Source organism: Triticum aestivum, chromosome 4B (assembly GCF_018294505.1).
Source record: "Triticum aestivum cultivar Chinese Spring chromosome 4B, IWGSC CS RefSeq v2.1, whole genome shotgun sequence".
Lineage (NCBI taxonomy): Eukaryota > Viridiplantae > Streptophyta > Magnoliopsida > Poales > Poaceae > Triticum > Triticum aestivum.
In genome coordinates, this window is record NC_057804.1 from 132,476,082 (window position 1) to 132,548,170 (window position 72,089).

The 72,089-nt window shown below is 47.5% G+C and overlaps 1 protein-coding gene across 2 annotated transcripts; it reads left to right on the top strand.

Annotated features, from left to right (window-relative positions):
- Positions 1-27,003: 27,003 nt before the first annotated feature.
- LOC123091464 (uncharacterized) lies at positions 27,004-28,796 on the top strand. Of its 2 annotated transcripts, none has more exons than XM_044512991.1 (2): positions 27,004-27,138; positions 27,218-28,796. In XM_044512991.1, exon 2 carries the CDS (start codon positions 27,371-27,373, stop codon positions 28,532-28,534), a length of 1,164 nt encoding a protein of 387 aa, XP_044368926.1. In that variant the 5' UTR covers positions 27,004-27,138; positions 27,218-27,370; the 3' UTR covers positions 28,535-28,796. The 2 variants fall into 2 exon arrangements, with proteins under 2 accessions (XP_044368926.1, XP_044368925.1); XM_044512990.1 differs by having other exon boundaries at positions 27,022-27,138; positions 27,207-28,796.
- The last annotated feature ends 43,293 nt before the right edge of the window (positions 28,797-72,089 follow it).

Consider the following 72,089-nt stretch of genomic DNA (forward strand, 5'->3'; position numbering starts at 1 on the left):
CCACGGTCACCGTAGCACCCAACCGAGCACACCCACGTCCTCACCGCACCGCGTAGAAGCCGTAGGTGCCAACCCCGCATCCCCGCAGCCGTTGTAGCCTCGACCCCGAGCTCAACCGAGCTCCGGCAGCCGCCACGGTCGTCGCCGTCGACGGTACAGGCCACCTCAGGCACGGCCACCACCACCGTTCGACGCGCGGGAGCAAGGGCTCTCCAACGAGCCCAAGCACGGCCTCGCCCGTGCCCCGTAGCGCGTTTCCGCATCGCGCCACCGTCTCGGGCCTCGCCGGCGTCATGTCGCCGGTGGGTTTGACCCACCTTGACCACGGCAGGACCCCCCCAGAGTCACTGACGCGTGGGCCCCGTCGGCCAGGTGGTCAGATTAGTGCTAATCACTGTTAGTCAACCCCCCCTGACACTGACAGTGGGCCCCAGCGCCACTAATCCCCAACTAGGATTAATTTAAACCTGTTTAACCCCCCCTGTCACTGACGTGTGGCCCCCACACGTCAGGTTTGACTTCAGCCAGCCGCAGTTGACCACTGACGTCATGCTGACGTCATGCTGGCGTAATAATTATATTTCTGGATTTAAATTAAATCAGGAAATTCCAGAATATTATTTAAACTTCAAAAATTCATAACTTTTATTCTGTAACTCCAAATTGGACAAATTATATATGAAAAATGATCAGAAAAATCCAATCTATCCATCTGTACTATTTTCATGCATGATCAAACAAGTTAAATTGATGTTTTAAGCAGAACAAGGAAAAGCACTTTAAAAGGCCATGTTTGAGTTTGAAATTTGAATCTTTGATTCAAATTTGTTCAAACCCTTCTGGTTTTAGCTGCATTAGCCCAACACACTCATCTTGCCATGTCTCATGCATGCATCATATTGTTGCACATTGTTTGGTGATGCTTGTGTACCGATGTCCTTTGCGACAGGTTCTGTCTCCGAGGAGTACCGTGATTACCCTAACGAAGAATCATATCCGAGCATCGAACCATCAGGCAAGCAACCAACCATTTGATCATATTGATACAATCCCATGTTCTCGCTCCTGCTCTCTTTTACTGCATTAAGACAACGCGTTTCAAACTACTGTGTGCTGCGGTAGTTGAGCCCATTTCCTCTGCATGACCTGTCATTGCCACAGTAACTAGCTGAAACCCACTAGCATGTGTAGGAGTTGATTGAGCCATATGTATGTGTTGTTCCTACCTTGCTATGCCTTCTATGCTTAGAGTCGTGTCAGGTCTGGTTCATCTGGGTGATGGGCTAGAGTGAAATGATTATGTCAGTAATGAGAGTGGTTGGTGAACACGATTTGGTAAAGGTATCGATGAGAGGCCATGTAGGAGTACATGGTGGGTTGTTTCATTGAAGCCGACCTTAAGCACTGAGATCTGTATGTGTGATTTAAGATACAGTTACTACCATGCATTGGGCCCTGAGATATGACCCCGCTCGACTTCTTATTCACCCTAGCTCTCTGTCCAGGAGTTGCAAGTAGTTTCTGGTGTTTGTAGCCTACTGGAGGCCGTGGACAGCGCTGACCGTAGGGGTGGGCTGTGATGCGGTAGGTACGTGGCCGGGTGTACCGAATACCGTTAGGTATCTCGGGAACCCTGTTCACATCGTTCGGGGCCGTATGGGAAACCTCGGCCAGACTCCCTGCGGATGGAACCTGAATAGGCGATAAACCTGGACTAGAGGCTTAAGTGTTTAGGTAGGTCGTGGTCTACACCCACGTCGGCTTTCGCTTGAAGTCTGCCAAGCACATGTCGTGTGCAGACGCTAAGTGGTGGAAACATGTATGAAGAAGTACACCCCTGCAGGGTTATCATGATCTATTCGAATAGCCGCGTCCGCGGTAAAGGACTACTTGGTTGCCTATACAGTTCATAGACAAGTAAATGGAAACTACTAAAAGCCTCAAGATAAGTGTGAGTGCCGAGGATGGCTCTTCCGTAGGATGACGGAGGCGGATCCTCGGTAGTGTATTGAAGTGGTGAGTAGTGGACTCGTGTGTGCAAAACATTTCAAGTTGGGGTATCGTAGGATAGCCTAGCCAAGAGTCAAAGTTGGCTTGCTGCAATAACTCCACCAACCCTTCTTGATACTATGCATGTATGTAGGATCTGATGTAAGTCTTGCTGAGTACCTTTGTACTCATGTTGCTATAATCTACATTTTTACAGAAGACGCTGCAACCCCTTCTGATGGGTTCTATGTAGACGTTGACATCAACAAGTAGGCTAAAGACCCAGGTGGTGACCCTGAGCTTGTGATGGACCACGTAGTATAGCTAGGCTTTCCAAGCCTCTTTTATTTTACTAGTTGTCTGTACCCAGACAATGTACTTCCGCTGCTGGCTTGTATGACTGTATGACTTGTATGTTGGGTCGTGAGACCCGTACCTTTGTGAATGTTATGTGTGGCTCCCTGAGCCTTAAATAAAGTACTTGTGTCATAGAGTCATGTTGTGATGCTTCGTTGTATTTGCACATATCGAGCATATTGTGTGTATGATTGAAATGCTTGGTATGTGTGGGATCTGACTATCTAGTTGTTTATCTTTAGTAGCCTCTCTTACCGGGAAATGTCTCCTAGTGTTACCGCTGAGCCATGGTAGCTTGCTACTGCTCTGGAACACTTAGGCTGGCCGGCATGTGTCCTTCTTCGTTCCTGTGTCTGTCCCTTCGGGGAAATGTCACGCTTTGAGTACCGGAGTCCTGTTAGCCCGCTACAGCCCGGTTTACCGGAGTCCTGCTAGCCCAGTGCTACAGCCCGGACCCACTTGCTGATGACCGACACGTTCGAAGCTGGGTCATGGATGCCTGTCCCTGTAAGTCTGTGCCACTTTGGGTTTACGACTAGTCATGTCAGCCCGGGCTCCTTATCATATGGATGCTAGCGACACTATCATATACGTGAGCCAAAAGGCGCAAACGGTCCCGGGAAAAGGTAAGACGACACCCGTGGGGATACCGTGCGTGAGGCCGCAAAGTGATATGAGGTGTTACCAGCTAGATCGATGTGACATCGAGTCGGGGTCCTGACAGCGTTGGCATCAGAGCCGGACTGCCTGTAGGTTCTCCAAGCCAAACTGGTCGATGTTGAGTCTAGAAATTCTTTAGTTATATGTAGGGGAATTGTTTGTGGGTTGGAACGTAAGGCTCTTTTACTCCTTATACCTTATGACTTTCTGATCTGAGTCAGTCCATTCTTCCACCGGGGGTTAAGGAATTAGGATCTATTCTCTCTATCAGGATCACGTGTTACTAATCAGTAGTACCTTATAAGTTTGATGGATACAAGCCTAGTTCAGTTCTACTACCACATTATGTTGCCAGAATGGTTTCAGAACTTTGATATGATGATGTTGAGTGTGTACGAAATCCTTTGTCAAATGTCTCAAAATCCTTTTTGAGCATTTACAGCTGTTATGCTGCCGAAATTTTGCTAGAAATTCTAATGCCTTTGCATTATGATTATGCTTTCAGATGGCCACTCGCGACCTTAATCAAGTGGTTCGCCTGACTCGATGCCTAGATGTACCCGGCCATACTGCTAAGTTGGTCAGGGTAATGACTGAGGCTGGATACCGCTGGTATCCTGAGTACACGGTCGAAGAGCAATTCCGGGACTTCAATCAAAGCCAGTATCTCTGCACTGTCAGGATATTTCCATCTTATCCTGGATCCACCGAGCCTCTTCACTGTTCCTATGGACTCGGGGTTACTATTGAGATGGCTGTGCAGGACGCCGCCTACTCTATGATGACCATTATGCGAGTCAGATCTGGTTTATTTCGGGACTCTGATTTCCGGTATATGCCAGGATCACTTCCGGGAGCACAAGGATATCTCCAGGCTATCTATGCTGACTCCACTCAGGAGGATTCACGGACTCGCACCACTGCTGAGATGCTCGAGGATAAGGACCGTGAAAATCGGGCCTTGAGGTTAGAGCTCTTCAATACCCGTGCTGACCACTGGGCCACTTTGACTCGGTTCGCACCGGCGGTGCAAGCTGGATATTCAGATATGCGCGATCTCTATCCTGTGAGATCTGCTCTGCCAGACGTGATGGTTTGGCGTGATGTAGGAGGCATCACCCCACCTCGCGGTCCCCGCAGGCCACCGTTTGTTGGTCCAAGGCCTCATCCTAGCCCCTATGGTCCACAAGCTCCGCGAGACCGTCTGTTTCCGGATGATCATGTTGAGCTTCCAGGCTATGGAGGTGACTTCTACGAGGACTACTACGGATCGGTCTGAGTTAGTGATAGTATCACTAGTTCGCACTAGCTGTGTCATCTATCGTCCCGCGTGACTCGTGGGATATGACCTAGTTTGTACTCCTTCCGGAGGTGTAGAAAAATAATGTATAGGAGCTTGGAATGCCTCCGATGAGATGTAATCCTTTTCTCACCGTAATAGTACTTTGTTTGGTCTTGTACTAAACCTTGTATGGTGTGTATGACGATGGAATAAAAGAAGCAGTTTCTGTATTTACCATGTCATACGGATGATCATCTTACATTCCGAATTATTCCTTACATTCTGTATCCTATGTCGGAATTTTATCGTTCTGACTAAATCATTGTCTTGTTACCTAGGATGGTCAACACGCGCGCTAACCCTGCTTCTCAAGAGCAGGCCGAAGGCAGTGAGGGCAGGAATGAAAATCTGCCTCATCCTCCTTCACTAGCCGAGGTTATGATGGAAGCTGAGAGAAACAAGCGGGAGACAAACCGTTTGTTGGAGCGTATTGAACAGAATACAGCACACCATCAGAGGGCTAACGTGGTGTCACTCAGTGATTTTATCAAATTGCATCCACCCACGTTCCACCACTCCGTCGAGCCTCTCGACGCTGATGACTGGCTTCGCAGTATCTCTCACAAGCTGCGTTCCGCGCTAGTAGCTGAGGCTGACAAGGTCACCTTTGCTGCATATCATCTTGAAGGCCCCGCCAGTCTATGGTGGGAGAATTATGGAGCCATGCGCCCAGCGGACCATGTCACTACTTGGGCTGAGTTCAGTGAGGCTTTCCGTGAGCATCACATTCCGGAGGGTCTCATGGACCGTAAACGTGAAGAATTCTGCAATTTCACCCAAGGCCGACTTTCTGTGGATGTCTATAGCAGGGAGTTTGGTAATCTCGCGCGATATGCAACTGAGGAAGTGTCTACTGACGCCAAAAAGCAAGCAAGGTTCCGTAAGGGCCTTAGCCCTGAGCTTCGCCGCGACCTCCGTCTGCATGAGTGCACATCTTTTTCGAAACTTGTCAACAAAGCCATCAGTGCTGAAACTGGTCAGACTGACTATGACGCAACACGCAAGCATGGCCGTGACATGGGTTCCTCATCCGGTGCTGGTCCTCAGAAGCGCCGCGTGTGGGTACCCAACACCGCCCTGCCACCCAGGTTCACACCGAGGCCATCTTTCCAGGCACCTCGCCCTGTTCAACAGTCTGCACCGGCCAAGCCCTATGGGGGTCCAACCAACAATGCTCCTCCACGTACCAGTTCCGTGACTTGTTTCAAGTGTGGGGAATCTGGTCACTATATGCGTGAGTGTCCCCAGACCAACCCCAATCAATCTGCTAAAGCTGTTGGCCGTGGCAAGCCGACAGGAAAAATATTCCATGCCAAGCCGGTCACCGCCTCACGTGGCCATGTCAACTGTATCTCTGCCGAAGAAGCTCAAGAGGATCCCAACGTCGTTCTCGGTACGCTTCTTGTTAATTGCCACCCGGCATCTGTTCTTTTCGATACAGGAGCTTCTCATTCATTTATATCCGAAAATTATGCTCGTTTGCATAACGTTGCATTCTGTGACATGCCATCCACTATGGAAATTTCTACTCCTGGTTCTAGATGGCAGACCTCTAGGGTAAGTTATGGAAATGAAATCCAAGTCGACAGACTTGTTTTCCTTGCATCTTTGATAGCCCTTAAATCTTCAGATATTAATATCATTTTGGGTATGGACTGGATGTCAGCTCATCAAGCCAAAATTGATTGCTTCTCTAGAACTGTTCAACTCACCCATCCTTCGGGGAAGATAGTCAATGTCTTGACCCGAATAGCCAAGCGACAATTATATTCTCTTAACGCCAGCCCTTTGCCAGACCTTGAGGACGTTCCGGTAGTCCGTGACTTTCCCGGATGTCTTCCCAGAGGAATTGCCAGGTGTTCCACCTGACAGGGATGTTGAGTTCGTAATAGACCTCATTCCAGGAACCGTTCCGATTGCTAGAAGACCCTATAAGATGGCACCCCTAGAACTAGCCGAGCTTAAGAAACAACTCGATGAGTCCTTGAAAAGGGGTTTCATCCGACCTAGTTCATCTCCGTGGGCTTGCCCCGTCCTATTCGTCAAGAAGAAGGATGGTACGGACCGGATGGTTGTAGATTACCGACCTGTCAATTTGGTCACAATCAAGAACAAATACCCGCTTCCCAGGATCAACGACCTGTATGATCAGCTCGCTGGATCCTCAGTCTTCTCCAAGATGGATTTGAGGTTGGGCTACCATCAAATCAAAATCAGAAACGGGGACATTCCTAAGACGGCCTTTGTTACTCGTTATGGCCAATACGAGTACACCGTCATGTCCTTCGGTTTAACCAACGCTCCAGCCACCTTTTCTCGGTTAATGAACTCAATCTTCATGGAGTATTTGGATAAGTTCGTCGTAGTTTATCTCGATGATATACTCATCTACTCCAAGAACGAGGAAGAACATGCCGAACATCTAAGGCTAGTGTTGCAGAAACTTCGAGAGCATCGCCTTTATGCCAAATTTTCTAAATGTGAATTCTGGTTGCCAGAAGTGACCTATCTGGGTCATGTAATATCTGGTAAAGGTATTGCTGTTAACCCTGAACGAGTTCAAGCCGTCCTTAATTGGACTCCACCTGAATCGGTCAAGCAAGTTCGGAGTTTTCTAGGCTTAGCGAGCTATTGCCGTCGCTTTGTCGAGAACTTCTCCAAAGTTGCCAAACCTCTAACCGAACTCCTCAAGAAAGATAAGAAGTTCGAGTGGACTCCACAATGTGAGCACAGCTTTCAGGAACTGAAAAGACGCCTGACCTCTGCTCCCGTACTGGTACCGCCAGACTTCTCCAAGGACTTTGTTATCTACTGCGACGCCTCGCGACAAGGACTAGGTTGCATTCTTATGCAAGATCGACACGTAATTGCCTACGCTTCACGGCAATTGCACCCACATGAGGAAAATTATCCTACTCATGATCTAGAGCTTGCAGCCGTAGTCTATGCACTTAAGACCTGGCGACATTACCTCCTTGGTAATCGTTGCGAAATATTCACTGATCACCAAAGTCTAAAGTATATTTTCACCCAACCGGATTTGAATCTCAGGCAGAGACGTTGGGTTGAATTGATTACAGACTTTGACTTAGGAATAACCTACACCCCAGGAAAAGCCAACGTCATGGCTGATGCGCTAAGTCGTAAATCTTATTGTAACAACCTGATGTTACAACAAAGTCAACCGCTTCTCCATGAGGAATTTCGGAAGCTTAACCTTCACATTGTTCCTCAAGGTTTTCTTTCCACCTTGGTAGCAAAACCTACTCTTACGGATCAAATCATCGCTGCCCAAAAGCGAGATAAGGGAATATCTAAAATCAAAGAGAACATTGCTAGCGGAGGTGCTAGTTGTTTCTCCACAAATGATCATGGTGTTGTGTACTTTGAGAACCGTCTAGTGGTTCCCAAGAACCAGCATCTACGGCAGCTGATCCTTAAGGAGGCTCATGAATCTCCTTTCACCATTCATCCCGGTAGTACTAAGATGTATCAGGACCTACGCCAAAGGTTCTGGTGGACTAGGATGAAAAGAGAAATTGCTCAGTATATTGCTAATTGCGACGTCTGTCGTCGTGTAAAAGCAGAGCATCAACGGCCTGCTGGCACCCTTCAACCCTTAGCTATTCCTGAATGGAAATGGGATAAAATTGGTATGGATTTCATTACCGGTTTTCCCAGGACCAAGAGAGGGAATAATGCTATTTTCGTCGTGGTCGATCGTCTTTCCAAAGTAGCCCATTTCCTACCTGTTCGTGAGAGTATAACCGCTAGTCAGCTGGCAGACTTATACATCTCCCGAATAGTGTCCCTTCATGGTGTTCCTTTGGAAATTAACTCGGATCGAGGAAGTCTTTTCACCTCTCGATTTTGGGAAAGTTTTCAAAATGCTATGGGAACCCGTCTCTCCTTTAGCACCGCCTTCCACCCTCAGTCGAGTGGTCAAGTGGAACGCGTCAACCAAATTCTAGAAGACATGCTTCGAGCCTCTGTTATCTCTTTCGGAATGGACTGGGAGAAGTGCCTTCCATTTGCCGAATTCGCTTACAACAACAGCTATCAATCTAGCTTGGGTAAAGCCCCTTTTGAAGTTCTCTATGGGCGACGATGTCGAACACCCCTTAACTGGTCAGAGACCGGGGAAAGACAATTCTTTGGCCCGGACATGATTCAGGAAGCAGAAGATCAAGTTCGTATCGTTCGTGAAAAGTTGAAAACAGCCCAATCTCGTCAAAAGAGTCAATATGACCGAAAACATAGGGCTATGACTTTCGAGGTTGACGAGAAGGCTTATCTTCGGGTCACCCCTCTGAAGGGAACCCATCGTTTCGGTATCAAAGGCAAATTGGCTCCTCGTTACATTGGACCTTTTCGCATTCTTGCCAAACGAGGAGAAGTTGCCTACCAGTTGGAACTACCTCCGCACCTCTCCAGAGTTCACGATGTCTTCCACGTTTCTCAACTCAGGCGTTGCTTCTCGGATCCTATCCGTGAAGTGGACCACGAAACGCTTGATCTCCAAGATGATCTTACATATCGAGAGTACCCCATTCGTATCCTCGATCAAGCCGAACGTACCACGCGACGTCATAATATCAAGTTTCTCAAGGTTCAATGGTCGCACCATTCTGAGGATGAAGCAACTTGGGAAAGGGAGGATCGTCTTCGACTCGAGTATCCCGCCTTCTTCCCGGAGGAACCCAAATCTCGGGACGAGATTCTTTTGAGTGGGGGTGAGTTGTCACACCCTAGCTAGTCATGCATTAGAGTGTTGCATCATGTTTACTCTTTCATCAGAAACTTGAAATGGGGATGACAGAACCCCCAGTCCCCTCTGAAACCAACTAGGGTTACTAAAATAATTTTTCAATGAACCTGAAATGCCCTTCTAAAATGCCCATCATTTTTGTCTTGGTTCAGAACCTCTGCCAAAAATGGTGCACATTTTCCTAGGCCATCCTAGGGTTTTTGAATTAAATCATAAATATTTGAATTTGGGCATTTAAAATAATATAAAATATTTAAATGCTCAAATATCTCCAAACTAAAATGTTTCATTTTGGAAATAATCCAACTATGGGCCAGGAATAGTTTGGTGATTTTTGAAGTTGCCTAGGTATTTTATTAAATTCAACAAAGTTGCAGATATATATTAAATAAAACAGAAATAGAAGAAAAGGGGAAAACTTACCTGGGCTCCTCCCTGTGCGGCCCAGCCAGCTAGCGGCCCAGCAAGCCAGCCGAGCCCACCACCGCCGTCGTCCTCCTGGCGCCAGTCGGCCAGGCGTGTGGCCGGCGTGCGCGCACGGCCGGAGCGCCACGCCACCAGCTCGTCTGCCTGCCTCCCCCGCCAGCGCGACGCCGCGGCGCTTCTTCTCGGTGCCGCCCCGATCCCCTGGCCTTATCCCCCTCTCTCTCCCGTGCTGCTCCCTCTCTCTCTCTCACGGCCGAACACCACCGTCGCCGCCGTTCGCCGTAGCAGCCATCTCCGGCCACCCCTCGCTCCCCCGACTAGCTCAGAAGCTCCGCCACAACCCCCTCTTCCTCCCCACCGCTCCACAGCTCCCCGGAAGCCCGGCATCGCCGCCACGTCGCCGTTCCCCTCTTCGGGCTCCGATCATCGTCGCCGTCGAATTCGTCGTCTCCGGCGCGTCCCCGAGCCCGCTTCGACGCCCACTGCAACCGCGGTGAGCCCCCGGATCGTTTCCCCCTTCTCCCCTGGTCTCTCCCGACCTCTAGGCCCTAGCCCCACCTTGGCCGAGAGCTCCACGCCGCCGGCGATGTCGCCGTCATGGCCACGGTCACCGTAGCACCCAACCGAGCACACCCACGTCCTCACCGCACCGCGTAGAAGCCGTAGGTGCCAACCCCGCATCCCCGCAGCCGTTGTAGCCTCGACCCCGAGCTCAACCGAGCTCCGGCAGCCGCCACGGTCGTCGCCGTCGACGGTACAGGCCACCTCAGGCACGGCCACCACCACCGTTCGACGCGCGGGAGCAAGGGCTCTCCAACGAGCCCAAGCACGGCCTCGCCCGTGCCCCGTAGCGCGTTTCCGCATCGCGCCACCGTCTCGGGCCTCGCCGGCGTCATGTCGCCGGTGGGTTTGACCCACCTTGACCACGGCAGGACCCCCCCAGAGTCACTGACGCGTGGGCCCCGTCGGCCAGGTGGTCAGATTAGTGCTAATCACTGTTAGTCAACCCCCCCTGACACTGACAGTGGGCCCCAGCGCCACTAATCCCCAATTAGGATTAATTTAAACCTGTTTAACCCCCCCTGTCACTGACGTGTGGCCCCCACACGTCAGGTTTGACTTCAGCCAGCCGCAGTTGACCACTGACGTCATGCTGACGTCATGCTGGCGCAATAATTATATTTCTGGATTTAAATTAAATCAGGAAATTCCAGAATATTATTTAAACTTCAAAAATTCATAACTTTTATTCTGTAACTCCAAATTGGACAAATTATATATGAAAAATGATCAGAAAAATCCAATCTATCCATCTGTACTATTTTCATGCATGATCAAACAAGTTAAATTGATGTTTTAAGCAGAACAAGGAAAAGCACTTTAAAAGGCCATGTTTGAGTTTGAAATTTGAATCTTTGATTCAAATTTGTTCAAACCCTTCTGGTTTTAGCTGCATTAGCCCAACACACTCATCTTGCCATGTCTCATGCATGCATCATATTGTTGCACATTGTTTGGTGATGCTTGTGTACCGATGTCCTTTGCGACAGGTTCTGTCTCCGAGGAGTACCGTGATTACCCTAACGAAGAATCATATCCGAGCATCGAACCATCAGGCAAGCAACCAACCATTTGATCATATTGATACAATCCCATGTTCTCGCTCCTGCTCTCTTTTACTGCATTAACACAACGCGTTTCAAACTGTTGTGTGCTGCGGTAGTTGAGCCCATTTCCTCTGCATGACCTGTCATTGCCACAGTAACTAGCTGAAACCCACTAGCATGTGTAGGAGTTGATTGAGCCATATGTATGTGTTGTTCCTACCTTGCTATGCCTGCTATGCTTAGAGTCGTGTCAGGTCTGGTTCATCTGGGTGATGGGCTAGAGTGAAATGATTATGTCAGTAATGAGAGTGGTGTGGTGAACACGATTTGGTAAAGGTATCGATGAGAGGCCATGTAGGAGTACATGGTGGGTTGTTTCATTGAAGCCGACCTTAAGCACTGAGATCTGTATGTGTGATTTAAGATACAGTTACTACCATGCATTGGGCCCTGAGATATGACCCCGCTCGACTTCTTATTCACCCTAGCTCTCTGTCCAGGAGTTGCAAGTAGTTTCTGGTGTTTGTAGCCTACTGGAGGCCGTGGACAGCGCTGACCGTAGGGGTGGGCTGTGATGCGGTAGGTACGTGGCCGGGTGTACCGAATACCGTTAGGTATCTCGGGAACCCTGTTCACATCGTTCGGGGCCGTATGGGAAACCTCGGCCGGACTCCCTGCGGATGGAACCTGAATAGGCGATAAACCTGGACTAGAGGCTTAAGTGTTTAGGTAGGTCGTGGTCTACACCCACGTCGGCTTTCGCTTGAAGTCTGCCGAGCACATGTCGTGTGCAGACTCTAAGTGGTGGAAACATGTATGAAGAAGTACACCCCTGCAGGGTTATCATGATCTATTCGAATAGCCGCGTCCGCGGTAAAGGACTACTTGGTTGCCTATACAGTTCATAGACAAGTAAATGGAAACTACTAAAAGCCTCAAGATAAGTGTGAGTGCCGAGGATGGCTCTTCCGTAGGATGACGGAGGCGGATCCTCGATAGTGTATTGAAGTGGTGAGTAGTGGACTCATGTGCGCAAAACATTTCAAGTTGGGGTATCGTAGGATAGCCTAGCCAAGAGTCAAAGCTGGCTTGCTGCAATAACTCCAACAACCCTTCTTGATACTATGCATGTATGTAGGATCTGATGTAAGTCTTGCTGAGTACCTTTGTACTCATGTTGCTATAATCTACATTTTTACAGAAGACGCTGCAACCCCTTCTGATGGGTTCTATGTAGACGTTGACATCAACAAGTAGGCTAAAGACCCAGGTGGTGACCCTGAGCTTGTGATGGACCACGTAGTATAGCTAGGCTTTCCAAGCCTCTTTTATTTTACTAGTTGTCTGTACCCAGACAATGTACTTCCGCTGCTGGCTTGTATGACTGTATGACTTGTATGTTGGGTCGTGAGACCCGTACCTTTGTGAATGTTATGTGTGGCTCCCTGAGCCTTAAATAAAGTACTTGTGTCATAGAGTCATGTTGTGATGCTTCGTTGTATTTGCACATATCGAGCATATTGTGTGTATGATTGAAATGCTTGGTATGTGTGGGATCTGACTATCTAGTTGTTTATCTTTAGTAGCCTCTCTTACCGGGAAATGTCTCCTAGTGTTACCGCTGAGCCATGGTAGCTTGCTACTGCTCTGGAACACTTAGGCTGGCCGGCATGTGTCCTTCTTCGTTCCTGTGTCTGTCCCTTCGGGGAAATGTCACGCTTTGAGTACCGGAGTCCTGTTAGCCCGCTACAGCCCGGTTTACCGGAGTCCTGCTAGCCCAGTGCTACAGCCCGGACCCACTTGCTGATGACCGACACGTTCGAAGCTGGGTCATGGATGCCTGTCCCTGTAAGTCTGTGCCACTTTGGGTTTACGACTAGTCATGTCAGCCCGGGCTCCTTATCATATGGATGCTAGCGACACTATCATATACGTGAGCCAAAAGGCGCAAACGGTCCCGGGAAAAGGTAAGACGACACCCGTGGGGATACCGTGCGTGAGGCCGCAAAGTGATATGAGGTGTTACCAGCTAGATCGATGTGACATCGAGTCGGGGTCCTGACACCTGGCGTACCGCAGAACGGAGGAAACGGACCTCCTACGTCCGGAACAGGGTCATGTTGATCGGGAGGGGTGTGCCGTACCGCAAAACGGAGGAAACGGACCTCCTACGGTCGAAATGGGGGTCCTGTTGATCGGGAGGGGTGTGGCGTACCGCAAAACGGAGGAAACAGACCTCCTACGGTCGAAACGGGGGTCCTGTTGATCGGGAGGGGTGTGGCGACCGCAAAATGGACGAAACGGACCTCCTACAGTCGAAACGGGGGTCCTGTTCATCGGGAGGGGTGTGGCGTACCACAAAACAGGACTCCACGGGATACTGTTCATCTCCACCGTCGACCTCCTCCAGCCTCCACGGGCTACCGTCGACCTCCTCCAGCCTCCACGGGCTCCTGTTCATCCAGCCTCCACCGCGCGCTACTCCACCAGCTACTGTTCAACCACCCCTCCATCGTCTACTGTTCATCCAGCCCTTCACCATCTACTGTTCATCTAGCCCTCCACACCACGGGGTCCTGTTCAACCACCCCTCCACGGTCACCCCTCCACCGTCTACTGTTCATCCAGCCCTCCACACCACGGGGTCCTGTTCATCCAGAGGCAACGCCACCGCTCACTGTTCATCCAACCCCCCCCCCTCCCGCAACGCTCACTGTTCATCCAATCGATCGGCTTCAGTTAGCAGCAGTAGCAAAGGAATCACTCCATCGGGTTCAGTTAACAACCATCGATCGATCACTCGGGTTCAGTAACGCGTAGCCTACAGTGCAATCGCTCGGGTTCAGTTAAAGCCCAACGCCTTGCTCGGGTTCAGTTAGAGCCAACGCCTCGCACACACGCGCGTACGTGTACGAGAGAAACGCGCATCGCTCGGCCCCCGACCTCCCACCGTAACCGGCAACTCCCCGAAATTTTCCTCCCCCTCGCTTCTACCATGGTTTTTTCCGTCATGGACGGCCCAAAGAATGTCATGCAGCTGCGTCTCCGGCCCGCCCAGGATGAAAAGCCCATCTTCTGTCATGATTTTTTGTCATAGAAGTAGGAGCCCACCACATCTATGATGATACCGGGTTTTTTCACAATTATCGTCATAGAAGTGTCATATGTATGACAGAAAAAAATTCGTTTGGCCCAAAATGTCACGGATGTGTTTTTATTTTGTAGTGTTGCCTCTCGTTTTCCTCTCCCCCACTTCACCCTTGCCGTTTTATTCGCCCTCTCTTTCCCAATCTCCTCTCTTTTTCGCTTGCCTTCTTCTTCGCTCTCTCTTTCGTTTGTCTTTCTGTGTGCCTGCTTGCCCTCATGGCTTTGCCTAAGAATACCAACCTTCATCTTAGAAGGTTAGAAGAGATTGAATCAAACGTTAGAAGTTCTATGACTTTACAATTTGAGCATAATAATTTTTTCAGAAAAGAGCTTAAAGAACAAAAAAAGTTTTATGGAGTTTATGAACAAAGAGCTTGATGATATGTCTAAGGAATTTTATGGTTTGAACTCCCAAATTAATCGGCTTGAAAATTCTATAGCTCAAATTTCTGATAAGCAAGCTACCTTAGTCAATAAGATGGTTGCCAAACCAGAAAAATTAGGTGAAAATAATGATGAAGATCTTAAAGTTATTGATGTGTCCCCTATTAGATCTTTGTTTTGCAATATGAATCTTGATAATGATGGGACTGGAGATGAGTTAACTTTAGTTAAAAGGCGTCCCAATAATTTGGAGTTTTTAGATCTTGATGCTAAATTTGGTAAAAGTGGGATTGGAGAGGTCAAGACTTTAAATAGCATTGAACCCACTATCTTGGATTGCAAGGAATTAATTATGATAATTGTTCTTTAGTAGATTGTATTTCCTTGTTGCAATCCGCGTTGAATTCTCCTCATGCTTATAGTCAAAATAAAGCCTTTACCAAACATATTGTTGATGCCTTGATGTAATCTTTTGATGAAAAACTTAATTTGGAAGTTTCTATACCTAGAAAACTTAATGATGAGTGGGAACCTACTATAAAGATTAAAATTAAAGATTATGAGTGTTTTGCTTTATGTGATTTGGGTGCTAGTGTTTCCACGATTCCAAAAACTTTATGTGATATTCTAGGTTTCCATGATCTTGATGATTGCTCTTTAAATTTGTACCTTGCAGATTCCACCATTAAAAAGTCAATGGGAAGAACCAATGATGTCCTCATTGTTGCAAATAGAAATTTGGTGCCCGTGGATTTTATCGTTCTTGATATAGATTGCAATCTTTCTTGCCCTATTATTCTTGGTAGACCTTTCCTTAGAACTATTGGCGCGATTACTGATATGAAGGAAGGGAATATTAGATTCCAATTTCCATTAAGGAAAGGCATGGAGAACTTTCCAAGAAATAAGATTAAATTACCTTATGAATCTATCATGCGAGCTACTTATGAATCAAGTGTCAAAAATGGCACTACTTAGATCTATCTTCGCTTTTATGCCTAGCTAGGGGCGTTAAACGATAGCACTAGTTGGGAGGCAACCCAATTTTCTTTGTGTTTTTCTGTTTTTGTTCCTGTTTAGTAATAAAATTTGCATCTACTTCCTGTTTAGATGTGTTTTCATGTTTTATTTAGTGTTTGTGCTAAGTAGAACCTATAGGATAACCTATGGTATGAGTTAATTTGATTGTGCTGAAAAACAGAAACTTTTTGCTCACGAGAAAAAATTCAATAAATCACAGAAGCGTGCTTTTGCGTTGATTCGTTTTTCTGTAGATCAATAGACAAATTTCCTAGGACTTCCTATTTTTGTAGGATTTTTGGAGTTCCGGAAGTAACTGAAAGTTACAGATTGCTACAGACTGTTCTATTTTTTGACAGATTCTGCCTTTCGTGTGTTGTTTGCATATTTTGATGCATCTATGGCTAGTATGCAAGGGTATGAACCATAGAGAACTTGGAATACAGTAGGTTTAACACCAATATAAACAAAGAATGAGTTCATTATAGTAACTTATGTGATGGTTTTTCTTTCTTGCACTAACAGAGCTTATGAGATTTCCTGTTAAGTTTTGTGTTGTGAAGTTTTCAAGTTTTGGGTAAAGATTTGATGGACTATAGAATAAGGAGTGGCAAGAGCCTAAGCTTGGGGATGCCCATGGCACCCCAAGATATTCAAGAATAGCGAAAAGCCTAAGCTTGGGGATGCCCCGGGAAGGCGTCCCCTCTTTCGTCTTCGTTCATTGGTAACTTTACTTGGAGCTATATTTTTATTCACCACATGATATGTGTTTTGCTTGGAGCGTCGTGTATGATATTAGTCTTTGCTTTTTAGTTTACCACAATCATCCTTTCTGTACACACCTTTTGGGAGAAGCCCACTTGACTGGAATTTATTAGAATACTTTATGTGCTTCACTTATATCTTTTGAGCTAGATAATTTTTGCTCTAGTGTTTCACTTATATCTTTTAGAGCATGGTGGTGGTTTAATTTTGAAGAAATTGTTAATCTCTCATGCTTCACTTATATTATTTTGAGAGTCTCTTAGAACAGCATGGTATTTGCTATGGTTATAAAATTGGTCCTAGAATGGTAGGCATCCAAGTTGGGTATAATAAAAACTATCATAGAAAGTGAATTGGATGCTATGATCAATTTGATACTTGATAATTGTTTTGAGATATGGAGGTAGTGAGATTAGAGTCATGCTAGTTGGGTAATTGTGAATTTAAATAATACTTGTGTTGAAGCTTGTGATTCCCGTAGCATGCACATATGGTGAACCGCTTTGTGATGAAGATGGAGCACAATTTTATTTATTGATTGTCTTCCTTATGAGTGGTGGTCGGGGATGAGCGATGGTCTTTTCCTACCAATCTATCCCCCTAGGAGTATGCACGTAGTACTTTGTTTTCAATGGCTTGTAGATTTTTGCAATAAGTATATGAGTTCTTTATGACTAATGTTGAGTCCATGGATTGTACGCACTCTCACCCTTCCACCATTTCTAGCCTCTCTTGTGCCGCGCAACTTTCGCTGGTACCATACACCCACCATAATCCTTCCTCAAAACAGCCACCATACCTACCTATTATGGCATTTCCATAGCCATTCCGAGATATATTGCCATGCAACTTTCCACCGTTCTATTTATTATGACACGCATCATCATTGTCATATTGCTCTTTGCATGATCATGTAGTTGACATCGTATTTGTGGCAAGGCCACCTCATAATTTTTCATACATGTCACTCTTGAATCATTGCATATCCCGGTACACCGCTGGAGGCATCTATATAGAGTCATATCTTGTTCTAAGTATCGAGTTGTAATCTTGAGTTGTAAATAAATAAAAGTGTGATGATCTTCATTATTAGAGCATTGTCCCAGTGAGGAAAAGATGATGAATACTATGATTCCCCCACAAGTCGGGATGAGACTTCAGACTTTATAAAAATAAAAGAGGCCAAAGAAGCCCATGAAAAAAGAGGCCAAAGAAGCCCACCAAAAAGAAAAAGAAAAGAAAAGAAATAAAGGAAAAAAAGGGAAAAGAAACAAAATAAGGAGAGAAAAAGAGAGAAGGGACAATGCTCCTAACTCTTTTTCCACACTTGTGCTTCAAAATAGCACCATGGTCTTCATGATAGAGAGTCTCTTATGTTGTCACTTTCATATACTAGTGGGAATTTTTCATTATAGAACTTGGCTTGTATATTCCAATGATGGGCTTCCTCATAATGCCCTAGGTCTTCGTGAACAAGCAAGTTGGATGCACACCCACTTAGTTTCTTTTGTTGAGCTTTCATACATTTATAGCTCTAGTGCATCCGTTGCATGGCAGTCCCTACTCACTGACATTGATATCTATTAATGGGCATCTCCATAGCTCGTTGATACGCCTAGTTGATGTGAGACTATATTCTCCTTTTTTGTGTTCTCCACAACCACCCTTCTATTCCACATATAGTGCTATGCCCATGGCTCGCGCTCATGTATTGCGTGAAAAATTGAAAAAGTTTGAGATTACTAAAGTATGAAACAATTGCTTGGCTTGTCATCGGGATTGTGCATGATTAAATACTTTGTGTGATGAAGATAGAGCAACAGCCAGACTATATGATTTTGTAGGGATAACTTTCTTTAGCCATGTTATTTTGAGAAGACATGATTGCTTTATTAGTATGCTTGAAGTATTACTATTTCTTATGTCAATATGAACTTTTATTTTGAATCATTTGGATCTGAACATTCATGCCACAATAAAGAGAAATACATTGAGAATTATGCTAGGTAGCATTCCACATCAAAAATCTGTTTTTATCATTTACCTACTCGAGGACGAGTAGGAATTAAGCTTGGGGATGCTTGATACGTCTCCAACGTATCTATAAATTTTTATTATTCCATGCTATTATATTACCTATTTTGGATGTTTATGGGCTTTACTTTACACTTTTACATCATTTTTGGGACTAACCTACTAACCGAAGGCCCAGCCCGTATTGCTGTTTTTTTTGCCTATTTTAGTGTTTCGAAGAAAAGGAATATCAAACGAAGTCCAAACGGAATGAAACCTTTGGGAGCGTGATTTTTGGAACAAACGTGATCCAGAGGACTTGGAGTGCAAGTCAAGAAACAATCGAGGAAGCCACGAGGGTGGAGGGCCCCCTACTAGGCGCGCCCCCCTATCTCGTGGGCCTCTTGGGCGTCCACCGACGTACTTCTTCCTCCTATATATACTCATATACCCCGAAACCATCAAAGGAGCCACCGAAAAACTATTTCCGCCACCATAACCTTCTGTATCCGCGAGATCCCATCTTGGAGCCATCGCTAGCACTCTGCCGGAGGGGGAATCCACCACGGAGGGCCTCTACATCAACACCAGGGCCTCTCCGATGAGTTGTGAGTAGTTTACCACAGACCATCGGGTCCATAGTTATTAGCTAGATGGCTTCTTCTCTCCTTTTGGATCTCAATACCATGTTCTCCTTCCTCTTCTTGGAGATCTATTCGATGTAACTCTTTTTGCGGTGTGTTTGTTGAGATCCGATGAATTATGGGTTTATGATCAAGTTTATCTATGAGAAATATTTGAATCTCCTCTGAATTCTTTTATGTATGATTGAGTTATCTTTGCAAGTCTCTTAGAATTATCGGTTTGGTTTGGCCTACTAGATTGATCTTTCTTGCCATGGGAGAAGTGCTTAGCTTTGGGTTCAATGTGGCGGTATCCTTTCCCAGTGACAGCAGGGGCAGCAAGGCACATATTGTATTGTTGCCATCGAGGATAAAAAGATGGGGTTTATATCATATTGCATGAGTTTATCCCTCTACATCATGTCATCTTTCTTAAAGCGTTACTTTGTTCTTATGAACTTAATACTCTAGATGCATGCTGGATAGCGGTCGATGTGTGGAGTAATAGTAGTAGATGCAGGTAGGAGTCGGTCTACTTGTCACGGACGTGATGCCTATATACATGATCATGCCTAGATAATCTCATAATCATTTGCTTTTCTATCAATTGCTCGATAGTAATTTGTTCACCCACCATAATACTTATGCTATCTTGAGAGAAGCCTCTAGTGAAACCTATGGCCCACGGGTCTATCTTTTATCTTTTAAGCTTTCAATCTACTTTTATTTGCATCTTTACTTTTCCAATCCATATCATAAAATACCAAAAATATATTTATCTTATCATATTATCTCTATCAGATCTCACTTTTGCAAGTGGCCTTGAAGGGATTGACAACCCCTTTATCGCATTGGTTGCGAGTTCTTTGTTTGTTTGTGTAGGTGCGTGGGACTTGTGAGGAGCCTCCTACTGGATTGATATCTTGGTTCTCAAAAACTGAGGAAAAACTTACGCTACTGTGCTGCATCACCCTTTCCTCTTCAAGGAAAACCAATGCAAGCTCAAGACGTAGCAACAGGACAAAACATTTTCTTATGATAAGCAAAGTGTTCTTGAGGGTACACGGGAATTTCATCTAGTCACTTTCATCTTGTTGGCTTAATTCGTGTTCGGTACTTTGATAATTTGATATGTGGGTGGATCGGTGCTTATGTATTGTTCTTACTTGAACAAACCTCCTACTTATGATTAAACTCTCTCGCAAGCATCCACTACTACGAGAAAAGTATTAAGAATAAATTCTAACCATAGAATTAAACTTTTGGATCCAATCGGTCCCTTATGGAATAGCGCATAAACTGGGGTTTTAGCTTCTGTCACTCTCGCAACCCACCATATAATAACTACTCCATGATGCATTCTCTTAGGCCCAAATATGGTGAAGTGTCATGTAGTTGACATTCACATGACACCACTAAGAGAATGGCAACATACATATCATCAAAATATCGAACACATATCAAATTCACATGATTACTTGCAACATGATTTCTCCCGTGACCTCAAGAACGAAAGTAACTACTCATAAATGATAAACATGCTCAAGATCAGAGGGGTATTAAATAGCATAATGGATCTGAACATATAATCTTCCACCAAATAAACCATATAGTAATCAACTATAAGATGTAATCAACACTACTAGTCACCCACAAGCACCAATCTATAGTTTTGATACAAAGATTGAACACAAGAGATGAACTAGGGTTTGAGAGGAGTTGGTTCTGTGAAGATGTTGATGAAGATAGCCCTCCCCAAGATGGGAGAGTTGTTGGTGATGATGATGACGATGATTTCCCCCTCCGGGAGGGAAGTTCCCCCAGCGGAATTGCTCCGCCGGAGGGCAAAAGTGCTCCTGCCCAAGTTCCGCCTCGAGGCGGCGGCGCTTCGTCCTGAACGTCCTCTCCTGATTTTTTTTCTAGGTCAAAATGACTTATATACCAGAAGATGGGCACTAGAGGTGGGTCGAGGAGGGCAACACCCACCAGGGCGTGCTTGGGCCTCCTGGCGCGCCCAGGTGGGTTGTGCCCACCTGGTGGCCCTCCTCTGGTACTTATTTGCTCCAATAATTATTAAATATCCCATAAAAAATCCTTGGGGAGTTTCAGCTCATTTGGAGTTGTGCAGAATAGGTAGTTTGACGTAGCTTTTTTAGGTCCAGATTTCCAGCTGCCAGAATTCTCCCCCTTGGTGCATACCTTGCATATTATGAGGAAAAAGGTATTAGAATTACTCCAAAAAGCATTATTATACCATAAAACAACATAAATGACAGTAGGAAAACATGATGCAAAATGGACGTATCAACGCCGAGTTCTCATATAACAAAACCTATCAAACTAGTTTGAAGATGGCCCCTTTCGAAGCTTTTTACCGAAGGAGGTGCAGGACACCATTGATGTGGGATGAAGTTGGAGACCGTAAATTATTCGGACCAGATTTAATTAGAGATTCAAAGAAGAAAGTCAAGGTGATACGTGATAGACTCAAGGTAGCCCAATCCAGACAGAGGAGTTATGCCGATACTAAATGCAAGGAGGTAACCAACGAAGTCGGAGATAGAGCATATCTTCGTCTGTCTCCACTTCGAGGAGTTAAACAATTTAGAGTCAAAGGAAAGTTAGCACCATGATTTGTGGGGCCGTACAGACTTTTAGAACGCATGGGTGAAGTTGCCTACAAGTTGGAATTACCTGAAGCCTTGTCAGGAGTTCATGATATGTTTCACGTTTCCTAGTTGAAGAAGTGTCATGCAGAGATGGCCGATATTCCTTTGGGAGATATAGTGTCACTAGAGGCCATACAGTTGGATAGTGATCTGACCTATGAGGATAAGCCCGTCAAGATTCTCGAGACTGCAAGCAGAGTTACCCACAGGAAGGTCATCAAGTTTTGCAAGGTTTAGTGGAGTCACCATACCGAGGAGGAAGCCACGTGGGAACGAGAAGAAGATCTTTGACAGGACCACCCACACCTTTTTGCTAGCCAACCCGAATCTCAAGGGCGAGATTCATCTTAAGGGGGGGTAGGTTTGTAACATCCCAATTTTTAATTTGGATGTTTATAAATAGATCATTCATATGCATTCGTGATTTATGCATGTTTGCCCCATTTGTTTTATTTGAATTTTGATCCAAGGAACTTTGAGCAACTCAAGGACCAAAAGAGAGAGTTGGAAGTTCCCTAAAACCATTTTTGAAAATTTCAAAGTTGGGAATTTGGATCAAATTTGGTTTCACCAAAATTCATTTCCATTATTTCAAAAATAAAATAAAGAGAGAAGATAAAAGGACTTCTTCAAAAGCAGAAGAGATATATTGGAAATTGAATTTGAAATCAAAAGTTATTTAGCGGGTTTTATTTGCAAATTATTTTGATGCGAATTTTCTTAGCATAGAAAAATGATTTTTTAAATTGCATTTTATGTCAGATAAAAGTTTACAAGGTCATAAGTAAGACCATATAATTATGTAAATTTTCTGGAAAAAATTTAGACTTATTTTATTTGTATTTTCGGTACTTTAGTGTTTCTGAAAAAAAGATTTCGAAAAAAAGAGCCGCGCCACCAGCAAGCCAAGGCCCAGCAGCGGCCAGCGCAGGTACCCAGGCCAGCCCCAGCGAGAGGCCAGCGCCCCAGGCCGTTTCCCCTCCCAGATCCTATTCGGCGCCTTAAGCGCCGAATATAGGTCATTCCGTACAGGGCGCACACCCCCTGTACACTTGGGCCGGCCCATCCTACTTCCTCTTGCTTCTCTGTTTCGAAAAAGGCAAAAAAACAATGCATTTGCCGTGAATCGAACCGCGCTCATTCGTTCTAGAAGCGAACGCACTAACAAGTTGGTTCAGAAGACACGATGTGCTTACAATCCTTTTTTCCTTTCTTTATACAATGCCAGAAAGCCAACTGTTTTTTTGTTTTCTTTCCTTTTTTTTCTATCTTGATTTTTCTTTTCCCATAAATGTGTGAACTTTTTCGAAAGCGACGATTTTTTTTAGCAAAATTGATGAGCCTTTTTTCAAATCTGATGAACTGTTTTTTAAATCGATGAAATTTTATTCAATGTCGATGAACTTTTTTCAAATTCGATGAACTTTTTTTCAAATTCGATGAACATTTTTTCAAATTCAGCAAACTCTGTTTCAAATCTGATGAACTTTTTTCAAATTTGATGAACTTTTTTTGAAATCGATGAACTTTTATTCAAACTCGATGAACTTTTTTCAAATTCGGCAAACTCTGTTTCAAATCCGATGAACTTTTTCTAAATTCGATGAACTTTTTCCATTTTTGCTTTCAAAATTGATGAACTTTTTTAAATTCATGAACTATTTTTCAAATTCATAAATTTTAGATCCATGTGATTTTCAGTTTTTGTAAACGAAAGGGACGAACAGCAAATAGAAAAAAGAACGAAACATGCACGAAGGAGCTATAGCGATGGAAGGAAGAAAGGGAACGGGCGCTTGCTGGGCGGGCCCACCCGAGGCTGCTGTATGTTGACTTCTCTAAATCCCTATAATCTATTTGACATGGTCTTGTGATCCCTCTCCTTCTACAGAGGCTAGCCCGACCTCGTTGTCTTCGCCGGAGCAGCCGGAGTACGCGAGCTTCATCGCTTGGTTTTGTCGTCGTTCGTCGTCGCCGACCTTCACCGACTCCACCCCCGGACGAGCTACTCTCCACCGCATCTCCTAGACACCTCCACCGCCTCCGACGACCGCCGAAGCCGCCACCCCACCTGACCAGAGCCACCCCAACGTACGTCATTCTTCTCTGAACCTACACGTTCAGTTAAAAAAACGGTTTCATTTTAGTTAGATCGTTTTTCTGGTTTAGTTCGAATCGGACACTCAGTTTTTTTTATAAGCCGTTACTACCGAAACCTTTAGTTAGCAAACGTTTTTTTTCAAAATAACCGCAACAAACACACCAACCAATCAGAGAGCGCCACATGGCCTCTGGCCGAATTCTTTTTCTTCTCTTTTTTCAGTATTTTTCCAATCTCAGATTCTATACCAATTCTTCTTTATAGTATAACTTTTACTCTATAGGTCCAATTTAGTTGATTCTTTTTCCTACTAGTTCATAAAAATATCATCTATCTAGAGAATCAAACAAAAAAAATTATGAAAGGTTTAAAATTTGAATTCAAACTTCATTAGGCCATAACTTGAGTTTTCGTAACTTCGTTTTGGGTGATTCTTTTTGCAAATCGAAGCTTGTGATATGTACTATCTGTTAAACCAAAACCATTTATTTTTGTTGCTGTAAAAATTACGTTATGTACAAAAACTTTATTTGGTTGTTTTTGGAGTTTTCTAAAGTCTTTTATTTGTTTTCCTTTTGGATCTTTGCTTGCATGCTTATGTATGTTATTGCTTGCTTACGCTAGATCATCCGGAGTGCGAAGCTTTCTACTATGAATCTTTCGAGTTCGATGAACGTCGGCAAGGCAAGTTCACATTTTGACCATACTTCTCAGTACCCAGTTTTTATTATGCATTAGTTTCACCCTAAATATTGCATGAGTAGGATTGGAAACATGTAGTTGTGCTATGTACTTCATGTGGTATGAACCTATGACCTTTGATCACCCTGGGAATATTGGTTATGTCATATTGCTTGCTCGTAGACGGGGATTGGTATGTGTGGTCCATGCAAGTTGCGAGAGATAAATAAGTTTGGGATAACATAAGGTGGCAACCTTAATACACATCTGGGTGGATTGTTTGGGGCACCTGGAGAAATCAGTGCTCGCCTAAGGGGATACCGGAGTATCCGTGTGATTACCCTAGGTCCGCCACTTAGGCTCAAAGGGATCATAACATATTTCATGCCTAGAAACTTCCATGTGAAGTCACAAGCCATTATGGGCTCTGGCATAATTGAGTAAGTTGGTGACCTTTTTCCGTGGTAGACTAGTTGATGTAGGGGAAAGTAGGTGTACCGGTCTACCCAGGGTTTAGAGGAAATACTTCAGAAAGTCTATGTCTTGATCTTTCAATCATGAAGATGATCGAGTCTTGTGGGGAAGTGCGCAAACCTCTCAGAGTGTACAAACTAATCATGATTAGTCGTGTCCCTGTTATGGACAACTTGAGTATCTAGAAGTGAATTATTGGCTGATCTCATCACTCTTTTAATGAAATTATTGGATTACCAATAACTTGGGAATTTTAGGATTGAGTTGGAGAAACCTTCTCAATAATGGCCATTTTTAATTTAGTAGAAAATAAAAATTTATTCCTTTGTTGTAGGGTCAAATTTGCTTTATGCAAAAAATTAAATTTAGAGCCTCCACCAGCTAAATTTGCATATAGAGATAGTCTTTTTTTCTCATTATTATTATATGGTGTGAAATTGCCAGCACATACCATGTGCCGACCTACACGGCTACAACGTCTCATGTTGCAGACTTTTATGACGAGGATTAAGGTGCGATAGGTCGTTGTTCTACACTCAGTTTGTCGTGGAGTTGGATGGACTCATTTTACCTTTGGAGCTTTCGCAGTTATTTTATTTAGTTGGCCTTCAGCCATATTTATGTAATAAATACTTTTTTGAGGACCTCGATGTAATAAAGTGTGTGGTTGAACTCTGTTATAATTCCTCGAGTACTGTGTGTGTCAGCATATCGATCTAGAGATGACACTTAAGCACAGAGACTTCGATCCATTTGGGTCGGGTCCCTACACCCTGGGCGCAGCCGGCGGTCCACCCGTCATGGACCTGCCAGCCAGGTCACCCGACCGCGAGCCTTCAGGACAGATCGGACAGCTCGTGCTGCACCCGAGTAGCTCCCACGGCAAGCGAACACGGGACGGATGACCAAGAGGCTCTTTTCTCCCACGAGTGGCCTAGGGAGGCGGGTACTCCACCATCCTTTACATTTCTAATGAGTAGTCTACGTGTGGTATGCCTTAACCGGTTTTCGCTCAGTTTTTCATTAGTAGACTACATAATTCTCTTATGGTTAATTAATCGATGTGATAAATCCTTTGCCTCCATCTTGAAAATGAAAATAAACTCAAACAGATCCTAAAAAAGCACTCAAATTGAGTAGCGTTGGGCACGGTGCGGTGCGCTATTGCATCAGCCAGAGTGCAGTTGGTGTAGAATACGGTTGTACCGAACAACGGGACCTCCTAATTGGCGCCTTAGGCGTCCGAAATCAGAATTGGCTGCCGTGGGACGTCAGCTAGGCCGTAGCCCACCAACGCGAGCCGACTGGTTTAATTGGTTCGTCCCGAGCTCAGTTTGATGTTTTGATCGGTTTGGGTGTTGATCTTTGACTTTTGAGGGGACACACATGGATTTAAAAAAGCTCTCAAATTTGAAAAAATGAATTTAAAGAGTTCATGTATTTTGAAGAGAATATCACAAATTAGAAAGAAGTTTGCGAATTTGAAAAACATGAGAATAGTTCATGAATTTGAAAAAGATCATGGATTTTTAAAAAGTTCACAAACTGGAAAATTGTTCTTGGATCTGAAAATTATACACGAATTTTAAAATTGTTCATGGTTTCGAAAAATGTTCATGAATTTGAAAATTTGTGGTTATAAAAAAAGTTCATGGATGTAAAAAACATTGCAAATTCAAAAAAGTACATGAGCTTGAAAAAAAGTTAAACCAGGAAAAACTGGTTGGAAGCTTCTAGAAGCGTCACAAAACTTCATAGTGTAGCTTCTGTAAAAGAAAAAACGCAACCTACATGGACCGGCCCATCTCCTAAGTAGTGTGTGCCATTTGCCAAAAAACCTCATAAGTTGCACCTGAAGCGCCAAATACGAATTGGGCGGAACAACTCCGCAGCCATTTCACTCTGATTGGGTTTAGCTGCCAATCCGGCCCAACAATGTGGTCGCCAACAGGAAATAAAAAGCCTACATACAAGAAAGAAGACGACAGGTCTGACCTAGCTCCCGTCCCAGCCGCCACCAACTGCCCCCTCGTCGCCTCCCCCTCCCCTTCCCCCTCTCACCACCCACTGAACAAGCAGCTTATTCACCGCGGCTTGTTTGTCGATCCTCAGGTATTATTCGTCAAAAGCCTCCTCCTTTCTTAATAGGACTCTCAGTCAACTCAATTCATCTATATTAGTGTTGAATCAGGCTCGCTCGCAAGATGAAGCGGCTGTATGTGAATCTGGTGACGCGGAATTGGGAGAGTGGGATTTATGCACTGCGCCGCCTCAATCCCGATGTGCACCTCTTCTACCAGTCAAGAAATGACGCAAAAGAAGTACTCCCTCCGTTCCAAAATAGATGACCCAATTTTGTACAAAGTTAGTACAAAGTTGGGTCATCTATTTTGGAACGGAGGGAGTAGCAGAGATCAACACGATGGATTCTGCAGCAGATGATAGCATCAAGATGAAATCAGCAGCAGATGCGAACAACAAGACCAAGAGATCCAGTCCAAGGATGCATAGCCTGCGGCAGCTGCCTAAACCAATCGCCAAATTCGATCCGTCACCGTCCGGCCTGTGGATCAATGACGGCCTGGAGTGGTTCGAGCTCCTGGGCCCCCGCCGCAGCGAAAGCAGGGTCGTCAACGCCAACGTGGCCGGCGACACCGTGCTATACGACGCCGACGAGGGCATCATCCTCAACTTGCCTTCGCTCCACGAGCCCAAGGGAACCAACCCCGTCTGCCTCTCAATCACCCACCCCGACGCTGAGGAAGACGCTCTCTATGTCATGGACCGCTATCCCGGCCGGGCCCTTGCGCGGCGTAACACTGGCGGTCCTGGCATGCACTCCTGCTTCGAGGTGCTCGAGTGCAGGCCCAGCTCCAGATTTCTGGACGACAGCATGAAGGGGTGGGGTTGGCGGCCTCTCCCGCCGCCGCCCTTCATCTACGAGCATGGGTATGAACCCACCAGGATCATGTCCTACACAGTTGTTGGCGATGGAACTACCTTGTGCATCTCGTCAGATAGGAATGGCATCGGGACCTACTGCTTTGACACAGTGCGCGCCGATGATACCCACCGCTTAGGGTGGGATTACCGGGATGAATGGAGGCACGTTGGGAATTGGGCGCTGCCCTTCTACGACAAAGCAGAGTATGTCCCTGAATTCAAGCTATGGTTTGGCTTCAGTCCCCCCAGGCCAAACCACCTGTGCGCCGTTGACCTGTCCACCATGGACCATGGCCAACCGCCCATTGTGCATCATGTTTGGGAAGATCTTGATCAGCCTGAGGAAGAGGACTGGGTACCAACGCATTTCAGGATACTGAACCTTGGCTCTGGCAAGTTTTGTGTTGCTAAAATCATTAGCGCAGGGGCAACTGGCATGAAATTTTCGGTGCTCACTGGCATCGAGATGGTGCACGACAAAGATGATCAGAGCCTCCGGATGTTCAAGCACAAGAGTAAACGCTACATGTTCAGCACGCCAGATGTAATCCACTGGGTTATCTGAATAATCTTGCATGGTGTGCCATGTTCACTGCCCTATGGATGGTGTGTGGCAATGCTGGCCTGAGCCTTCCGATCCCCAAGCACACGTTGCATCATTCACTAGGTGCATTGAATAATCTATTAGTACTACTTTTGTTATGCATTCCGTTTTATTATGCATGCTTCTAGTCTATTTCCTGTTTGTAAGATATTATTTGGACAATGCCATTAGCCTGCTTGTTTATGCCAAGTGGGGGGATTTTCTGAATCTACACATGTTACTAGATGATCATGCCGCGCCGGGAACCTCCACCTCTGATCGGGTTAGGTGAACACCGTGTCGTTTGTTAGGGCAATCTGTTTGCTTGGCCTGTCTTTCTATTTTGCCATTGACCGAGATGCTATTTAATTTTTCTAAGTGAGTTTAAGGGGTCTGTTTTTTTTAGCATCATTTAAATTCATCTGCTTACATGCATTAGGTTGTTCTTGTTCCCTGCTAACCATTTTTTTTTCGAGGTTCCTGAAGCATGTCAACTTGCTGTGAAGACACTTGTTATCTGTTTCCCATATATACCCATGCAAATTTTTTATTCAGTACAATCTATCTATACCTATACCTACTATTAAAGGGAGTAGGTATTCTTAGTTTGGTTTCGCTTTGTTTCGTCCCATTTAGGTGTTTTTTTTTCTTTTTGGTTTCGACAGGTTTAGATGATTATTATTATATGAGGTGGTACTAAAATTCCGTCTATCGTGGAACCTTAAAAACATTTCGCAGTGTTGTTGACCTTTTCTGCCTAGGCCATAGTTCCCTTTTTCCGTCATGGGCCGAGCTGGGCTACTGCAGCGAGAAGTGAAAAATATAGTTGCGCTCTTACGGGACGTGCTATGCAGTTTTTCTTATCGCGTCGGAGGATGCAAGCAGCGAAAAAACTCACCGCGAACACATGACTTCCTATCCTGTAGGCAAAGCAGCAAACCAACTCAGCTAGCATTCAACTGTGCTACAAAATAGGGTACATTACTTAATAGTCCCACCGCAATTCTTTACCCCTAATTGACAATTTCTTTTTCTCCATGCCTAGCAAAAAAAATAATCTGCCCCGTTCCGCCTCCCCCCTCTATGCACGACTCCACCCTGTGCCTCGGGCTTTATATATTACTCCCTCCGTTTCCAAATATTTGTCTTTCTAGCCATCTTAAATGGACTACAACAAACGGATGTATGTAGACATGTTTTAAATTGTAGATTCACTCATTTTGCTGCGTATGTAGTCATTTGTTGAAATCTCTAGAAAGACAATTATTTAAGAACGGATGGAGTATTATTAACTAAAAAATAGATGATGTGTCTTCTTTTTTCAATAGTCCCACCTCGCTGAGTTAAACCGATTGCTATCACTTTATATACATTATCAACTCAATTGCCACCAGCTGCCTTGGGAGAAAACAAAGAGCTGATAAAAGAAGATTAGTGTATGTTGCATGATGTGTCAAATACCTAACTACTTGAGGGCTCCAGATGCAAGCTTCTCTACATGATGTCGGGCACCACATGCTCGGGGTCCAGGGTCTAGGGCTACTCGCGACTCAAGACCAATGGCGGCTACCTGTAGTCCTTTAGTTAGATACAACACGAGACAAAGGAACATCACATGATGTGCCAATAATTTTTTATAAAAATGTGTAAAATACGTAACTAGAGCATGCATGGCCGTCTGTTGGGTTCATGATGCATGTGTCATAGACAAAATGAGACAAAGGGGTCCAGAGTCCAGACCGATTGTATTCTTCGATAGCTCAAATATTTTTTGACAGTCCCTGGTTTGGCTCATGGAGGTGCAGGAAAGAGGATAAACAACCATATATTTTGAAATAGATGATTGCGTAGACATTTCAGAGTTTTGATCTAGACGGAGAAGAGGATAAGCAGCAATACGAGTTCTGCTTTGTGCTCAATAGATGATGCGGACCTTTGTGAGTTTTAAGCCGTACTTACTGGATTGGGAGCATGATATTTTTTCCCGTTGCAACGCACGGGCATGCGTGCTAGTAGGTCTAACGTGCATGCGTTTTGTAGGTCTGTAGCACCATTACAGGAGCATCCTATAGGTCTACATAGCGTTAATACTACACGGTACAAATACACACTCCCCGCTGGACTTCGGCTGCCAGAACACCGCAGTTGTTTCGCTAGAGTAGAGGCAGCCGTCCAGCTCTTCTTGCATCAAACCAAACCCTGTAACAGAAAAAAAAACTGGCGAATCAAATATTGCATGTAAGAGGTGAAAGGGCTATGCTAATATATGCATAGATATGTTGCATCATTTGCCATGGCATGCAGGTAGACAAAAGAACATAACATACTCTTTCGGTCGACCTCGTCGAGGTTCAATGCATAGTTGAACAGCTTCCTGCATTGGCAATACAATTGCTGTCATTGGCTTCTAGAACCATTGTGTTCACCAACAACAGGAGAGTGTCTTTGTACAAGATGCGCATATACTCTATGTGCCATATCATGCAGTTAAGGGATGTATTCAGAGAATCATTCGTTGTGTGCAGGTTCTGGTCATCTGTGTATAGGTGGTTCAACCAATTAGCGATCTGCCTTATTTGCTGGTGAGGCATCTTGGCATAACCATAGTTTATCATTGATACCGGCCAATTAATTGGCATCTCGATCAGTTAATTGCTACTCGGTGGGTCACCGAATAGCTGATTAACTGATTTATCGGCGAATTAACTGATTCATTGAATGATATTATACAATCCCAACACTATCTATTTGTGGTTCTGCATAATGATATAATAGATAAAGTTTATTTACGTCTCCAGTGCAGTACTTGATTGTTGTTTCAACTCAACATATATCCAACTTCGATCGTAAATTATGTAAATAGTATTTTTTTTGAATTACTCAAAATTATACCACTGAAAAGTTCTTTCGAATATGAATCCGACGGTATAACTTTTCTCACAAATAACATACAATTGGTCGGTTTAATTATTGGTCAAAGTTGATTTTTGGAATGTGTGCATACCTTATTCATTGGAATGAAGGGAGTATTTAGTTGGAAAAAAAAATCAGTGGGACGAGCCTGCTTGTTTTTGTTAAGTGGGGTTTTCTTTTTTTTTTTCTTTCATGAATATGCAAAACTTGCATATCTTTTGATTCGTAGAAGAAGTCGGAATGAGAACAAAGGGGGTACATCACATGACGCAACCAAAGATGTTGTAAAGATGGTGCCTGAAGGAGCGAGAGATGAGATGCTCGGCTCAAACAGAAGCTACAACATGGGTTAAACTGCCTTGACCAAGAGAAATAGCCGGAAACGATGTCCAAAGTCTCAAAAACCGTCCAAAGTCTCAAAAACCATCACCGGGTACGCCACGAGCAAACAAGATGACGCCTTCATGAAGGTAAACACCACCATGACCATGACCCCCTGGTGCTTGAAGAGGGGCACAGAAATATGCCCTAGAGGCAATAATAAATTGATTATTATTATATTTCCTTGTTCATGATAATCGTTTATTATCCATGCTAGAATTGTATTGATAGGAAACTCAGATACATGTGTGGATACATAGACAACACCATGTCCCTAGTAAGCCTCTAGTTGACTAGCTCGTTAATCAATAGATGGTTATGGTTTCCGGACCATGGACATTGGATGTCGTTGATAACGGGATCACATCATTAGGAGAATGATGTGATGGACAAGACCCAATCCTAAGCCTAGCACAAGATCATGTAGTTCGTATGCTAAAGCTTTTCTAATGTCAAGTATCATTTCCTTAGACCATGAGATTGTGCAACTCCCGGATACCGTAGGAGTGCTTTGGGTGTGCCAAACGTCACAACGTAACTGGGTGGCTATAAAGGTACACTACGGGTATCTCTGAAAGTGTCTATTGGGTTGGCACGAATCGAGATTGGGATTTTGTCACTCCGTGTAAACGGAGAGGTATCTCTGGGCCCACTCGGTAGGACATCATCATAATGTGCACAATGTGACCAAGGGGTTGATCACGGGATGATGTGTTACGGAACGAGTAAAGAGACTTGCCGGTAACGAGATTGAACAAGGTATCGGTATACCGACGATCGAATCTCGGGCAAGTACCATACCGCTAGACAAAGGGAATTGTATACGGGATCGATTGAGTCCTTGACATCGTGGTTCATCCGATGAGATCATCGTGGAACATGTGGGAGCCAACATGGGTATCCAGATCCCGCTGTTGGTTATTGACCGGAGAACGTCTCGGTCATGTCTGCATGTCTCCCGAACCCGTAGGGTCTACACACTTAAGGTTCGATGACGCTAGGGTTATAAAGGAAGCTTGTATGTGGTTACCGAATGTTGTTCGGAGTCCCGGATGAGATCCCGGACATCACGAGGAGTTCCGGAATGGTCCGGAGGTAAAGATTTATATATAGGAAGTCCTGTTTCGGCCATCGGGACAAGTTTCGGGGTCATCGGTATTGTACCGGGACCACTGGAAGGGTCCCGGGGGCCCACCGGGTGGGCCCCCCTGCCCCGGGGGCCACATGGGCTGTAGGGGGTGCGCCTTGGCCTACATGGGCCAAGGGCACCAGCCCCAAGAGGCCCATGCGCCTAGGGAACCCTAGAGGGAAGAGTCCTCAAGGGGAAGGCACCTCCGAGGTGCCTTGGGGAGGATGGACTCCTCCCCCCCTCTTAGCCGCACCCCTTCCTTGGAGGAAGGGGCAAGGCTGCGCCTCCCCCCTCTCCCCTGCCCCTATATATAGTGGAGGGGAGGGAGGGCATCCATACCTGAGCCCTTGGCGCCTCCCTCCCTCCCGTGACACCTCCTCCTCTCCCGTAGGTGCTTAGCGAAGCCCTGCAGGATTGCCACGCTCCTCCATCACCACCACGCCGTTGTGCTGCTGCTGGATGGAGTCTTCCTCAACCTCTCCCTCTCTCCTTGCTGGATCAAGGCGTGGGAGACATCGTCGAGCTGTACGTGTGTTGAACGCGGAGGTGCCGTCCGTTCGGCACTAGGATCATCGGTGATCTGAATCACGACGAGTACGACTCCATCAACCCCGTTCACTTGAACGCTTCCGCTTAGCGATCTACAAGGGTATGTAGATGCACTCTCCTTCCCCTCGTTGCTAGTCTCTCCATAGATAGATCTTGGTGACACGTAGGAAAATTTTGAATTTCTGCTACGTTACCCAACAGTGGCATCATGAGCTAGGTCTATTGCGTAGATTCTTTGCACGAGTAGAACACAAAGTAGTTGTGGGCGTTGATGTTGTTCAATATGCTTACCGTTACTAGTCCAATCTTGTTTCGACGGTATTGTGGGATGAAGCGGCCCGGACCGACCTTACACGTACTCTTACGTGAGACAGGTTCCACCGATTGACATGCACTTGGTGCATAAGGTGGCTAGCGGGTGCCAGTCTCTCCCACTTTAGTCGGAACGGATTCGATGAAAAGGGTCCTTATGAAGGGTAAATAGCAATTGGCATATCACGTTGTGGTCTTGCGTAGGTAAGAAACGTTCTTGCTAGAAACCCATAGCAGCCACGTAAAACATGCAACAACAATTAGAGGACGTCTAACTTGTTTTTGCAGGGTATGCTATGTGATGTGATATGGCCAAGAAGAATGTGATGAATGATATGTGATGTATGAGATTGATCATGTTCTTGTAATAGGATTCACGACTTGCATGTCGATGAGTATGACAACCGGCAGGAGCCATAGGAGTTGTCTTTATTTATTGTTGACCTGCGTGTCAACTTGAAAACGCCATGTAAACTACTTTACTTTATTGCTAACGCGTTAGCCATAGAAGTAGAAGTAATAGTTGGCGAGGCAACTTCATGAAGACACGATGATGGAGATCATGATGATGGAGATCATGGTGTCATGCCGGTGACGATGATGATCATGGAGCCCCGAAGATGAGATCAAAAGGAGCAAAATGATATTGGCCATATCATGTCACTATTTGATTGCATGTGATGTTTATCATGTTTATACATCTTATTTGCTTAGAACGACGGTAGTAAATAAGATGATCCCTTACAACAATTTCAAGAAGTGTTCTCCCCTAACTGTGCACCGTTGCGACAGTTCGCTGTTTCAAAACATCACGTGATGATCGGGTGTTTTATTCAGACGTTCAAATACAACGGGTGTTGACGAGCCTAGCATGTACAGACATGGCCTCGGAACACATGCAAAACACTTAGGGTTAACTTGACGAGCCTAGCATGTACAGACATGGCCTCGGAACACGGAGACCGAAAGGTCGAACATGAGTCGTATAGAAGATACGATCAACATGAAGATGTTCACCGATGATGACTAGTCCGTCTCACGTGATGATCGGACACGGCCTAGTTTGACTCGGATCATGTAATCACTTAGATGACTAGAGGGATGTCTATCTGAGTGGGAGTTCATAAGATGAACTTAATTATCCTGAACATAGTCAAAAGGTTTTTGCAAATTATGTCGTAGCTCACGCTATAGTTCTACTGTTTAGATATGTTCCTAGAGAAAAATTAGTTGAAAGTTGATAGTAGCAATTATGCGGACTAGGTCCGTAAACTGAGGATTGTCCTCATTGCTTCATAGAAGGCTTATGTCCTTAATGCACCGCTCAGTGTGCTGAACCTCGAACGTTGTCTGTGGTTGTTGCGAACATCTGACATACACGTTTCGATAACTACGTGATAGTTCAGTTAAACGGTTTAGAGTTGAGGCACCAAAGACGTTTTTGAAACATCGCGAAACATATGAGATGTTTTGAGGGCTGAAATTGGGATTTCAGGCTCGTGCCCATGTCAAGAGGTATAAGACCTCCGATGACTTTCTTAACCTGCAAACTAAGGAGAAAAGCTCAATTGTTGAGCTTGTGCTCAGATTGTCTGAGTACAACAATCATTTGAATCGAGTGGGAGTTGATCTTCCAGATAAGACAGTGATGGTTCTCCAAAGTCATTGCCACCAAGCTGTTAGAGCTTCATGATGAACTATAACATATCAGGGATAGATATGATGATCCTTGAGGTATTCGCGATGTTTGACACCGCGAAAGTAGAAATCAAGAAGGAGCATCAATTGTTGATGGTTGGTGAAACCACTAGTTTCAAGAAGGGCAAGGGCAAGAAGGGATACTTCATGAAACGGCAAATCAGCTGCTGCTCTAGTGAAGAAACCCAAGGTTGAACCCAAACCCGAGACTAAGTGCTTCTGTAATAAGGGGAACAACCACTAGAGCAGAATTACCCTAGATACTTGGTAGATAAGAAGGCTGGCAAGGTCGATAGAAGTATATTGGATATACATTGTGTTAATGTGTACTTTGCTAGTACTCCTAGTAGCACCAGGGTATTAGATACCGGTTCGGTTGCTAAGTGTTAGTAACTCGAAACAAAAGGCTACGGAATAAACGGAGACTAGCTAAAGGTGAGCTGACGATATGTGTTGGAAGTTTTTCCAAGCTTGATATGATCAAGCATCGCACGCTCCCTCTACCAAAGAGATTGGTGTTAAACCTAAATAATTGTTATTTGGTGTTTGCGTTGAGCATAGACATGATTGGATTACGTCTATCGCAATACGGTTATTCATTTAAGGAGAATAATGGTTACTCTGTTTATTTGAATAATACCTTCAATGGTCTTACACCTAAAATGAATGGTTTATTAAATCTCGATCGTAGTGATACACATGTTCATGCCAAAAGATAGTAATGATAGTACCACCTACTTGTGGCACTGCCACGTAAGTCATATCGGTATAAAACGCATGAAGAAGCTCCATATTGATGGATCTTTGGACTCACTCATTTTTGAAAAGTTTGAGACATGCGAACCATGTCTATTGGTGTATACGCATGAAGAAACTCCATGCAGATGGACCGTTTTGACTCACTTGATTTTGAATCACTTGGGACATGCAAATCATACCACATGGGCAAGATGACTGAAAAGCCTCGTTTTCAGTAAGATGGAACAAGATAGCAACTTGTTGGAAGTAATACATTTTAATGTGTACAGTCCAATGAGTGTTGAGGCATGTAGTGGATATCGTTATGTTCTTACTTCACAGATGATTCGAGTAGATGTTGAGAATATTTACTTGATGAAACACAAGTCTGAATTATTGAATGGTTCAAGTAATTTCAGAGTGAAGTAGAAGATCATTGTGACAAGAGGATAAAATGTCTATGATATGATCATAGAGATGAATATCTGAATCACGAGTTTGGCACAGAGTTAAGACATTGTGGAAATTGTTTCACAACTGATACAGCCTGGAACACCATAGTGTGATGGTGTGTCCAAACGTCATAGTTGCACCCTATTGGATATGGTGCATACCATGATGTCTCTTATCGAATTACCACTATCGTTCATGGGTTAGGCATTAGAGACAACCACATTCACTTTAAATAGGGCACCACGTAATTCCGTTGAGATGACACCGTGTGAATTATGGTTTAGAGAAACCTAAGTTGTCGTTTCTTAAAAGTTTGGGGCTGTGACGCTTATGTGAAAAAGTTTCAGGCTGATAAGCTCGAACCCAAAGCGGATAAATACATCTTCATAGGACAACCCAAAACAGTTGGGTATGCCTCCTGTCTCAGATCCGAAAGCAATAAGGATTGTTTCTAGAATCGGGTCCTTTCTCGAGGAAAAGTTTCTCTCGAAAGAATTGAGTGGGAGGATGGTGGAGACTTGATGAGGTTATTGAACCGTCTCTTCAACTAGTGTGTGACAGGGCACAGGGAGTTGTTCCTGTGGCACCTACACCAATTGAAGTGGAAGCTTATGATATTGATCATGAAACTTCGGATCAAGTCACTCCCAAACCTCGTAGGATGACAAGGATGCGTACTACTTCAGAGTGGTACGTAATCCTGTCTTGGAAGTCATGTTGCTAGACAACAATGAACCTACGAGCTATGGAGAAGCGATGGTGGGCCCGGATTCCGATAAATGGCTCAAGGCCATAAAACCCGAGAGAGGATCCATGTATGAAGACAAAGTGTACACTTTGGAAGAACTACTTGATGGTCGTAAGGCTGTTAGGTACATATGGATTTTGAAAGGAAGACAGACAATGATGGTAAGTGTCACCATTGAGAAAGCTCGACTTGTCGTTAAGATGTTTTTCGACAAGTTCAAGGAGTTGACTACGATGAGACTTTCTCACTCGTAGCGATGCTAAGAGTCTGTTGGAATTATATTAGCAATTACTGCATTATTTATGAAATCTTGCAGATAGGATGTCAAAACATTGTTTCCTCGACGATTCTTGAGGAAAGGTTGTATGTGATACAACCGGAAGGTTTTGTCCATCCTGAAATATGCTAATAAGTATGCAAAGCTCCAGCAATCCTTCTGAGGACTGGAGTGAGCATCTCGGAGTTGGAATGTATGCTTGGATGATGATCAAAGATTTTGGGTGTATACAAAGTTTATGAGAAACTTGTATTTCCAAAGAAGTGAGTGGGAGCACTATAGAATTTCTGATGAGTATATGTTGTTGACATATTAATGATCAGAAATGACGTAGAATTTCTGGAAAGCATATAGGGTTATTTGGAAAGTGTTTTCAATGGAAAACCTGGATTAAGCTACTTGAACATTGAGCATCAAGATCTATAAGGATAGATCAAAACGCTTAATAGTACTTTCAAATGAGCACATGCCTTGACGTGATCTTGAAGGTGTTCAAGATGGATCAGTCAAAGAAGGAGTTCTTGCCTGAGTTGTAAGGTATGAAGTTAAGACTTAAAGCTCGACCATGGCAGAATAGAGAGAAAGGAACGAAGGTCGTCCCCTATGCTTAAGACATAGGCTCTACAGTATGCTATGCTGTGTACCGCACCTGAAGTGTGCTTTACCATGAGTCAGTCAAGGGGTACAAGAGTGATCCAAGAATGGATCACAGGACAGCGGTCAAAGTTATCCTTAGTAACTAGTGGACTAAGGAATTTTCTCAATTATGGAGGTGGTAAAAGAGTTCGTCGTAAAGGGTTACGTCGATGCAAGCTTAACACCTATCCGGATAGCTCTGAGTAGAGATACCGGATACGTATAATGGAGCGACAATTTAGAATAGCTCCAAGTAGAACAGTTATTTGGAATAGCTCCAAATAGAACGTGGTAGCTGCATCTAGGAGATGACATAGAGATTTGTAAAGCACACACGGATCTGAAAGGTTCAGACCCGTTGACTAAAACCTCTCTCACAAGCAACATGATCAAACCTAAAACTCTTGGGTATTAGTCACATGGCGATGTGACCTTGAGTGTTAATCACATATCGATGTGAACTAGATTATTGACTCTAGTGCAAGTGGGAGACTGTTGGAAATATGCCCTAGAGGCAATAATAAATTGATTATTATTATATTTCCTTGTTCATGATAATCGTTTATTATCCATGCTAGAATTGTATTGATAGGAAACTCAGATACATGTGTGGATACATAGACAACACCATGTCCCTAGTAAGCCTCTAGTTGACTAGCTCGTTAATCAATAGATGGTTATGGTTTCCTGACCATGGACATTGGATGTCGTTGATAACGGGATCACATCATTAGGAGAATGATGTGATGGACAAGACCCAATCCTAAGCCTAGCACAAGATCATGTAGTTCGTATGCTAAAGCTTTTCTAATGTCAAGTATCATTTCCTTAGACCATGAGATTGTGCAACTCCCGGATACCGTAGGAGTGCTTTGGGTGTGCCAAACGTCACAACGTAACTGGGTGGCTATAAAGGTACACTACGGGTATCTCTGAAAGTGTCTATTGGGTTGGCACGAATCGAGATTGGGATTTTGTCACTCCGTGTAAACGGAGAGGTATCTCTGGGCCCACTCGGTAGGACATCATCATAATGTGCACAATGTGACCAAGGGGTTGATCACGGGATGATGTGTTACGGAACGAGTAAAGAGACTTGCCGGTAACGAGATTGAACAAGGTATCGGTATACCGACGATCGAATCTCGGGCAAGTACCATACCGCTAGACAAAGGGAATTGTATACGGGATCGATTGAGTCCTTGACATCGTGGTTCATCCGATGAGATCATCGTGGAACATGTGGGAGCCAACATGGGTATCCAGATCCCGCTGTTGGTTATTGACCGGAGAACGTCTCGGTCATGTCTGCATGTCTCCCGAACCCGTAGGGTCTACACACTTAAGGTTCGATGACGCTAGGGTTATAAAGGAAGCTTGTATGTGGTTCCCGAATGTTGTTCGGAGTCCCGGATGAGATCCCGGACATCACGAGGAGTTCCGGAATGGTCCGGAGGTAAAGATTTATATATAGGAAGTCCTGTTTCGGCCATCGGGACAAGTTTCGGGGTCATCGGTATTGTACCGGGACCACCGGAAGGGTCCCGGGGGCCCACCGGGTGGGGCCCCCTGCCCCGGGGGCCACATGGGCTGTAGGGGGTGCGCCTTGGCCTACATGGGCCAAGGGCACCAGCCCCAAGAGGCCCATGCACCTAGGGAACCCTAGAGGGAAGAGTCCTCAAGGGGGAAGGCACCTCCGAGGTGCCTTGGGGAGGATGGACTCCTCCCCCCCTCTTAGCCACACCCCTTCCTTGGAGGAAGGGGCAAGGCTGCGCCTCCCCCCTCTCCCCTGCCCCTATATATAGTGGAGGGGAGGGAGGGCATCCATACCTGAGCCCTTGGCGCCTCCCTCCCTCCCGTGACACCTCCTCCTCTCCCGTAGGTGCTTAGCAAAGCCCTGCAGGATTGCCACGCTCCTCCATCACCACCACGCCGTTGTGCTGCTGCTGGATGGAGTCTTCCTCAACCTCTCCCTCTCTCCTTGCTGGATCAAGGCGTGGGAGACATCGTCGAGCTGTACGTGTGTTGAACGCGGAGGTGCCGTCCGTTCGGCACTAGGATCATCGGTGATCTGAATCACGACGAGTACGACTCCATCAACCCCGTTCACTTGAACGCTTCCGCTTAGCGATCTACAAGGGTATGTAGATGCACTCTCCTTCCCCTCGTTGCTAGTCTCTCCATAGATAGATCTTGGTGACACGTAGGAAAATTTTGAATTTCTGCTACGTTACCCAACAGTTAGGCGGTCAGGATCTGAAGACGGGGAACATGTCACTAGCTGGACCGCCGCGTCCATAAGGGGAGCCAAGCTCGCGGCCCAAGGGTGGCAACGAGCGTCGCAGAACAGGCTATCATTGGATTTGGCAAAGGAGAGGCAAGGCAAGGGGTTGCGGTCAGAGTTGGAGAGCCGACGCGGGGCATAGGCTGCAATGGCAGCCAACAAGATCGGTGAGTTAGGATCCAGAAAAACACATATCTGGACTGATAAGACCGAAGCCATGAAGATACCATCGAGTCAAGAAAGCCGGAAAGGGCGCAACTTAGAGAGCCGAGTCTCAATCGGAAGGACATCGGCGAGCCACGAACACTGGAGAACGCAACTCCAGGCCCGCCGGGACCGGAGCAGCAACAACAAGATCCACCATGTGCATGTCGTCGCGATGTAGAAGGCCCCCAAATCCGTGCCACCACCAAGCACAACGGTTGCATGCTTGCAGGGGCCTAGATCAGTTAATTGCTACTCGGTGGGTCACCGAATTGCTGATTAACCGATTTATCGGCGAATTAACTGATTCATTGAATGATATTATACAATCCCAACACTATCTATTTGTGGTTCAGCATAATGATATAATAGATAAAATTTATTTACGTCTCCAGTGCAGTACTTGATTTTTTTTGAGCATCAGTACAGACGCAAGCGCTCATATACACGCGCATATATTCATCCTAAGAACGCACACACGCACACCCTACCCCTATGAGCACCTCTGAAAGACTGAGCCGGCATATCATCTTGAGATTTACGAAGTCACCGTAGGCGCCTCATCGTCGACGGAAACATCTCCTCCCACTGAAAGCGCATCGCCGGAAATCCTGAAACAAATCTAGGAATAATGCGAGCACCAGGATTTGAACCCTGGTGGGTTGGGGATACCACTGCCCACCGTTCCATGCATGGGGCGTGCATGCTGGCTGCGTGGCTGCCCGTGTACGTCGCATCCCATGCGGACTGGGTTGCACGTCCCGTTGTCTAATGCAAACCGTTCGTTCTAATCAATTGCACGTGCCGCACCAAATTCAATGAAGATCGTCATCGAGTATACATGCCATCGATTGAGCAACGGGCTGCCGCAGCGTCGCCCCGTCGGGCCGCAACGCTGCCGTTCCATGGTTTTCCTCGTGGCTACACCGATCCACGCCGCCGCTGTGTCGCCCCTTCGGGCCATAGCGCCGCAGCACGTGGTCCCCGCCGTCACCCTGAGGCCGTCCCCGTGGTTGCACCACCTCGCGCGCTACCGCTGCGTCGCCCCTTCGGGCCTTAGTGCCGCGGCTCGCGATCAAGCCGTCCGCTCCAGGCCGTCCCCGAGGCTGCACCGACCCTCGCGTTGCCGCTGCGTCACCCCGTCAGGCCGTAGCGAGCGTGGCATGCAATCCCTGGAACCGCACTGAGGTCTTCCCTGCCGTAGCCCAGACCTGCCCGCCATCGTTGCGTCGCCCCTTCGAGCCGTAACGCTACGGCCCGCGGTCCACCGCCGTCCACACGCGTTGACTTCCACATGATATGCGCCGCGCCGCCTCCCTTGGCGCGGGAATGTCACCGTCCGTGCCTCATTATCGCCTACTTCGAGCACCGCCGCCACACTCCTTCTCTAGCCGCCGCCGCCACCTTAGGCCGCCGCTGCTCTTCTTCCGCGGCTCCACGTCGACTACCTCGACACCGGTGAGCTCCGACTCGACACTGACCACGGCGTTCTTCGCACGGCTACCTCGACTACGGCTTCACCACCTACGCTCTGGGCTACCTCGACAAACGGCACAAAGGGCTACCGCCTTGCTTCAGCAACCTCGTCAGTTTCCACTCCAGCCACGACTCTGCCATGCGTCGACCGTGACGACCGTGGGGGGTGTCCGTCGGCTTCCCTTCGAATTCTTCTCCAGTCTCACAGTCTGTGTCGCTACCGTCGTGACCGCGGGGGACGTTGAGTATTATATTTAGTTAGGAAATATGAGATAGACCAGCGTATGTTCCGGCTTGTCTTGTACTCCAAGTTGACCATGTACTCCTGTATATATATGCCCACGAGGCTCAAGTAATACAACGAACTATTCCACCAAACATCTCTCTCCCTTCTAACAACCGGGTATGCCACGGGCAAACAAGGTGACGCCTTCATGAAGGTAAACACCGCCATGACAAGACACCGCCGCTGTTCAATCTAAGGAATTGGATCTAGTGTTTCCCCTGGTGCTTGAAGAGGGGCACAGAGAGAAAGGCCGTTAGGCGGTTAGGATCTGAAGACGGGGAACATGTCACTTGCTGGGACCACCGCGTCCATAAGGGGAGCCAAGCTCGCGGCCCAGGGGTGGCAACAGGCATCGCAGAACGGGCTATCATTGGATCTGGCAAAGGAGGGGCAAGGCAAGGGGTGGCGGTCAGGGTTGGAGAGCTGACGCAGGGCATAGGCTGCAATGGCAGCCAACAAGATCGGTGAGTTAGGATCCAAAAAAAACACATATTTGGACCGATAAGACCGAAGCCGTGAAGACGCCATCGAGTCAAGAAAGACGGAAAGGGTGCAACTTAGAGAGCCGAGTCTCAATCGGAAGGACATCGACGAGCCACGAACACCAGAGAACGCAACTCCAGGCCCGTCGGGACCGGAGTAGCAACGACAAGATCCACCATGTGCATGTCGTTGCGATGCAGAAGGCCCCCAAATCCGTGCCACCACCAAGCACAACGGTTGCATGCTTGCAGGGGCCTAGATCAGGCCCGCTTGCAGCAGCAACGCTCGGAGCAGCCGCCGACGCATCACAGCGATAGCTAGGGCGCACGACTGACGGCCAGCGCACAAGATGCGCCGACGCACTCCAAAGAGGCTCTCTATTGTGGCCCGCATGGTCAGGCCCACCGCTCAACTTCACGCGTGTAGACGGGAGAGGTGGCGCCGCCATAGACGAGGTTGAGCACCCGCCGTAGGAGACAAGGATGAGTGCCCACTGCTGGGAAGGGACGTCATCCCCGAAGAAGAGCCCGCCTCGCGTTGATGGAACTAGGAGGCAAGAAGGCTGCGCCGCCACCTTTCCTTGGCGCGCACGGACTTCACCGGCGCTTTCCTCGGCGGCGGCAACGTGAGGAATGGTCGAAGCTAGAGGCGGTGGTGGCGCGGCTAGGGTTTCCTGTTTCGCTTGGGAGGATGACGCGGGTGTCGGGAGCGGGGTTACCTCTTGATCGCTTCTTCCTTGTCAGAGTTTTTTTTTCTAGTTTTACACATGTTATGTGTTGCGAGTACTAGTCGGGTGTTTTTGCATAACAACAAAAATCTCAATCCCTCAACAAACTAACTTGTGGAGCATGTACCCAAGATTTTTTTTTTGCGGAAATGTACCCAAGATGTTTAACTTGCCCAAGAAATTGAAAGAATTGATTGCTCTAGTACTGTGAGAATAAAAGAAGCTGAGAGTTCTAGAGTGTCTTAGGGTATCTTTCGCATATCACCAAGTGTTAATCTTTGGTTGAAATTTCTCTGATTCGATGGACTAGAGGCTATCTAGAAGATCCTCTATACCCATAGTAAATGTGTGTGTGCAATTGCACGTATTAACTAAATCATAAACGTTTGAAGTACATATACTATGAATAGAATAATTGCAGAAATTTGAAGCCATTATTGATATGTATAAATAATCATAAGTACCTTACAATATCTATGTGTCATGTGGTGAGCTCGTGTGGGCGAGAAACAAGCATTATCCACACTTCAATATTCAACATGTGTGAATGAGCCTACGCACTGCCACAAATTCATTGTAAAAAAATAATAACAAAAGATTGTACCACGACAACAGACGAAGGCTGCTCCGGCGGCGGCGGAGGAGAGAGAGAGAGAGAGAGAGAGAGAGAGAGAGAGAGAGAGAGAGAGAGAGAGAGAGAGAGAGAGGCAGAGGCAGAGGCCGGAGGCTGCTCCGCCGGCAGAGGGGCTGTACGGAGGCTGCTCCGGTGGCGTGGCTGACTCCGGGCACCACTCTGGTCTATTGGAGATCGCCCGCCCAGGTATGGAGTCTGTGGATTTGGAAGGGTGTGAGCAGATGCAAACTTCAGCTGTTTGGTTGCAAACAGCGTTTGTGTTCTACTCACCCCATTCAAATGTGGTGGCCTTACCACCACATGATCAGCACAACAGCACAAACAAAGAAAGATCAAACAAAGAAAGCAAACAAGCAAGCAAGCAAAGAAATGACATCAAACTACTTAAGATTAACAGCAGGGGCATCCTCCTTCCCTGCTCCACACCAGTGTGCTGCTCCTGGCCAAAATATTAACATGTTCCCAGCATAAGTCTAGCCACACACCATAAAAGTTCAACACTAACAACTTAACTTAACTACATAGCATGCTCAATGTCACCAACGCAGTTGTGCCTGCTGCAACGAAACCTGCACATGACCGAGGAGTTGTGGTTGTAGATCTGAACCTTCAGTCCAAGTCCTGAGATGCACACACCGACGAGGTCGCTGTGGACGATCCGATGGTGGCGGCAGAAGTAGTTCCAGCCCCGGCCAAGCACCATGTGCCCCTCAAAGTTCTGGACCTGCACCCAGAAAGGCACCGCTGGTTTGCCAACAGCCTGACCACGCGTGGGAGCCGCTTGATGACCAACCAGGTGTTCATCACCTCCACAAACTTGTGAGGGACGACGAGCATGGTGAGGTCCTCGTTGTCCTTGATCTGCTGGTAGAAGCGCAGCGACTCCTGGGCCCCCTTCTCATGGCCCTACCTCGGAGATCGACCCCTTGAATGAGGCATGCTATGAAGGCGATCCTGCTAGACATGTTTGAATAAATCCAAGGCACTCCGTTGATCATCCGAGGACCAAGCAATCACACAAACACGCCACCAAGACTTGTTAACGAGGTTCACCAATATGGTTACATCCTCGGGGCTTGACTACGAGCGCTCCTCCCCGTGACACCATCACAATTCTGCACCCTGGCCGCCCGGGCGCCGGCACACGCCGCCGGCTCCCCCGTGTACCTGTGCTATTATGTTGGCATAGGTTACATCGTGTGTCTTAGTGTCTACCCTCGCTATATATAAGAGGCCTAGAATACAAGTGTCCCACTTGGACACGACTCCATATCCCGTCTACACACTGTACGACTCCAAGTCCAACTGTAACCTAACTTGTACGATAATATTTGACACAACTCTAACAAACTCCACCTTGGCGAATATTCTCCACCACCTTGGATTCATCCATGCGTCGAACCTCCATGTACATTGGACTTGAGATACGCCATGAGCACCGTTGCTACTCCCAGACTCCACCTGCAACTGTAGTCCCTTCTCGTCTTCTTCACAGTCAACACTCGAGCAAAATTAAGTTCCTCATTACTCTACTCTATGCTCCCAACTTTTGGAGTATCCGTTCAATGCCATCACACACCGACCACTGTCTGCGTGAAAATTAACAACCCACATATTGGACGCCACATATAAGAGTTACCTGAACTCAGCTTCATCGCTCTTTCTTAACCGTCTGTTTGAAACTTGAAGGAATTTCACCGCCGCCCTGTGTCACCCTGAGTCAAATTCACAGTTATCTCACCCTTTTTTTCGGATAGTCTCTGACATGTCCCGTAGCTATAGCACTCCGCCTCCTTCTGTATTTGTCATCCACACTTTGCCATGTGCACGGAATACCACAGAATATGCAGCCATGTACTCTCTTAGCTTTTGACAATTTCAGACTCTCCGCCACTTTCTCAGATTCTCCATGGTCAACTCCTGTCCATCTTCCGGCACCGATAGACCGGGTACTCGTCAACACTGCTTCAGCACCCCCTGCACAATTTGTCTGACCACATGTCTGACCACCAGTGCTTTGGCCTGTTGTCGTGTCCCGTGCTTACCGTACGCCTCGCCGCTATCACCGCGTCGAGCCTCTGCTGTCCTGGTCGAGTGTCCCGGGTAGCTAGCCCACACTGCCTCAACCCCCAATGCAGAGAACCACCGATATCACCAACCGATGTCGAGTATCACGTCTCCATCAGACCATTGGGCACCAGTCCGATCCACGTGTCTCTCGCTTTTCCCGCTGAAATAGGCGACTCTCCGTTAACTTACATCGTAGACCCTCCATCAGCTCAGAGTGAAGTCTTCCACCAAACTCCAGCTCCACCTTCAACACGACTCCATGGTGGTTGTACATGCCACCCTCCCGCACCCTGTCGACTCCAAGCTCTTAGGTGCACCGTCTTGAATCAGCCCTGCGCCATAGTCTGTCGAAGCCGCACAAGCCCTAAGGCCTGCACCACGTGTTTCCACGCCCCAGAAGCCGACCACCATCAGCATCACGCTCCTGTGTCGTCGTCGCTGAAATCACCTCCGTATTCTGCTTTGACCAACATCCATGTCAGTCCATCAGACAATCCAGTCCGACCCAGCCGAAATTATCCGACTGCAACCATGCTCCACCCTGCGTCATGACCGCCCCGCACATTTTCGCGCATTGCTTGATGCCATGTGTATGCGTGATCCCTATACATGTTGTCAAGGCTCCACGAACCTTATGCGCGTCGTAGACCTGCCAGCAAACCGATAGAAAACACATGTGCAATTAGCAACATATCCAGAAGAAAATAACTTCCGGGTAGCATCCGTGGTTCACTAAGCATGTGCCTCACAACTCCCAATGCCATTGCCTTTCATGTTGCTATCCATGCCACGTACTCCCTTTAAAATAGATGACCCAACTTTGTACTAACTTTACATGTGCAGACTACTCCTTTTTTTGTCCAAACAAATCTCAGAACGTGACACAACCACCAGCTCGTAGCTGCACCACTGCACCACGACCCATCAGCAGCTCCTGCAGCGTGCACCAGCCATTCAGCCTGTGCCAAATCCTATTCGGCGCCTTAAGCGCCGAATACAGGCCAATTGGTACATGGCGCACCCCCTGTACACTTGGTTTTATAGCGGGCCGACCCATCTTGCTTCCCTGTTTCTTAAAAATCCCCCCAAAAAGGTGCGCCAGCAGCGACCCGAACCATGCCCGTTCATTCAAGTAGCCATCACACCAACCAGTTCGACCAGATGACCACATGTGCTATAGTCGTTCTTTTTATTTTCTTTATATAAACGCAGAAAAGGCAACAATTTTCCCTATTTCCTTTTCTTTTTTTCTATCTTTGTTTCTTTTCTCTTTCTTAAAATGAGTGAACTTTTTTAAAGACGACTAAATTTTCGCAAAATCAGTGAACTTTTTTCAAGTTTAATGAAATTTTCTGAAATTCGATGAACTTTTTTCAAATGTGATGAACTTTCAAAAAAAGTCAATGAACCTTTTTACAAATTGATGAACTTTTTTTTCAAAGTTGATGAACTTTTTTGAATCTCGACGAGCCTTTTGTCAAATTCGATGATTTTTTTTTGAAAATCAGTGAACCTTTTTTGAAAATTGATGAACTTTTTAGTCTTATGAAACTTTGATTCGGTGAACGTTTTTTAATACATGATTTTTTTTTTCTAATTTATGATTTTTTTAAATGTGTGGACATTCAAATTTTGTTCATATTTATTTTCAAAAGAAATCCTGTTTTTCTAAAGAGCGCATCTAAATTTAGTCCTTAGAGGTTTCGTGCTACAATCTGTCAACAAGAGCTTAATAGGTCTATTGGTTGGCCACCAAGCTTTAGAGCTAACTGGCGCAGGATCAAATCCTATCAAGATTGAGATTCTCGTGTAATTTTTCTGCGCATTAATACACTTTTTGCACTGCCTTGAGTTCTCATGGGCCGGCCCACTAGCGTGGTGCTGTGGGCGCCAGTTGCGTCAACGGGCGCATAAGGCGCTGGGAGGAGCTCTCCCAGCCTGGAAAGCAACTAATTAACGAGCGCTCCTTCGAAATCCTTACAACGATCAGCGCAACATGGCGCGCTCACAGCGATTCGCCATGTGTCGCACTCTGGACGCTCCCTCTGGATTTCATTTTTTTTAATTTTTCTGCACGCATTTTCGGCTTTTTAAATGGTTTTCTTCGATGTTTTGGTTCTCCACTGGTCTTCCCTAGCTTCTCGACAAAAAAAATTTCGATTTTTTTGCGCAAAAAACACATTTTTTCCTTCCGCGAGAGGCACGGCCGTGCCTCTTGGAAACGGGAAAAAACACGTTTTCATTTTTTTCCTTTCACGAGAGGCACGGTTTTCCTTCCACGAGAGGACGGTTGTGCTTTCGCGAGAGTCACGGCCGTGCCTCTTGGAAACGGAAAAAATGCGTTTTCTGTTTTTTCTTCCGCGAGAGGCATGGTTTTGCTTTCGTGAGAGGCACGGTTGTGCTTTCACGAGAGTCACGGTTGTGCCTCCTCGGAAACGAAAAAAAACGCATTTTTTTCCTTTCGCGGGAGTCATGGTTTTGCTTCCGCGAGAGGCACGGTTGTGATTTCGTCAGAGGCACGGGCGTGCCTCTTTCTTAAAGGGAAAAACCCGTGCTCCCGGTTCGGTTTTTTCGTCCGGTTTTCTGTGTGAAAAAAGTTCGTCAAAACCTATCAACATGGGATCTAGTTTTGAAGATCTCAATGAGAGGAATCCAACAGCGAAAGCGGTTCGAGATTTGGACGCATGGTTTAAGAGATAAAACATTTTAAATAAACTGATCTACGAAAAAAGGGAAAACTCCCGGGTTGCGACAAGTGGCGCACATGCAGCGCGCCACTTGTCGCAACCTGAGGAATTGGAACAATCTTCACAGCGAATACTCCTTAATTAGTGATTTCGCCCATCCTGTTGCCTTGACCGACCGGCCTCCACGCTAGCTTGGGCCTTGGCAGCCATCGCACATGGGCTTCTTCAGCAGGTCCCCAACCCGACTGGGCCTAGCCACCATCCTGGGCCGCATCAGGCCACCTCGCCGTACTTGGGCATCCCCGCGCAACACGACCAGTCGGCAGATCCATCTCGAACCGCCACCAAGACTCGACCAATCTCGATCCCGTTCTCGCCGTGTCAGCCGACGCACGAACCACCAGTCGCACGTGCCTTCACCAGCCGGGCCACCCGCCCTAGTGCTTTGCTTGCGCGCCCTTGCTGCTTCCAGCTGCTGGCTCATCTTCTGAGCTCTGTCCATGTTACGTGCCACGATCGCATGCGCTCTCGATAGGAACAATCCGATCTCGCCGAGAAACACGCCGCGCTGTCCCGATTGCTCTTTTCAATCTCGTCTGATTGCAGCGATCCAACGGCTTTCGCATAAGAATTCCCAATCGATCGTCCTTGACATCGATACTGATTTCTTCGCATACCGTCTTTGCACCAAACTGACGATGATCCATCCCCTGGATCAACAATCCAACAACCTCCTGATAACCTAGTTCATGATACCACTTGTTAAAATAAATCCGAGGCACTCCGTTGATCATCCGAGGACCAAGCAATCACACAAGCACGACATCGAGATTTGTTAACGAGGTTCACCGATATGGCTACATCCCCGGGGCTTAGACTACAATTGCTCCTCCCCGTGACACCGTCACAATACCGCACCCTGGCCACCCGGGTGCAGGCACACGCTGCCGGCTCCCCTGCGTACCTATGCTATTATGTTGGCATAGGTTACATCATGTGTCTATCCTCGCTATATATAAGAGGCCTAGGATACGAGTGTCCTACTTGGACACGACTCCATATCCTGTCTACACACTGTACGACTCCAAGTCCAACTGTAACCTAACTTGTACGATAATATTCGACACAACTCTAACAAGGCAGGTCCACCGTCCCGAGCCACCTGTTCGTGAAGATGAAATCCTTGGCGCGCTCAGCTCCGGCCACCACCTGAGCTCCTTCACCTGCCACATCTCAGTTAGTCTTCAATATCTTGTCAGGCAACATGACAAGTATTAGTGCACAAACTCACTGCAAAATGGGCACTTGCTGTTGGGCAAATGCCACTGATCAGTGGACTTGCCCAACAACAAGTGCCATTGATCAGTGGCACTTGCTGTTGGGCAAGTGCACTGGTTAGTGCCACTAATCAGTGGCATTTGCCCAACATCAAGTGCCACTAATCAGTGGCATTTGCTCATGGCCAAATGCCACTAATCAGTGGCACTTGCTGTTGGGCAAGTCCACTGATTAGTGCACTTGCCCAACAGCAAGTGCCACTGATATGAGTAAATGCCGCTGATCAGTGGCACTTGCTATTGGGCAAGTCCACTTAAAAACTTTCTAATGGCATTTGAATGTCCCTTTACACCCCCATACTCGATCAGTGGCACTTGCTCATCCATCCCTTCACCTTATTCCATACTCGATCGCTCAAGTATTTGAATGTCCATTTCTTGGAGTGCCCCACATCAGATGGCATTCCCAGATATTTGTCATTTAGTGATTCATTGGGGACTTGCAAAAAACACTTCACAGCATTTCATACTATCTCTGGGCATCCTCTGCTGAAAAAGATGGATGACTTATCCCTGTTAATTCTCTGACCCGATGCCATGCAATATGTATCCAATAGGTTTGAAACCAATTCTGCTCCGTTAATACTCGCCTGAAAAACAACAGGTTGTCATCCGCGAATAAAAGGTGGTCCATCAGCGGAGCCGATGGTGCCACCTTAATGCCGCTGAGCTGGGATGACTCGTTCTGAGACTTTAGGAGGCACGAAAGGCCCTTTGCTGCTAACAAGAAAAGATACGGTGAGATCGGATCTCCCTGTCGAATACCCCGTGTGGGTTTAAACACATCTGATTTAGCCCAATTGAACATCTCTGAAAATGATACTAAACTAATCATACTCACGATAACTGTGACCCATTGTGGAGCAAAACCAAGTTTCTCCATAATAGCTCGAAGGTAGGACCACTCCACTATGTCATAATCCTTCATCATGTCTAACTTTAGAGCACAATAGCTATTAGATTTGGATCTATTCCTCTTCATGAAATGAAGGCACTCATAAGCTGAAATTATATTGTCCGTGATTAGCCTACCAGGCACAAACGTATACTGTTGTTCGGATATGATGTCAGGAAGCATAACCCTTAGACGATTCGCTAGCACCTTAGAGGCGATATTGTAAAAGAAATTGCACAAACTTATAGGAAGCAACTATGAAAGTATCAAACAGAGCCGACGACACAAACTTAGAGGCGATATTGTAAAAGACATTGCACAAACTTATGTTACCTTCGGGATCATAACCAATAAAGTATCATTGAGCCACTCGAGGCTTTCCTCTCCCCTAACAATTCCAAGCACAACCCGAGTGACAGCCTCGCCACACACATCCCAGTGTCGCTGAAAAAAGTGCTCCAGAAATCCATCTGAACCTGGAGCTTCAGTTGGAAACATTTGAAAGAGCGCCGCTTTGACCTCTTTTTTCATCATATGGAGCCAACAAACTTGCATTCATTGCTGCAGTCACTTTAATAGGAACGTGTTCGAGCACTTCCTGCAACCCTTGGATGCCCTCTGAGCCACGTTGGATTAGCTACAAGACAAAGGGTACGCTTCTGTACAAGATCGATAGAGCAATCTCTTTGCATTAGATGAAGTGCTATATATAGCATTGGAACAGGCGTTTACAAAGGGGGTGTCGGTTCAGACAGAGCTGACGCAACGGTTGGAGAAGTAACCGCCAATGGTTAATACAAGCAGGGATTAATCCCTTAATTTATATGTTAATTAATCTTAACACTCCCCCTAATCCATGCTTGTCCAGGTAGCATCATCATCTTGAAAGAGACTCCTACAAAACCCTGTGGGAAAAATATGAGGAGTATAGAGTTTGATATGTTGCCAAAACTCTTTCAAACCCAATGGGAAAAATAAGGAGAAAATAATGCAACATATAATAGTTATTGCCTCTTTCAACTCAATATGAGAAACCCATAGAGTTCACAGGACAATAAATATGCTGTATATACTTTCCTAAAAAATCCGGTGGGGAAAACAGAAAGTATGACATTATCTCATGTTGATATTACCTCATTAAAAACATTTACGAGAACTTGTAAAATAAACTCATTAAGGGAAAAAGAGTATAATATGATGCTTTGAACAAGAACAATTCAGGAAGGTACCCCCCTGATTCTTGCAAATTCTGAAGCCATCACATACCAATCCCATGAACATACTTCTGGAATGTAGAAGTTGGTAGAGACTTGGGAAACAAATTAGTTGAATGATTTGACTTGCAAGATATGCAATATAGTGATATTGCTTATTACGTAACCTGTTTGCATTCAGGCAACACAAGCAACATTATCTTAGAGATAATGATTGATGGATGTAACCACTAAGGTATATTTCAAAAATTTCATGGGATGGCTACCACACCTAGCAGGAACAGAAACCTTGTCTACGATCTGACATAGTAGGGCTCTGATCGATGTATCCAATGCTATTGGTATCCAGATTTATCTGAAACTGAAAGATTAGGAAAAAATGTTTGATGCCTTGGAGATATCAAAAGATATTCTTGAGACTCAACCAATTATGTGTGGTGGGTCCAATGGCACACTACTGCAGGATGCTGCTAACTCGACACTACAATCAGAGACCCTTTGACGAAACTGTGTGCGATGCATTAATCGCAAACGATGGTGTAAAAAAACCGTCAAGAAAGGTGCAAAACATTTGCGATGACGGATGCATCAAATACGGTTCAGATTTTAGTTCCGTGTGTGATGTAGGGCATACGATTCAGTGCAATTAACTGTTTGCGATGAGGAGCAACAAAAGGAACGGGTAGCCAGATGAAGGTGTGTGCGATAAACATCATACGGTTCACTAGGATGAACTGTTTGTGATTAGGAAACACAAAAGAAACAATCAGCCAGATCAAGGTGTGTGCGATATACGGCATGCGGTTCACTCGGATGGACTGTATGTGTTGAGACAAGAGAACATAAACAGTTCAATATAACGAGATGTGTGTGATATGTGGCAAACATGCCTGTAATCAGAAATGTGTGCGAAGACCGATAATAACACAGACGATTGCTGCTAATAAGACGTGTGTGTTGTGCACTGGGATTGCATACAGAACAACAACATATACACACACACACACTTATAAGGACATGGTTGCATAACCAAATTAAACATCCACTTACATAGGTGGCTACTACAACCATGGCATTTGCACACACCAAAGTAAACTATTACATGCATAATTACATAGGTGGCTACTACACACATGCCATTTCCACACGGCAAAGTAAACTATATATTACATGCATGGTTAACTAGCATAGCGATCATCTGATCATCATCTACTGATTGTGACGCTTGCTCTACTTGTGGCTCGATCCGGGCTCGTCAATTTGGATAACGAGGCACTTCCTCATGTCAATGATCCGCCCGTGCATTTCATAGCATGTGTACACACTCTTGGCCGAAAACCTGATGTGAGGTTCATCCAGTTGCCGGATGTCGGATGTGGGGTTCCGAAGGTTTGAACTCTGGGGTGCGTGCGAAGATCTCTCCCCTACTGATCCTCGTTCAAATGCCTCGCCGAGAATCTAAGCTAACCAGACGAACAACACAAGGGACATGAGGTTTATACTGGTTCAGGCCACCATTGTGGTGTAATACCCTACTCCAGTGTTTGGTGTGTGGATTGCCTCAGGGGCCGATGATGAATAGTACAAAGGAAGAACAACCTCGCGAGGGGTGTTCTTGTGGAGGTGTGGATGAACTGAACCTCCCCTTATCCTTTGGTGGCTAGCCCTATAAATAGAGGCCCGGGCCCTCTTCCCAAATATTGAGCGGGAAGGGCGCCAACAACGGCCATTTTGAAGGGGAACATCTAGTACAACTTATCCTGACTAAAGTTGGTCTTCGACTGCCAAAGGCACTAGCGATGACACCGTCTTGGGCTCCACGGTGACCTCCGTCCTGCCGCTCTACTGGTCTTGGTCTCGTTGCGCTGAAATGGTAGCCTTTGCCTGATGCCTCGGTCTGTGCTTGCCCCCTTTGCACCAAAGAGGAAACAAGGACACTGCATAGGCCGACACCCGCCTGGTCTCGATCGTCATGGCTTGCGTCATGGGCACCTCGCGAGGTACCCTGATACGTCTCCAACGTATCTATAATTTTTGATTGTTCCATGCTATTATATTACCTGTTTTGGATGTCTATGGGCTTTATTTTACACATTTATATCATTTTTGGGACTAACCTACTAACGGAGGCCGAGCCCGTATTGCTGTTTTTTTGCCTTTTTCAGTATTTCGAAGAAAAGGAATATCAAACGGAGTCCAAACGGAATGAAACCTTCGGGAGCGTGATTTTGGAACAAACGTGATCCAAAGGACTTGGAGTGCAAGCCAAGAAGCATTCGACGCGGCCACGAGATAGGTGGGCGCGCCCCCTGTCTCGTGGGCCCCTCGGGCGGCCACCGATGTACTTCTTCCTCCTATATAAGCCTACATACCCCAAAAACATCAAGGGAGCCACCGAAGAAATATTTCCACCATCGTAACCTTCTGTATCCACGAGATCCCATCTTGGAGCCCTCGCCGGCGTTCTGGCGGAGGGGGAATCCACCACGGAGGGCTTCTACATCAACACCATAGCCCCTCCGATGAGTTGTGAGTAGTTTACCATAGACCTTCGGGTCCATAGTTATTAGCTAGTTGGCTTCTTCTCTCTTTTTTGGATCTCAATACAATGTTCTCCCCCTCTCTTGTGGAGAACTATTTGATGTAATCTCTTTTTGCGGTGTGTTTGTCGAGATCCGATGAATTGTGAGTTCATGATCAAGTTTATCTATAAATAATAATTGAATCTTCTCTGAATTCTTTTATGTATGATTGAGTTATCTTTGCAAGTCTCTTTGAATTATCGGTTTGATTTGGCCTACTAGATTGATCTTTCTTGCCATGGGAGAAGTGCTTAGCTTTGGGTTCAATCTTGTGGTGGTCTTACCCAGTGACAGAAATGGTTGCAAGACACGTATTGTATTGTTGCCATCGAGGATAAAAAGATGGGGTTTATATCATATTGCTTGAGTTTATACCTCTACATCATGTCATATTTATTAATGCGTTACTCTGTTCTTATGAACTTAATACTCTAGATGCATGCTGGATAGCAGTCGATGTGTGGAGTAATAGTAGTAGATGCAGGCAGGAGTCGGTCTACTTGTCACGGACGTGATGCCTATATACATGATCATGCCTAGATAACGTCATAATTATTCGCTTTTCTATCAATTGCTCGACAGTAATTTGTTCACCCACCGTAATACTTATGCTATCTTGAGAGAAGCCACTAGTGAAACCTATGGCCCCCGGGTCTATCTTTTATCATATAAGTTTCCAATCTACTTTTATTTGCATCTTTATTTTCTGCATCTACATTATAAAATACCAAAAATATATTTATCTTATCATATTATCTCTATCAGATCTCACTTTCGCAAGTGGCCGTGAAGGGATTGACAACCCCTTTATCGTGTTGGTTGCGAGTTCTTTGTTTGTTTGTGTAGGTTCGTGGGACTTGTGAGGAGCCTCCTACTGGATTGATACCTTGTTTCTCAAAAACTGAGGGAAATACTTACGCTACTGTGCTGCATCACCCTTTCCTCTTCAAGGAAAACCAACGCAAGCTCAAGACGTAGCAAGAAGGATTTCTTGCGCCGTTGCCAGGGAGGTCTTCGCTCAAGTCAAGACATACCAAGTACCCATGACAAACTCATCTCCCTCGCATTTACATTATTTGCCATTTGCCTCTTGTTTTCCTCTCCCCCACTTCACCCTTGCCGATTTATTCGCCCTCTCTTTCCCAATCTCCTCTCTTTTCCGCTTGCCTTCTTCTTCCTCCCTCTTTCGCTTGCCTTTTTCTGTTTGCTTGTGTGTTGGATTACTTGTTGCCATGGCACAAGATAATACCAAATTGTGTGATTTGTCCAATACCAATAATAATGATTTCCTTAGTACTCCGATTGCTCCTCTTAATGATGTTGAGTCTTGTGAAATCAATGCTGCTTTGCTGAATCTTGTTATGAATGATCAATTCTCCGGCCTTCCTAGTGAAGATGCCGCTACCCATCTAAATAACTTTGTTGATTTGTGTGAGATGCAAAATAAAAAGGATATGGATAATGATATTGTTAAATTGAAGTTATTTCCGTTTTCACTTAGAGATCGTGCTAAAGTGTGGTTTTCGTCTTTGCCTAAAAATAGTATTGATTCTTGGAACAAGTGCAAAGATGCTTTTATCTCTAAGTATTTTCCTCCTACTAAGATCATCTCGCTTAGGAACGATATTATGAATTTTAAACAACTTGATCATGAACATGTTGCCCAATCTTGGGAAAGAATGAAATTGATGATTCGCAATTGCCCTACTCATGGTTTAAATTTATGGATGATCATACAAATTTTTTATGCCGGATTGAATTTTGCTTCTAGAAATACTTTAGATTCGGCCGCCGGAGGCACGTTTATGGAAATCACTTTAGGAGATGCCACAAAACTTCTTGATAATATTATGGCTAATTATTCTCAATGGCACACCGAACTATCTACTAGTAAAAAAGTGCATGCTATAGAAGAAATTAATGTTTTGAGTGGAAAGATGGATGAGCTTATGTCGTGGGAAACGAACACCTATGGGGCAGCAGCCCCTTCTCGGTCCGGCAGGGAGCGGAGGTCGCACGAAGAGCAGATCGAGGCTAGCACACGAGCGATTTTACCCAGCTTCGGAGCTCTCCGGAGAGATAAAACTCCTACTGCTGCTTTGTGTTCTTATTGTGTTCTTGCTCGAGAGCGTGAGTGTTCTGTAGTTTCGAAAGAGTCGAACCTCCCCTACGTTGCGCATGGGCCTCCTTTTATAGGCTAAAGGGGTCACCGACAGGTGGCAACGCAGGCAAGGGTACAACTGTAAAAATGGTGGTTGGTACAACTGCTATCTACAGTGTATCCTACCTAACTCTGACGACAGGGGACAAGAGCATTTAATGCCCATCTACGTCGCCCAAACAGTGCATAAAAGCGACCGTTAGGGGCGCCACCGCTTGCCACGATGGCCTTCTCGTCATCTCTTCTTGCCACCTCACACCGCTTGGCTGCACAACCACCCGCCACGTGCGCGAGGAGCGATCCTGCGGCGACACGTCGTCGGGTGCGCTGGAGTGTGGGTGCAGAGGGATGGCTTCGCCGCGGCAAGTACCTTGCCGCGGTCGTTGTCTTGTCGCGCCCGGAAGCTTGTCGCTTGCCGGGGTCCTGCCGGGACGCGCGGTGCGTCGCGGCAAGTCTCTTGAAAATGCCTTGGCTGGCCTTCCCGGCAAGCTCCTCTTGCCGGGGCCTTGCCCCTCCCGGCAAGCTCTTCTTGCCGGAGTCTTGTCTTCTCAGTTAAAATACTTTGTTCTTGAATGGCTCCAAAGGAACCAATGGAGGACCTTGGCAGTCGCCCGGTAAGCCTTGCCGCGGGACGCTGCAACTGCCCGTGCACAAGTTCGGGATACTAGGGTACCCCTACTCTAGTACACCGACAGGAGCCCCCGGGCCTGGGCCACACACGGTGCCGAGCGCTGTTGGGCCAGGCCCAAAACCGGGCACGGGCACGTGCGGGCCTGGGTCATGTCAAATCTAACTCCGCATCCACCGCGCCCTCCCGTAACGGCACGAGTCGATCACGGCATCGTGGGAGAGGGTCGTGGGCAGTTCTTTAATCGAAAAAGGCATAACATTCGCCTCCTCCTCCTTATAAGCAGGGGAAACAGAGGCCGTTCCCCCACCTTCGCAACTTGCAGTTCCTTCCTCAGAAAGCTCCGCCGCTCCCTCCCGCTTCCCAAAGCCGAAAGAGAGAGAGAGCAGCACTCCGTTCCTGTCGCCGCCGTCGCCACCAGCGCCGTCGATCTCCCCCACCACCTCCGCCATGGCTCCGAAAGCCGGGAAGGGCGTGAAGTCTGCCGAGGCGCTGCGGCTTGAGGCGATGCGCAAGGAGCGAGCACTTTCCCCCCCGAGCTCACCGTGAAGGCGCTGCGGGAGTGGTTCTATCTTTTCTGGTCGACGGAGACGCAGGCGCATCCGCGCACGCAGGTACTCTCCGCCGAAGCTTCTACTTCAGATCGATGTCCAAAAGGATACTACTTCTTCCCTTTGTTCTTCTATTGCGGGCTCTGCCCGCCTTTTTCCTATTTCTTCTGCGACATTATGAACACGTACAGGCTCCATCTTCTCGACTTCACCCCCAACGCCGTTTTGACCATGGCGGTTTTCGCGCATATTTGCGAGAACTTCGTCGGAATCCACCCAAATGTAGCCCTTTTCCGCCACTACTTCATGCCCCGGGTCGAGAAAGGAGAGCCCCTAGCCGGCGGGATCGCCTGGATCTTGAGAGCCGGCAAGAAGGAGACGTATCTGGAGGGGGAACTCCCTAGCAAATGGGATGAGTGGAGAGCGGATTGGTGTTGGATTGTTGACGCGGATCCGCAGCCATTCACCAACCTGCGCCAAGCCCGAGTAGTGCGCGGCGGAGATTGGAGCGCCCTGGCGGCGGACGATGCTAGACTGAAGATCGCCACCACCCGGATTCTGCGGCTCAGGCTTGCCGGGCTCACTGTAGGGGCCGTTGGCGCGGACTTCCTTCCCCGCCGCATCGCCCCTCTATAGGAGAGGGGGAGGCCCGCCTGGCTGTTCGGGGGCCCAGCAGATATCATGAGGCTGCGTCTAGGCCTCAATTCTAACTTCACTATCTTGGAGTTGGATGGGATGCTCAAGGAGCTGTTCAAGTACGACTCCAACCATCCCGAGTGGTTCAGGCTGCCGCAGGGCGTCGTCCCATTGTGCAACAACTCCCAGCTCGATCGCATCCGTGCAATGATGCCGGAGTGCGACTCGCATGGGATTATCCCAACTTGGCGGGAGCCTTCCGACGAGGTTGTGCAGCAATTCTTCGACGGTTTGGTGGAGGTAGCGGTCCGCACCGACGAGCAGAAGCTTCTCACCCGCGACACCACTGATGAGGAGCTGCAGCGCATCGCCACCAGGGCGGAGGAGGCGGCGGCAGCCGCCACCGCGGGCGAGTTTGGTTTTACGTTGGAGGAGGCAGAGGCGGCCGAAGCGGCGAGCCTTGCCGACCGACAGGAGCTTGTCGGGGAGGTCATTGGCGAGGGAGAGCCCGAAGCCGAAGCGAGCGAGCCTGCTGGGGGCGCAGGTGGCCAGCCGTCCTCAAGCAACTTGCCGTGAGCGGAGCCCTCTGTGCAGCCCCCAGCTCAACCAAGACGGCGCCTCCGCAGGAACGGAGACATAGCAGGGCGGCAGACGGGCCCACAGTCGCCGCACCGCGGGACACGCTCCACCGCGGCAAGCACCGTTGCCGCGGGAGCGTCTCACGCCGTACCGACGACTGGAGCGGGGTCTTCTCGGGCCGCCACTTCCGATCCTGCTGCAGCACCCACCAAGCGTCCAAGGGAGCCCACTTCTCCGCCTCGTCGTGCAGAAAGGGTGCCGGACTTCGACCTTTCCGCGCTCAGCTCCGACGAGGAGGAAGAAGAGGAGGAGGAGTAAGACTCTCTCCTTGTTGTACTTATACTTCTTCGTTTCTTGCTGTTTCTTGTTTTGTATCTGATCTGCTTCCCTCTGATCCTTGTTCCGTTTCAGGACTCCGGCCGAGAGGGTGGCGAAGAGGGCCAAGGTCTTCGTGGTTGTCATCGAGGACGATCCCACTGTGGCTACAGAGGACGCGTCCGAGACTACCTTGACGGACCCGACAATCTCTCCTCGAAGCAGCCCCCAGCGCAGCCCCCAGCGTAAGTACTTGTTCACTTCCTGTTGTGGGGCGCGCATGGGTGCTCTTTCCTTGTTGATATCTTGATTGTTGGTTTGCTTGTGTAGGAGCAGAACAGGTTCACCAGGAACAACCAGAGGCCGCCCCTGAGGTGCAATCTGCTTCCACTACACCGCCAAGGGACGATTTCCCGACGAGGGAGCGCTCTCCGGCAAGGGAGAGGTCCCTGGCAAGGGGTAGTTCTCCGGCAAGGGACGGGACTAGCGATCCCCCGGTGGCGGAGCCCATGATTACAGAGCCCAGCATAGGTAATCCTTCTTGCCAGAAAACTTCCCTTGGGTTTTTCTTCTTCTGATCTTCTTTTTTGGATATTTGCTTGACTTTTTCTCCCTCTTCCTGTCTTCAGATCCTCCCTCCACGGAGCCGATGGAGACTGAGGCCACCGGCGAGGAGGGCGGGCGCGGCAATACTGACGAGACCGCTGCCCCCGAAGAAGGGGCCAGCACTGACGATCCTGCCGATGAAGAGGCCGCCAAGGCTGCCGGCGCAGGAGCTGGTGAGGGGTCTGGCGGTCGCACTGACGACCCGAGGGCCGCAGGAGCGCAAGGCGCTACGCCGACCGCTGATCCCTCCGCCGCTGACGCTGCGCCAGGCTCCGAAGAGCCCCAGCCCGGCGCCTACCTGAAGGCCGGCGACGGTGTCTTCATCAAGCTTCCCTGGGCATCAAGCTCTAGGGCGCCGTTCGAGGGAGAGGCTTTTGACGGAGAAGTGCTCGCCTCTGCTGGGCTGACGGTGGTTGACGCGCCAAGCAGCAGCAGCGGCGAGTCTGAGGAGGAGCAGCTGCTCCGGAAGTTGGTGTCGCTCTACCGCGCCCGACAAGCGAAGCTAGAGTCTCGGGAAGCGCTTGTCGCGCAGGCGGGAGCGGACATAGAGAAGCATGCGGAGGAGCTCCAGAGCCGCAACCAAGAGGCCCTCCGATCCATCGCGGAGGAGAGGACGCAGCTTGCTGAGGCGCAGAAGGCCTTTCTCCTCGAGAAGGCTGAGGCAGAGGAGCAATAGAGGCTTGCCGCTGAGGATCTGTCCATCCGGGAAGGTGAACTGACGCAGCGGAAAGTCAATCTGGACAGCTACGAGGATGAACTTGCCGCGCGTGAGCAAACACTTGGCGGGGCACTCAAGGAAGCGAAGGATGCTGCCGCGGCTGCTGAGGCCGCCAAGAAGGAACTGGAGGTGAAGATGTTGCAGCTGGAGGCTGACCTGAAAGGGAAAGCTGAGGAGCTTGCCGCGCTCCAGTGCGAGCGCGAGAAGGACGCCCTTGCTCATGGTGATCTGCAGGTCCAACTCGCTGATAAGGTCAAGGAACTGAACGCTGCCAAAGACTCGAATGTCGATCTGGAGCTGAAGCTGGCCACGCTAACTGAGACGCTGGACGGCACCAAGAAGCGAGAGGAGGATTTGAAGAAAGAGATCAAGGGCAACGAGGAGCTGCTGACGAGGGCCGCCGAGACTCAAAACACCTTCAGGGCTACGGTGGAGCTCTGGACGGAGGGCCTCGTCAACATCGCTGCAGTCATCAACGAGGAGCTGGCGGAACTGGACTTGGCGGGCTTCGAGTACTCCTCCGATGAGAACCTCCAGCCCAGCGCCAAGCTCACTCTGTTCTTCAAAGGTGTGGCGACGGTGCTCCAGCAACTCCGGGAAAGGATCCCAAAGCAACTGGCCGACGAGTCGCGGTCGATCTGTGCCGGAGTTCTAGAGAAGGTGCTGGTGAAGGTGGCCTTCCGCAACCCAGGCCTCAACCTCACCAACGTCCTTAAGAGGCTGCCGGCGGACGCCGATCTTGACGCACTCAAGGCCCTCGTCGCACCCATTGTAAACAGGGTGAACGAGGTCAAGAGGGTTGACGGCGGTCGCGTTGATTAAGCCGCCTGTTTTCTTCTTTGCTTGCCGCTGCTAATCATGTCATGAGAACATTTTATTAGAGCCGTGGCAAGTTATCTTTGTAATATAACTCTATCTTAGGTAACGATTGCTATGTTATTTCCTTTACTTGATCTCTCCCTTTGTATGTTTTTACCCTACGCTTTTAGGGAACTTGCCAGCATGGGCACCCTTGCCGCGAGCGCTGAGTGCGGAACATCAGCAGCTCGCTGGCGATGCCGCTACCGGCAAGAAACCTTGTCGCAACTAGTCGCAGCACACTTAAGTTGTTGAGCGGACTCGAAACAAAGTAAGGGCGCAACTAGCTACGAGTTGGTTCCTCCGCGCACAGGTTTTCCATACAAAGTGCGATCGTTCGAGGAAGATAACTTAAAAATTTAAAAACTAATTGCTCAAACTTTGGCAACTTAGCTTTTCTGTCGTCTGCTTCCCGGCAAGGGCGGATCTTTTCTTGAACGATGCCCAATCCACACCATTATCTCCTCCTTCCCCCCGGCAAACTTGTGCGCGAGGGAAACTTTCTTCTTTTTGCGAAAAAAAGAAAAAAGAGAAAATAATGACATGGAGCCTCACTGCTCGTTATTGCTTACCGGGGCTTGGTGCTGCACAAGGTGTCAGATAGCGCATGCAAAACAAAGTAGAAAGCATGGAATTGGCAAAATGCGTGAAGCACACAAGCTTTATTTATGCACAGGGTCTGCGGCTGGCTTTGTACAAAGGATTACATGCAACAACGGCAAGACTTTGTACAAAAGGTGGTTGCCGGAACAGCTTCCGGCAACCGCGCCTTACGAGTAAAACTTACGAAGATGCTCGATGTTCCAGGAGTTGCTCACCGGAACGCCATCTTCGGTCTCAAGGCGGACAGCGCCAGGCCTAGTGACTCGTTTCACCCGGTAAGGGCCTTCCCACTTTGGCGTCAACTTGTTGGAATTCTTGGCGGACTGAACACACCGAAGAACAAGGTCGCCTTCCTCAAAACTTCTGGCTCTAACTTTGCGGCTATGGTAGCGGTGCAAAGCTTGCTGATATCGAGCAGATCGTACAGCAGCCTGAAGACGATCTTCCTCAAGGAGCAGCGCGTCATCTTGTCGCAGCTTCTCTTGCTCAAGCTCATCGTAAGCGAGCACTCGAGGCGATCCGTATACGAGTTCCGTGGGGAGAACTGCCTCTGCTCCGTAGACCAGAGCGAAAGGTGTCTGGCCAGTGGCTCGATTTGGCATCGTCCTGATTGACCAAAGAACCACCGGCAACTCCTCGATCCAGTTCCTTCCGCACTTGCGCAGCTTGTCGAAAGTTCTGGTCTTGAGCCCACGCAGCACTTCAGCATTTGCCCTCTCTGCTTGACCGTTGCTTCTCGGGTGAGCAACAGAAGCGAGGCAGACCTTGGCGCCAAGATCTTGGACTTACTGCATGAAGGTGCGGCTCGTGAATTGCGTGCCGTTGTCGGTAATGATCCTATTAGGGATCCCGAAACGGCAAACAATGGACCTGAAGAACTTGACTGCTGACTGTGCTGTCACCTTCCTCACTGGTTCCACTTCCGGCCACTTTGTGAACTTGTCGATGGCGACGTACAAGAACTCAAAGCCCCCGACAGCTCGGGGAAAGGGGCCGAGGATATCGAGCCCCCAGACCGAAAATGGCCAGGATAAAGGGATCGTCTGGAGAGCTTGAGCTGGCTGGTGTATCTGCTTGGAATGGAACTGGCACGCTTCACACTTGGTCAGTTGTGCAGTTGCATCCTGGAGGGCTGTCGGCCAGAAGAAACCTTGCCGGAACGCTTTGCCGGAACGCTTTGCCGGCAAGTGCTCTTGCGCCAATGTGGTGACCACATATGCCTCCATGTATCTCTACCAACAGCTGTTGCCCGTCTTCCCGATGAATACACTTCAATTTCACACCGTTGAGTCTTATTCTGTACAGCGTGTTGTCGACAAACTTGTACATACTTGACTGCCGGGCTACTTTTTCCGCTTCTTCTTGTTCTTCGGGAAGTTCTCCTGTTTGAAGGAAATGGACAATCTGCTGTGCCCATGCCGGAGCTTGCGGCTCAACAACAAGGACTAAAGGCACAAACGCTGCTGCGGGAACATCTGCTTCCATGGCAAGAACCTGCGGTTCAGCCGGAGCTTGATGTTCCCCAGCAAGCTTGCCGGAGCAAAACTTGTCAGGGGCGTCTGCTTCAACAGAACAAACCATATGGCTTGTCGGAGCAGACTGCCCCTCAGCACTCTTTGTGTTGATTTCGGGGACCCTCTTGGCGGCGACTTCGGGGAGCTCTGCCGGAAAGTAGTCACCAGAAACCAACTTCCTCTTCCTGTTCTGTCCAGTTGATGGTGTTACAGATGGCTGAGTCAGCTTGAGCACAAAGATTCCTGGTTCCATAGGCAACTTTAGTGCGGCGCACTTTGACAGGCCGTCTGCAATGTCATTCTGAGCTCTCGGGACATGCTCCATCTGTAGGCCATCAAAGTGCTCTTCTAGCTTTCTCACTTCATCAATGTAGGCTTCCATCAACGGACTCTGATAATCTTTGTTCACTTGGCGGACGACATGCTGTGAGTCACCCCTGACTATGAGCTTTTTGATCCCAAGGTCTGCCGTGATCCTGAGTCCGGCAAGCAAACCTTCATACTCTGCAGTATTGTTTGTTGCTTGATCCTTGGGAAAGTGCATCTGGACCACGTACTTGAGGTGCTCTCCGGTGGGTGCGACAAGCAGCACGCCCGCACCGGCGCCTTGCAGCGAGAAGGCACCGTCAAAGTACATGACCCATTCTTTGCTTGCTTCCTTGACGGGGATGCTCGTCCCTGGAGTTTCTTCATCAGGTGTTGGCGTCCATTCTGCTATGAATTCTGCCAATGCTCGGCTCTGGATAGTTGAAGTACTCTCAAACTTGAGGCCAAAGCTTGACAATTCCAGTGCCCACTCGACAATCCTACCTGTTACTTCTGGATTCTGCAATTCCTCTTCAACGGAAAGCGAGTGACAACTGTGATCTCATGTGCTTGAAAGTAATGGCGCAGCTTTCTCGAGGCCATGAGAAGGCCGAAAAGCAATTTCTGCACACCAGAGTACCTTGATCTAGCCCCCTGCAAAAGGGAACTGACAAAGTAAACTGGGCGCTGCACCATTTTCTTCTGCTTCTCTTCTTGTGGCTGCGTAGATCCATCCTTGTCGGGACCAGAGCTTGTCGGGGAAGCCCCCTGCTTGTCACTGGACGTGCTTGCCAGCTGCTGGCTCATCATCCGCCTCCCTTTCTGCTACTAACGCAGCACTAACCACTTGATTAGTTGCCGCTAGATACAGCAACAACTTCTCTTGTGGTTTAGGTGCGACAAGTATTGGAGTGGAGGACAAGTATCTCTTCAAGTCCTGCAGCGCAGCCTCCGCTTCTGGAGTCCATTTCATTGGACCTGCCTTCTTTAATATTTTGAAAAAGGGCAGGGCGCGCTCAGCAGACTTAGAGATGAACCTGCCGAGAGCAGCTACGTAGCCGGCAAGCCTTCGTACATCCTTGACGCGCTTCGGTGCTTCGATCTGCTCAATGGCTTTGATCTTGTCGGGATTAGCTTCAATCCCCAGCTGAGACACAAAGAACCCGAGAAGCTTGCCGGAGGGGACTCCAAACACACACTTCTCAGGATTCAACTTGAGATTGATCTTGCGCAGATTTTCAAAGGTCTCGTCCAAATCCTGGATCAAAGTTGCTCTATCTTTGCTCTTGACCACTATGTCATCCATGTAAGCTTCTACATTTCTGTGCAACTGTGGCTCAAAAGCTTCGTGAACTACCCTTGCAAATGTTGAACCAGCATTCTTTAGTCCGAAAGGCATCACAAAGCAGTATGTGCCACATGGAGTAATGAATGCGGTTTTCTCCTCATCCTCTTCTGCCATGAAGATCTGATGGTATCCTGAATAAGCATCAAAAAATGAAAGCAAATCACATCCGGCTGTGGAGTCAACAATCTAGTCAATGCGCGGCAAGGGAAATGGGTCTTTGGGACAAGCTTTATTAACATCGGTGAAGTTAATACAAAGCCTCCATTTCCCGTTCTCCTTGCGCACGACAACAGGATTGGCCAACCACGTGGGATGGAGCACTCCTCTGACAAGGCCTGCTGCTTCCAACTTCCTGATCTCTTCTGCAATAAATTCTTGTCGCTCCACTGCTTGTTTTCTGACTTTTTGCTTGACGGGCCACGCGTGAGGACAGACGGCAAGGTGGTGCTCAATTACTTTCCTGGGAACACCGGGGATGTCAGATGGTTGCCATGCAAACACATCGACATTCGCCCGCAGGAAAGCAACGAGCGCGCTTTCCTATTTAGGGTCAAGTGTGGCACTGATGGTGAAAGTACCACCAGTGCCGTCCTCCTTGGCGGCCACTTTCTTGGTCTCTGGCGGAGTTGCCTTTGCCTTCTGACACTTGCCGGTGGAGCTCGATGGTGCGTCCTCGACGGTAGCGCAGCACTCCGAAGAGGTGCGCTTGCTGGAGTGGGCATCAGAGCTCTTGCCGGACTTGGTCTTCTTCTTCCCCCCGGGAGCTTCAGCGGCAAGTGTTTCGCGATCTGCTGCGGCTGCTGCTTCCCGGTAGATCTTGTCGGTACAGATAAGGGCATCCTTCTTGTCGCCATGGACAGAAATGACACTTATCGGACCGGGCATCTTGAGTACGTTGTAGGCATAGTGAGAGGCTACCATGAACTTGGCGAGTGCTGGACGGCCAAGTATCCCATTGTAGGGCAATGGGAAATCAGCAACATCAAAAGTGACCCTCTCAGTCCTGAAGTTTAGCTCGCTGCCGAATGTTACCGGCAACGTGATCTTCCCCTTCGGCTTGCTCCTTCCCGGGTTGATTCCTTGGAAAGTGCCGGTCTCTTCGAGTTCACTGTCGGGGATCTAGAGTTTCTTGAGTACTACTGAGGAGATCAGGTTCAAGCCGGCCCCGCCGTCAACTAGCATCTTCGTGACCTTGAGGTTGCGGATAGTTGGTGAAACCAACATCGGCAAGCACCCGACCGCAGTTATGCGATCAGGGTGATCCTCAACGTCAAAGATGATAGGCGTGCTGGACCATTTCAGAGGCTTGCGCGACTCAACTGATGGTTCTGCTGCATTAACTTCCCGCACCCACTGTTTGAGCTGGCGGTGCGAAGTATGCAGAGAAGCACCGCAGTCGATGCACAAAACCTCTGTTGCTTTCTGAAACTCCTGCTCGTCGGCCTCATCATCCTCCATATCTTCATCCCCGTCTTCGTCTTCGTCCTTGTCGCGGCCACGGGGAGGCCTGTCTCCTTGCCGCTGTTTGGCCTTGCCGCGGCGTCCCCCCCTGCCGAGATGTTTCTTGCCGGCTCCACCAGCACCCTCCTGGGATTTCTCCTTGTCGCGCCGCTCGTATTCAGCTTTCTGCAGCTCAACGAGCTGCTCAACTTTCTTGCAAGTCTGGAGGTCATGGCCCTTGGTGCGGTGGATCTTGCAGTACTGCTTGCCGGAGCCGTCCTGCTTGTCGGCGGCCGCCACAGCCTCCTCGCCGGAGCTACCAGCTTTGGCTTTCTTGGCGTCGCCTCCGTTGCCGGACTGCTCAACAACTAGCACATCCTTAGCTTTCCTCTTCCTGTTGTTTCGCCGCCGGTTTTTCTTTGCCGGGGCGGCATCCTCACTGTCAGATCCTCCTGCTCCTGTGTTCTCTCCGGGGAGTTTCCTCCCCTCCTCAGCACGTGCGCACTTGTCGGCCAGGGCATATAGCTCACTGACGTCTCTAATCTTGGACATCGCCATCTCTTCCCTCATCCTGCGGTTTCGCACGTTCTGATGGAACGCGCTGATGACCGTGGCAGGGTGGACGTCTGGGATGTTGCGCTGCACTTGGCTGAATCTCTGAATGAACTTGCGCAGGGGTTCTCCTTCCTTCTGGGCGAGCAGATGAAGATCGCTCTCCTGGCCATGGGGCTTGTGGCCGCCTGTGAAGGCGCCGACAAACTGATGGCACAGATCCGCCCATGAAGAAATGGAGTCATCCGGCAAGTGCATGAGCCAGGATCTAACATTGGGCTTGAGCACCAGTGGGAAGTAGTTGGCAAGAATCTTCTCGTCGCGCCCCCAGCAGCTTGCACCGCAATGGTGTAGATGCTGAGGAACTCGGACGGATGTATCCTGCCGTCGTACTTCTCGGGTACATCTGGCTTGAAGTTCTTGGTACTGGGCCACTGGACTTGCCGCAGCTCACGAGTGAACACAGGGCAACCTACCGCGTATGGCAAGTCTCCTGGTTCCCCTGGCGCATGCATGTCAACAGTGGGCCCAGCGCGCTGGTCGGACTGACGCCGCGCTTCTCTTTGGCGCTCGATGAGGGTACTAGTGTCCTCTTGTTGCCGTTCTTGAAGAACTTGGCGCTGATCGTGACGAGCTCGCGGATTCGACGACGCGGTGGAGTCGCTGTCGAGGTTGACCCGGCGAGTCGGGGATCTTGGCCTTCGGGGCGGAGAGTGCACAGAAGTTGCACCTCCTCTGGTCTTGTCGTCATCGGCCCGCGCCTGGGCGTCTTGCCGCGGCTTCGATGTGCTCGGTTGCCGGGGAGTGTCGCCGTTGGCGAAGCCGATGAGGCTCTGAATGGTGGCCCTCCAGTCGTCGATCTTGTCTGGTGCTGGAGGGTAATCCAGGAGCAGTTGGGCTCGAGCCAACGCTTCTTCTGGAGTCTTGGGTGGCGGTGGCGAACGGCGTGAGGAGCGGGATACGCTCGAACTTCTAACTGGGTTAGAAGGAGCAGCATCCCATCCAGGCGACCGCGCCGCGCTCGTGCCAGCGTGTTGACGTGCATGCTGACCTTGAGCGTCCCGGGATCCACCAGCTTGACCTTGTTCCAACGCAAGCACGGTACTGCGAGTACCATGACGCGGTTGGTCTCGCGCCTCCTGAGAAGGACGCGACGCGTGCACGGACGCCGAGGTTTGTGCAACCTTGTCCTTGGACCTGGTAGCATATTGAGCTCCCTCGTCGGCGCCCGTTCCTCCGCCGGCGTCTACCCCACCACCCGTTTGCTCTGGTGGTGGTGGGATTGACGTGGACGGAGCAGCCACCTCCGAAGTCTTCTTCTTCGGTGGCATGTCGATGAAGATGTTGACGATGCGGCTCGCGCGAACACCGGATTAGGTTCACACAACCTCGACGCCCCCTACCTGGCGCGCCAAAGATGTCATGGGAAACGAACACCTATGGGGCAAGAGCCCCTTCTTGGTCCGGCAGGGAGCGGAGGTCGCACGAAGAGCAGATCGAGGCGAGCACACGAGCGATTTTACCCAGCTTCGGAGCTCTCCGGAGAGATAAAACTCCTATTGCTGCTTTGTGTTCTTATTGTGTTCTTGCTCGAGAGCGTGAGCGTTCTGTAGTTTCGAAAGAGTCGAACCTCCCCTACGTTGCGCATGGGCGTCCTTTTATAGGCTAAAGGGGTCACCGACAGGTGGCAACGCAGGCAAGGGTACAAATGTAAAAATGGTGGTTGGTACAACTGCTATCTACAGTGTATCCTACCTAACTCTGACGGCAGGGGACAAGAGCATTTAATGCCCGTCTGCGTCGCCCAAATAGTGCATAAAAGCGACCGTTAGGGGCGCCACCGCTTGCCACGATGGCCTTCTCGTCATCTCTTCTTGCCACCTCGCACCGCTTGGCTGCACAACCACCCGCCACGTGCGCCAGGAGCGATCCTGCGATGACATGTCGTCGGGTGCGCTGGAGTGTGGGTGCAGAGGGATGGCTTTGCCGCGGCAAGGTACTTGCCGCGGTCGTTGTCTTGTCGCGCCCGGAAGCTTGTCGCTCGCCGGAGTCCTGCCGGGACGCGCGGTGCGTCACGGCAAGTCTCTTGAAAATGCCTTGGCTGGCCTTCCCGGCAAGCTCCTCTTGCCGGGGCCTTGCCCCTCCCGGCAAGCTCTTCTTGCCGGAGTCTTGTCTTCTCAGTTAAAATACTTTGTTCTTGAATGGCTCCAAAGGAACCAACGGAGGACCTTGGCGGTCGCCCGGTAAGCCTTGCCGCGGGACGCTGCAACTGCCCGTGCACAAGTTCGGGATACTAGGGTACCCCTACTCTAGTACACCGACAGCTTATGAGATTGTTTTCTACTAAGAGTTCTTCTATTGATCCCAATTATATGCCTTTATCTACCTTGATTGAGAATAATAATGAATCTATGGATGTGAATTTTGTTGGTAGGAATAATTTTGGAAACAATGCTTATAGAGGAAACTTTAATCCTAGACCGTTCCCTAGCAATTCCTCTAATAATTATGGAAATTCCTACAATAATTCTTATGGTAATTTTAATAAGATGCCCTCTGATTTTGAAAATAGTGTGAAAGAATTTATGATCTCTCAAAAGAATTTTAATGCTTTGCTTGAAGAAAAATTGCTCAAAGTTGATGATTTGACTAGGAACGTTGATAGACTTTCGCTTGATGTTGATTCTCTCAAACTTAGATCTTCTTCTCCTAAGCATGATATCAATGAGTCTCTCAAAGCAATGAGAGTTTCCATTAACGAATGCAAAGAAAGAACCGCTAGATTGCGTGCTAAGAAAGATTGCTTTATAAAAGCGTGTTCTTCTAGTTTCCATGAAAATAATGATGAAGATCTTAAAGTTATTGATGTGTCACCTATTAGATATTTGTTTGCAATATGAATCTTCATAATAATGGGACTAGAGATGAGTCAACTTTATTTAGAAGGCATCCCAAGAATTCTGAGTTTTTAGATCTTGATGCTAAATTTGGTAAAAGAGGGATTGGAGAGGTCATGATTTTAAGTAGTATTGAACCCACTATTTCAGATTTCAAGGATTTTGAATATGATAATTGTTCTTTAGAAAGTTGTATTTCCTTGTTGCAATCCGTTGTTAATTCTCCTCATGCTTATAGTCAAAATAAAGCGTTTACCAAACATATTGTTGATGCCTTGATGCAATCTTTTGATGAAAAACTTAATTTGGAAGTTTCTATACCTAGAAAACTTAATGATGAGTGGGAACCTACTATAAAGATTAAAATTAAATATTATGAGTGTTTTGCTTTGTGTGATTTGGGTGCTAGTGTTTCCACGATTCCGAAAACTTTATGTGAGATTCTAGGTTTCCATGATCTTGATGATTGCTCTTTAAATTTGCACCTTGCGGATTCCACCATTAAAAAGCCAATGGGAAGGATAAATGATGTTCTTATTGTTGCAAATAGAAATTTGGTGCCCATTGATTTTATCGTTCTTGATATAGATTGCAATCTTACTTGCCCTATTATTCTTGGTAGACCTTTCCTTAGAATGATTGGTGCAATTATTGATATGAAGGAAGGGAATATTAGATTATAATTTCCATTAAAGAAAGGCATGGAGCACTTTCCAAGAAAGAAAGTCAAATTACCTTATGAATCTATCATGCGAGCTACTTATGAATCAAGTGCCCAAGATGGCACTACTTAGATCTATCTTCACTTTTATGCCTAGCTAGGGGCGTTAAACGATAGCGCTAGTTGAGAGGCAACCTAATTTTCTTTATGTTTTTTGTTTTTGATCCTGTTTAGTAATAAATTTTGTTTCTACTTTCTGTTTAGATGTGTTTTCATGTTTTATTTAGTGTTTGTGCCAAGTAGAACCTATAGGATAACCTATGATATGAGTTGATTTGATTCTGCTGAAAAATAGAAACTTTGCGCTCACGAGAACAAATTCAATAAATCACAGATATGAGCTTTTGCATTGATTATTTTTGCTTCTGTTCAATAATTTTTTTTTTCAGGA

What these genes read in the sequence shown, in the direction of transcription:
- LOC123091464 (XM_044512991.1), top strand. Translation starts at nt 27,371, where the DNA reads ATGACCCAATTTTGTACAAAGTTAGTACAAAGTTGGGTCATCTATTTT.